Raw genomic sequence first — 72,089 nt, 5'->3', positions numbered from 1 at the left:
TCTGGAGAGCAATTTTTAACTATGCCCAAAGGGCATAGAACTGTGCATATCCTTTGACTCAGAGCTTTGAGCCTGTAAATTTGAGAAAGTGTAAGATATTTGCCAGATGGCCTGCTTTAAGACTCTTTAGTGGATGATTTTGGGGGGAAACCCTTGAAATATCAGTGCTTCAGTCTACTTAGGGTCTCAGAAAACTTTCTTGAGGCATTGCCATTATGGACAACTATGCCGAATGTATTCTTGTTGATTTGCTGATAGCAAACATTGAACCAAGGAAAATGATACTGAAGATGAATGACTCTAGACTGGTTATACAAAGGAGCAGACACACAGAAATTCACTTAGAAATTTCTGGTGATTCAAGGAAATGATAATTTACTATTTTGGTCTTTTGCTACCACTGGCCAAAGCTGAAAAGGTTTGATATTTTAGAATAAGATCAAAAACCCTGAGTGATCCCTGGGTCCTTCTACTATCTTATGTTAGTAGCAAGGTAAATGAGAACAGCATTTATTTAGAAGAAAAGAGAAAAAAAAAAACACCGTTGTGTCTTGTGCCCCAGAATTCTAATTCTCCAGAAGATTGTATGTGACTCTAATGAAGGGAAAGGAAAAAAATTGGTATCATGGTGATCTTTCCTCACATGGAATCAAGTGCTATGTATACAACTCGGTGAATTTATACCTGGGACCCTATGGCTCCTTACTCTTTCATGTTTTCTTCCTAAATAGATGACCTCTTGAGTTTAGAGGTTTGTGAGGATACATTGTCAGAATACACTGGGATATTTGGTTACCATTGGGCAATCTGTTGGCAGAATGAAAAGTTTCTTCATTATAAGGACAGCCAACACAAAGATTTACCCAAACATGGATGTTTGATTGAATAATGCCAAGATTATGTGAAATATTAAATGATTCTTGATGAGAAGACTAGAAAAATTGTTTTGTTTTTGGACAAGGCTTAATTATTAGCTTCCCATTCAGTGTAAAATTGCTGACACTGGAAAATTTTCTTAGTTTTATTAACATACATGAGGATTCTTTATGTTTAGCATTCTTTTTTCTTGTGCATAGGAATAAAGAAACCTGTTGTATTCGCAATTCATATTGTACATCAAACACTTCTTTTTACACTACCTTCCCACCCAAAGATGCAAGCTGTAACCTAAGCTATAAATTAAAAAAAAGATTTTTAATGAATTGATAAATGTGAAAAATGGGAAGTCTCTTTCATCAGAGGCAGGATGTCCAGGGATGAACTTTATCTAATTGTATGACATGGCTAGTTATAGAATTGGGAGGACCAGTTGCCCTAGTCCCAGTTGATTAAGCTAAGGATTTCTTGTTGCCTCAAGGCTAGACTGACATTATGCAAGATAAAATTTATGCAAGATAATTGTTTTTGTTTTGTTTTGAATCTGAGGGAAAGAAATGGAATGCTAATGAGACTTTTTGACTATATATTTGCTTCCTCCTTAGTCCAAGTAAAAGAAAGAAGGAAAAAATTCAATCTGTCTTGTCTTCCTTAAAGGCCTTTAATAATATAGTTAAACATATCTCTACTTGTTTGAAGTTGAAGAATGGATAGAATGTGGTTAAAAGATGACAACAGAAAAATCTCCACTTTTCTGATAAGATTTTCTACTTTATCAGATTTACTTGCTACTTTAAAATGTCAAGATAGAAGCTTCCCTGTTCTATTTTAATTATTCATTTCATGTAGGATATTTGAGGTGAGGTTTTAAAAATGTTTTTGTAATTTTGTATTATGTTAGCAATCTATATCTATTGGACAATAGAATTTTCCTTTTATGGCTCAGATACTATATCCTACAATCAAAAAGAATTTAAATAAGGCTTTACTCTAAATTTTGACTTTTGCAGATAAGAGGCTGCACAATCCCCAAAGGGTTACTATGCAGAGACAGATGTTTACTATAAACTACAGTTCAATTCGATGTTCTGCCATTATTTACTTTTTGCTCCATATATCATCACCAAAAAATAACAAGATAATACAAAATATATCTTTATTCTAGAATGATTTCAGTTGATTATGATGATGATGAATGAAACAGAATAGACAGCTTGATTTTCCTAAGTTAAATTGAACACTGTGCCATGTTCAGCTACAAAAAAGATTAGAAAGTGAAACTACAGGGCAAAAGAAAAGGCTTATGTGCAAGCATAATGATATTCAATGCAAAAAAAAAAAACAACATATGAGAAAGTATAGGATGGCATCCCAAATGCTTTGCTTGTTGTTAGAATGGAAAAATATAGTGATTATAAGAAAATCACCCCTGAGACCATTGGGACCCTATTCCATTTCTGAAGACATTATATATATGGAGCATAACATCTTATGGTCAAGGCCTAATTTTAATCCCAGATATTGTGGTTTTTATTGCTCATTATGCAATTTCTTGAATAAAAATGATTGTTGCTATTTCTGGATGCCCTGAACTGAATATCATTTCTTTTTTCTCTTTTCTTTATATCAAAAAATTCTGGACATCAACAAATATTTTTTTAATGGGGATGATTCACTAGAAATTAAAAAAGTAAATTGAGAAAAATTATAGAAGCATATTTCAAACTTAGATGTATGAATGATAATCCTAAAGCAAAATTAGTAAACTTAAAATTTTCAGTTCTATAATAGTTTTCTAATAATTCATATTTGGGACTGGTCATCACACCAGCATCATGTTTGGGTGAAGAATAGTCATTTATGTAGGTACCCTTCTGACAACCTTTTATCTTGATGGGAATTCTTTCTAGAATTGCTGTTTTGGCATGATTTTATCTTATAAGCCTTTAAGGCAGTGGTTCTCAACCTTTCGAATGCCATGACCCCTCAATACAGTTCCTCATGTTGCAGTGACCCCAAACCAAAAAATTATTTTGGTGGCTACTTCAAAACTGTAATTTTGCTACAGTTATGATTCGGAATGTAAATACCTGATATGTATTATGTATTCTTATTGCTACAAATTGAGAGGTCGAGAACCGCTGCTTTAAGGTTTATTGGTTGTCATTTAGAAAAATTTATTTGGCCTATTTCTTTGAATTTCAAGGGAGAAGCAAGCTGGAATTAGACTCAGCCTCTCATTCATCTTCCCATTATTTTTGTATTGATCTTTATGGGAAAAAATTAATCATTTGAACTAAGAACTTGGAGATGGATGGGACAATTGCCATACAAACATTATAAACTTAAGAAAAGTAAATAAGTTCATGTAGAATGAGAAGATAATGTGGATGGATCAATTGTTTTAAACAGTAGGAAGAGTGAGTCATAGCTTACCTTTGTGCATAAAACATGAGTCAGAAAAGTCTGTTTACTTCTTACAATTACCCAATAAGGAATCCTGAGCAAGACATTTAATATATACTGAGCTTCTACATTTGTATCTTTAAAATGGAGATGAGGATATTGTCAGTAACAATGTCATGAGGTTGTCATTATGATAATAATGCATATTTATCTGAAACATTTTGTAAACTTTAAAGTATTAGGTAATGTTGCTCTTCTAATAATTATTATTTTAATTCTTCCATCTTGTGTGACAGTCACTGATAGAATAAAAAGAGGATATTTATGGGCAGAGATCAAATAAAAGAAGTCAACAGGAAGAAACAAGGGAGGAGGAGGAAAGAATTAAATTAATAGTATTTGGAATGACGTCTCAATTGAATGTTATTCAATTAATTAAGAAACTTTTATTAAGTGCCTATTATATGCTAGGCATAGTGTTGGGATAAAAACACAAAAGTGACACATTTTACATCTTCAAGGAATTTAACTCCTAGAGGAATATAGTCTGTTAACAGATTATATAAATAGAAGTTATATACAAAATACATACACAGAGATTTATGGATGCAACAAATTTGGACTTTAAGGTGATTTTAGTAGTTCTTTATTTATTTTCTTAGAATATATCTTAGAATCAAAACTGTGTATTGGTTCCAAGGCAGAAGAGCAATAAGGACTAGCCACTTGGGGTTAAGTGAATTGCCCAGGGGCATAGAGCTGGGAAGTATCTGAGGTCACACTTGAACCCAGGATCTCCTGTCTCTAGACCTGTATATCAATTCACTTAGCCACCCAAGTTCCTCCAATCTAGGAGTTCTAAAAGGCATACATGAGGTTGGGAAGCCCTCAAAGTATAAGGGAAGGCCCATGTAAATGCAAGAAGATGGGCTACTGTCATCAACAGAGAACCACAAATAGATCTGTTTTCCAGGGATATAGAATGGGTAGGGATTGTATGATAATCCTAGAAAAATAGGATTGAGAAGGACTTTAAATGCTAAACAGAAGAGTTTATATTTTACCCTAAAGTTACTGGAAAGCCATAGAAGCTACTGGAAGTGAAAAAGTGATCTGATAAAATCTATATTTTAGGATCTAGATGAGGAGTGACTGGACACCGGAAGGGTCATTAGGAGGCTATTTTATAGCCTCAAAAGTTTACACAAGAAGTAATGAAGAGAGAGAGAGGGTGAGAGAGAGAGAGAGAGAGAGAGAGAGAGAGAGAGAGAGAGAGAGAGAGAGAGAGAAGGAGAGAAGACAATTATGAAAAATGTTCAGCATATGGAATGAATAAGCTTAACAAAAGATTTTTTGAGGAAGGTGGTATGAGTCAAGAATTCAGATTAACTATGATGTTTTGAAATTAGGTGCTTAGAAGAATAGTTATGTCCTTCACAGAAATGGAGAAGTAAGCAAGATGGGTTTGGGAGGAAAGAAAACAGTTCTATTTTGACCATTGTTCATTTGGAAATATCTATGGGGCATCCAAGTGGACGTATTAAGTAGGCAGTTGGAGATTCAGGATGGAAATGGTTTGACCAGAAGGCCATGAAAGAATAGGAATATGTGTGTTGATGTGGAATCTAGAGGCCCCCAAACTTGTAGCCTAGTAAGATCTGATGACCCCCAGTTTGGTTTCATTCAAAGGTGAAAGCCTCAAGTTTGACCTTGTCACATGAGTTTCTCTCTGAGGGAAAATCCAACTTCAGGAGTTCAAACTAACAATAGACCTTATAGTAGTTTCAGTGGGGATGGCTAATTCCATCAGTTGTTAAGTATCTCTTTTTGTCCTAATGGAAAGCAACCCTTTTCCTCTAATTAAAAAGTGGTTTTTCTGACTGTTTAATAGTTCTCTGTTTTTTCCAGTTTAACATGTAACTCAAGGTACAGAGGAGGCACCCCCTATTTCTCAGGAGAGATATCATTATTTGTAATAGATTCTAAAATTTCCTGGAAAAAGAAAAGAGTATGAAAGAGAGCAATTGGAAAAAAATATCTTTATTTTTATTTTTCAAGGAAGAATACTTAGAAACTGACATTACTTAAATTAAGAGGAAAGTTGTTGTGAATTGGGCAGGAATGATGGGGTTCCTCATTCTTATCTGAACTGGGTAAGAGTAAAATAAAATATATGTGTGTGTCTGTCTGTGATGGGGGAGGGAGAGAGGGAAGGAGAGAAAAAGGGAGGAAGATGGAGAGAGAGGAAGGTAAGGAATAAGGGGTAGAGACAGCCCATTTCACCCACTGACTTTTCAAGTTCAGTCCAAACCCTCCCCAGAGATGCTTGAGTTGTCCAGGGTTGCACCTCAGGACCCACAGGTTATATCCCTTGACTTCCCCAGGTCAGGAATTTTGCCTGCCAATCTGGCAAATTAAGACACATGATTCTGTGATCCCTGTTATATAATATTTCTGGGATCTGATGGTCTCCTAGATATTTATGCTTGATCATTTTTCTTCTCAAAGTAGGTTCATGCCTCTTCCTTTCCTCTTTATTTCCAGTGCTAACTGACCTTGAGTTCACATATTTCTTCTCAGAGGCCCGGCTGTCACCCATGAAGGCAATAATTTATTTTTATTATTATTGTTATCATTGTGGTTATTATTTTTATTACACAACACTTTCTCAGAGAAGGCGGCCTCCCAGTACATTAATCCTCTCTACTCCTGATCAAACCCTTTCTGATATCCCTAACTCCAATTACAGATGTATCTTTCCCCCCACCAGACTACCCTTTACTGTGGTTCTCTCCTCTTTCCCCAAATTTCTGTAGTTCCTTCTCTGTTCATTTAGGGTCTTCATAGGCATCCCTCACCCTCATTTACACTCTATTCCATTCTGTTATTTTATCCCATAAATCTGTTTTGTAGATAGAATTCTTGTTCAGGTATGACTTTCACTGGCCTTTTCAGTTGCCTCCAACTTTCATATACTATGAATCTGTGTTTTCTGTGGTTCCAAATTCTGGGTACTATGGAACGCTGCCATGCCAGTTCCCAAATGGAATGTGTTCTAAAAATACCAAGTGCTTAGATATTATAAAATTGCTTTCCCACTTGCTTTCCTAAATGTTGTTTTGTTGTATTAATGTTTCCTATCATGTGCACAGTTTTAATTGAGCCACTAGTGTTGCATTAAGAGGGCATGCTGGGTTGACATAAGGCCCCTTCCAAGTATAGGGTAGACTGAAGTTCTGAAGTTTTGCAAGATTGTTAACATGCTGGTTTAGAGCTCCAAAACTTTCATTCCTCCAGATGGAACATTGTTAATATTCTGGATTTGTGGCATTGCACTATTTTGAAACAAATAAAATGAAGCAGTAAAGAGTAAGATTTTTTTCTTTTTGCCATATGGCTGTTTATTTCTCTTTGTTGAGCCTAACTGTGAAATAAATGGTTTCTCAATATGGGACAGCCACACATTCACACCAGGTGCACCTGGTTAGCACAAGAAAACCTTCTTTTAGATGGCTTAAAATCTGCAATATTGTAATCTGAGAAATTTTCCTCTTCATTTACAGAGCTATGGGGATAGGTCTGACTCCCAGGACATGTGAGAAGAGGATTTCGTGCCAAAAGGATTAGCTTAAACAAAGCAAAAACAACATCAATAACAACAAAATGCCATTTGAAAATGGCAAATAGTGATTTTATCTCATAACTGAAAATGTGATTTAAGATTGATAATGAGCTTAAATATTAAGAATGTTTAATTAAGATTAGGAATAATTTCCAGGTTTTAGCCAGGTAATGACTATAGGTAAAAGAGACTTTTAGTCTAACAAAAATTCCTAATACCACTCTGGGTAACATGCAGCATTTCTTTACTTTAGCTTTATGATTGAAGTATATATAATTGAATTTTTGAAATAATGGAGCTCTAAATATTACTTTTTTTCCCTTTGTTAGCATGAGGCTGTCAGCAGGACTGTCTTCATAAAATAAGGACACTTGTTCATAATCACGTATTAAGTCAGAAATGAGTACATTCTTTGACCAAAGATCAATCTTTGTCCCACCGAACAATTTGGAGAAACTTAGTGTTTTTTCCCTCGAGAGTTTTTCAATGTATATTTTGCAAACATCTCTGCTGGGTCAGGACTACTTTTACTAGATTGAAAGGATTCCCCCATTTCCCTGAAACTTTCCAAATAAAGCCATTTAGGAATACTGGTCAGTGTTTATATCATGGGACTGTAAATACTCTTATAGACTTTCCTTTAGACTTAACAGTAGTTGGTTTCCCACAAAGTTCACCGCTCATTATGAGGACATTGAATGTTAAATAAAAAGATCATATTTTTGTGAGAGCAAAGAGTACAAGCCAACAAATATTTATTATGTAAAATGAATTATTTATTTTGTCAAAGTTTTAATAAATTATTTGTTGAATTAATGAATTTATTTATTGAATGACAATTCATTACTTGTCTTTGAATAAAAAGGTATATGAGAGGCATGAATGATCCTCCAAAAAAGACTTACTCTGAAAGTTTATTGTACCATGAAGGTGACCTTATGTTTTGAATTCTAAATGACCGTTCTAGAAAAATTATCAGTTTATAAAACTCCACGAGGTTTCTAAGGCATTAAGTATGATTGGGCTTATAAACTGTCAAGGACTAGATTATAAATATATGAGGAGACATTGTAGGAAGGTTGGCATCTAAATGATGAAATCTTTTACTATGATAATTCTTGACAGATAAGAACATGCAAAGTGACAGTTTTTTGAGAATCTTCCTGATTCTTTATTGAAGGTGATGGTAGAAAGGCTCATAGCATCATAGCTTTACAGCCAGAAGGGTCCAATCTCAATCCTTAGTTTTATATATGAAAAAAATCTGAAGAACCAAAGAGAATAATGGCAAATATAAGGACACCTAAGTTAGATCAAGGTGAGATTTCAACCTAGGTCTTCTAACTTTAGGAATGATACCTTTTTTTCAGACATCCTTTCCACGTCATGACTTTCCCAATTAGGTTTTTGAAATATCTCTGGCCAGCAGAAGAAATTAAATGGGATATTGTTTGAGTTCCCCAAACAACAAGTGAAGGCCAGAGGACCACACAGAAAAAGCTTAGAACTCAGAAATGCATGATATATATTCATAGTATTATATAATGCCATATTTCATCTCTTAATGCTACAAATATGCAAACTTTATTTTTTAAAGTTAAAATAAGTAAAAATAGTTAAAGTTTGTGGAAAGAATGCCAACAGATGACACACAAAGTTTAGAAATGTACAGATAGAATAACATTGATCTACATATAGCCTATAACCAAATACTTAACCCAAAATTTACTATAAGATCTTGTAAACTCCTCATAAAAGAAAACAGAAAAATCTGAACTTCTTCTCTGGTATGAAGACAGGACCAACAATTTCTATTGGGATTTTCAAGATTGTGGGAGGGCACAGTGCCCCATAACCCCCATGATTTAGAAGGGATGCCTGTAATTATACTGTGCTGTCTCCAATAAGGGGAAAGATGTTGCTAAACATAAATAATCTTTATAACACACACAATTTTAACTGCAAGTAGTCTAGCATGATATAATATTTTGTCTTTTTACTTTCAGTAATTCATGACCTAATAGAATACCCACTTGCCACTGTTAGGCAAATTAAGTTTGCTCAAAGCCAGATTACATTTATATAGAAATTTTCTTACAAGAATCGGGTAGGCTATCAGCAAACTGATGAGATCCTCTAGTTCATTTATCTCATATTTAGGATGAAGAAATTGAGAAGTAGAAAAATAAAATTCTTTCTAGAAAGATTTTGTTGTATTTCAGTTGTTTCCATTGTATTCCACTCTTTTTGACCACATTTGGGGTTTTCTTGGCAGAGTTACTGGAATGATTTGCTAATTTCTTCTCCAGCTCATTTTATAGATGAGGAAACTGAAGCAAATGTGGTTAAGTGACTTGCCCAGATTCACACAGCTAGTAAATGCTTGAGGCCAGATTTGAATTTAGGAAAATGAGTCTTTCTGTTTCCAGACCTGACTCTCTAGCTACTACAACACTTAGTTGCCTTGTCTGTCTGTTCGACTTTCTGTCTGTCTGTCTATCTGACTATCTATCTATCCATCTATCTAATTAGGTGGAAAGATTTCTCCTCCATTTGGTATACACTATGAAAACTATTACTAATGCCACTAATAGATGATGGCTTACAAGGTATTTTTTCTTATTATCTTCTTATTGTAGATGGAGTGATTTGTTACTTTTGAAGATTTTAAATTTCTTACAATCAAGATATCCATGTCAACTTGCATTTGCCTCTCTTGCTTGATGAAAATATGAATCTTTTATCCCTTGATGTGAAAAGTCTGTGATCTGCTATTCTTAATTTTTTATGGAATTATCTTTAACACATTTATAGCAAATCTTTTTGAAATGGTAAGAAACTTAACTGGAATCTAATGTACTACCCATCCTTTGGAAAGTGGCTTAACCAATCATGGTGGAGGAAAGTAATTCATATTGTGCTATAAGAAATGATCAAAGGGAATCATTTCACAGAGACATAGGAAGACTTTTTATTAACTGATTCAGAATTAAGGGGACATTTTATATGATAGCAACACCATAATAAAGACACTTAAACTTTGAAACACATAAGAATCCCTACCAGTGCAATGACTTATTCCAAGAGACCAATGAAGAATGCTATCTACCACCAAAAAGATATGTGATATATTCAATCTGCAGAAGGAGGCATTCATTTTAGTACATGGCCAATGTGAAAACATTTTATTTTTTGACTCTACATGGTTTGTAGGCATGTAAATTGAAAATAAATGCTATGCCTAAAGAAAAGTTAACATAGAAGAAAAGGTGGAGTGAAGGAATAGAACTTGCCATTTCTCTTAATTGGGGTGCACAAGAAGAGAATGGAACCATTGGGGAAAATGGGAGTAAGCACCAGTAAAACCTCATTCTTAGCCAAACCAGAAAAATGGAGAGCTGAACTAATGTACACACACACACACACACACACACACACACACACACACACACACACAGAGTTTATTATAGATGAGTAGATGAGATCTGGAGTTCTAACTCATCCCATATCATTGTTATTTAATTTTACCAATTAATTTCAGTTAGTGATTTTGAATGTTTCTTTTATTTCCTAAAAGGCACTATTCATGTGTTCTCTTTGACTCGAAGGGGAGAAGAGTGTTCTTCTCCAGTCTCATTCTCTGTTTCATCTAGGTAGATTACAGTAGTGATTGATGTGGAATAATTTGCCCTTAAATTCTGACTGTGTAGCTCCTGGAGTAATAAATATTCTGCCAGATTGAAGAATATTTTATATAAGATTTTATGTGTGTAACAGAATAATTATACTTATTATAATGTGTTTTAGTCATTCACTCTAATATGGATTTATCAATCAATTTAAATGAACAATTGGTTTAATTATTGTTTTATCCAAATTTCCATACTGTTTGAATGAATAAATAGATAGCTAGGTAAATATTTTCTGAACTGACCATAAAAAGTCAATACAGTTTTATCAATTTTGAAGATATGATAAATGGTAACTTATTAAATTCCTTATTAATAATACAAGACTTATATAAACCTATATTTGTTGCAAAGGAATATGCTAATAATGCAGCAATTTGATTACTTGGTGTCGATAATAGTGATCTATTGAGAGCTATGGATTCAAATGCTTGCTTTGATACTCAAGTTATCAAGGCAAATCATTATTTTTCTGAGCCTCAATTTCTTCATCCATGAAATGTAGATAATGATATTCTATTTTCTATTTCATTGAGTATTATTAACTCATTTTCTCTATAATCATCATCAATCAAGATAACCAAAGCTATTAGAAAATATCTTACTAATCCAATTAATGAAATTAGCAAATATATCTAGAAAAAATGTTCTTGTCTTTGTCCTAGAAAAGCCATCAATTGTATTCTATGATGTTCAATATATTTAAGGTTGATGACATTAGCTCTGTGTACATTAAAAGTGGAAATTTTACCCTTATTTAGACAACCAAATTGATTTGACTTCTTTTACTGCTACTGGGCTGATGTTTTTCAGAAAAAAATATTTTAAGGGAAAATGGTAGAGTTGGTTTCATGCATACAGCTTCACTGGAATTTTATAGATTTTGTTTTTGGCCATTTAAGTAAGTGGTTTTTTTATATTTTATTAAAAATGACAATTTAAGTCCTAAACTAAGAAATATGTTGATATTCTAATAGAAAGGATTTTCCTATTGCTCAGTTGTTATATAACTAAGAAAATAAATGTTGAATGTAAATTCTTTTGCAAAGTATTTTCCTTTGTAACCATAATTCTATTCTCTCTACTCCAAAATAATCAAACTGCTATGAAATGTGTTAAAATGAAATATTTCCTGAAATTTTGTCTATTTTTAAATTTAAAAACAATAGCTTTTTATTATATAAGAAGGCAAAAATGTGAGATGATATTTAAAAAAGTAAAGAAAAACCAAGAATAAGCAAGGAGAATAATTCTGTATTCTGTCTTTACATCAACATTTTATAAATACTAGAGGATAGCATAGATTTGTGAACAACTAATTATCACTCCTAACACATACATAAGTTTCTTAGGTCTTCCCAAACTATAGCCTAGGACTAAGAAGTTCATAAATGTTAAATTAGAAAGCTTTGCTTTATGATGCAAACCATGGCTGTGACCTAAAGCAAGAATATACAATACTTTTTTTTTCTGTTATTCTGTCACTTTTATTCCCTTTGATGCTCTTTCTTCACTTTCAGGAAAGGAGCATAGGGAGTTCAGATTTGTGGCCTACTCCCCTGTTGTCCTCTATTCTACAGGCACTGAAAACCAGATGAAACCTTCGAGTGCACACTGGTGCACACAAACAAAATCCCCTTCCTTTCATCAATAACTTTTTCTCTTTTATGAAAGTTTCTTCCAGAGAGTAGTAAAGCTTGTTATTCATTCCATCCAGTTCCAGTCACCACCTTCTTGTACAAGATGAGAAATTATAGAAGCCCCCCACTTTTTTCCCCTTCACATGTATGGATATTCTGTAAGCTCTTTATTCCTCATAGTTTGAGGTGCTCCTGAACTGAGTGAATCTCCATAGGCATACTCTCTCCAGCAGATCATAAGGGGTTCTTTGGCCCTTATAACCTTTTTGGTTATATTTTTTTATAGCAGCAGTTCCACTATAGAGATGATTCAGCATCTCCATGATCAAAACCCGCACTTGTAACTTGGTCAAAAGTATTGCTCAAAGATTAGGGAGGAGAAACAGGCAAAGACGAGTTGATTTTTTCCCCCTTTTTTTTCATTAAAATTTGTTCTGAATTTTTCCTAAGAACACTACAGATATAAAGGTTTTGATATAAAAACATTAAACTTGTAGCAAAATATTTTGGGTTCTATTGTGTTACCAATGTCTTTTATAGGTCACAAGTCGGGACAGACCCTCAGAAATAAGAAAAAGCATATTGAAATAAAATAAAAACCTTTCTGTTTTCAAGTAGCACTGCAAATATATAAAGTTATATCTAAAATTTCTGGGGAGAAATTTAATTTTGATCTCACTGTCTTAAGATGAATTCACAGAATCTGTATCATATATGAATTTAGCTTCGTTTTCAAGGATCCAGTGATTACAGATTTCTTTTACTGCCACCAATTTCTCAGTAACACAAAGGCTTGGGAAGTTAAAGGTAGGCAAGTACCTGTACCAAAGAGGACTCCTGTTGAAATAAGGTCCTATGCAGACTAATCACAAAATGACTCAGAATGTGAAAGTTACTTGAAGTCATATATTTCAAGAGATTCGAAGATTTGGATCCAAGTACTTCTACATCTAAGGAAGAGGCTTTGGGACTCATGCTATGAGGTTATTCCAACTGCAAAGATTTCTGTCTCAGGCTCCTTTCAGTTAAGAATGACTAAAAGTTGGCACTAACACCACATTTCTTGCATTGGAGACATGTCCATCACCACAGAGATTTGTAGGGTCACTTGTAGGGCCAGAGGCTTGGGTTAACTGCTTATTTCTCCATACTAGATTAGGGTAACAATGAGATCTGATATTCCTTCCCTCCATGAGTAAAGGACATCATCATTCTCCAAATTATTATTTCTCTCTCAGGTATGTCCCTTACTCTCCACATAGTCATCACCCCAGTTTAGGAATTAGTCCTGGTATCCCATCTTGACTATTCTAATTATTTTTTCTGCATGTTCTCATCATACTTCAAACTAACAAAGTGATTTTCCTAATCTATGTATAAGATCATGTTACTTTCCTTACTCAAGAAACTCTGGGATTCCTTATAAAACCTTCACTTTGATATTTAAAGCTTTTCATAACCTCATTCATTTCTATTTTTATTGTCTTAGACTCAATAATTACCTGTATCATATAATAAAACATCATAAGGGGAGGAGATTGAGAAAGATGGGAAGAAAAGAGTAGCATAAAATTAAGGACCATAGAAAGTGTATAATTAAAAAAAAACACAATGACTTACAGAGCTACGACATGTACTTTAATTTCTGGAGGGAGTTTGTAGGGGAGGTGATTGAACCATTTAGGGCAGCACTTTTAGGATGGAAGAGTCTAATAGAAGAGAGGGAAATTTTTTTTTTATCATCTATAGATCAAGATACAAATCCTTACTGCTTTTTTGACTGAAAAAAAAAATCTTTGTTACATGAAAACCCCAAAACTCTTTCTTCCTCTCTGTGTACTCTATAAATCAAGTATACTTGCTATTTATCATATTTGGTCTATGCTTTTTTCTCTTGTCTCTCATTCCTGAAATGCTTTTCCTTCTTACCTTTTCCTCTTAGTTTTCCTGGTTTCCTTCAGAACTCTACTCAAACCTCACCTTTTGCAGTAAGTCTTTTCAGGTCCCCTCCAGATGCTAGGCCCTTCCTTTCTGAGATTACTTTGCATCTATTTCCTCTCAACATAACTTGCATATACTTGGGTTTTTATATGTTGTCTTTTCCATTAGAATATGAGTACCTTGAAGATATGGACTATTTTTGCCTTTTTTGTATCCCCAGAATTTAGCACAGTGCCTGGCACATAGTAAGTGCTTAATATAAATTCTTGTACACTTATTGATTACTAAGATTCTCATCAAACATTTAAGAGAAGAAATATCCTGTGTATTCATTTGTTTTTGAACCACAAAACCCATGCTTTATTAACCCTTCTATAATAGCAGAAATATATGATTCATATTTTATAACAATACATAAATGTCAAGCAGAACATAGTATAATTTCTAAGTCTACTAAAAACCATATGCTTTACTGCAATATTTGGTTTTGCCTTAAAAATTTTCATATAAGTAGCAATGAGGCTGATCTCAATTAGTTTGTCCAATATGAAAACATCATAGTTCATACCTGTCTCATTGTAATCTCTCTAAGTATTTGACATACCTCAAAAGAAAAATATGATAAATGTCTAAAATAAAATATCCATCCATCTTATTCATTAGAAGTGATATCTTTGGTCAGATTTCTTTTAGAAATAAAATAGTCTACAAATAGGGCTCTTATTTGAAGCATTTTTCTTATCTCAGCTCTATAGAACATACCTTAATTTCACACATACCTCTCTAAAAGAAGCCTTCATTTTCATCTTCTCTGCAGGAGGGGTATAATTTACGGTTAAACACTTTGCTTCACTTTGACAAGGACCTATTCACACCACTAAAAGTATGGTTCAATGAGGTTACTCAGGATGCGATAGCTGGATAAGCCACTGGGTGGAGATACAGGCTTGAGCTGCTTCTCACTCATTCATAGATGCAAAAGGAGCAGTCATTCTTGCTTTCTACAATCAGCCGCTAGATGGATCTCAAAGCTTGAATTATACCATTTCACTACAGGTGCATGCACAAAGCACGAATTTTCATCAACTCAACTTTTTTCCAGAGATTTCTGGACCTTCTAAACAGGAGTGAGAACAACCCAAGTGATCCTTCATATATCTGTTATGCACACACTTCATCCCATTGAGATTCTCATCTAATCTTTAACTTCACACTATGCATTTCTCTTCCACATAAAAGATTTAGAGTACATCTGTTGAAGAAGAACCAAATTAAATGAGTTTAAATTCTGGAATACTGGAGAACACTTCTGGGAAGAGACTGAAATTGTTCTCTCCTTTCCATCTTCTCTGTGTGTTTTCCCTTTGTAACCCCAAGAATTTTCATTTTAAATAGTACCAGTGCTGGATAGTCTGTGCTGGCTTATAATTTGTTATTCAGTCTGGCTGCCCCTGATACACAATAACTTACTGAGCCTTTGCGTTACCTTCTATGCACCAGAGTGATAGGCATTGCTGATTATGGGTAGGTGTCATCTTGGTGTCTTTTCCCAAAAAGTATTTGCTTTGGTTTGAGGAGATGAACATTTTTTCCCTTCCATAAAGCATGGTGAATTTCATTTGAGATGTTTCTCTTATAGGGGTGACAATTATCTCATGTACTTCTCTGGTTTTGTTCTGTTTCTCACATTCACCCTACTCCTAAGCTTCCTATTCTTCCTGATGCTTAGAAGATCCAGAGAACTGCATGGGAAAATTCAACTAAAGCTGTTTCAGACCTGGGTAAATGTTACATTTTACACCCATCCTATCTCTCCCCGTCTCTCTCTCTCTCTCTCTCTCTCTGGCTTTCTCTTTCTCCCTCTCTCCTTCTCTCTCCCTCTCCTTCCCCCCTCTCTGTCTCTGTCTCTCTCTTTGTCTCTCTCTGTCTCTGTCTCTCTGACTCTCCCATTCCCTCCCACAAACTCTGTGATTACAAATGTAAAATGATTAAAATTCCATAAGTATCTACATTTTCAAAGCCCAAATCTTATTTTTTAGAAGAATGTTGGCAACTTCCATAATCTATGGGTTCAGTTTCTTTAAATCACGAAAGCTCAGCTTCATAAAGCTTTTGAAAATCCTCTCTGTAAAGTGTATTTGTGGTCCTCGTGTAGGTTATAGACTGACTAAACATGGATGAAGGGGACACATTGATAGATATCTCTGGTATCTTTTCCATTGCTTTCAATGGGAGACTCTGGTACCTGAGGGGAAAAGGAGATGTGGTTGTGCTGTTTACTTGTAATAGGAAATAGTAGATTAAAGTTATATCTATTTCCCACACTAAATATTACTGACATAAGGGGAGTACAGCAGTGCCAACTTTTATAGATGTACCCCATATCTACCCATTTGTTAACTTAGTTGGTCTTTTCTAACATAACTACTTCATTTCATTTATGACGTATCTTCTAACATTGCTACTCTTCAGTTCTCTCTTGGCCCCACAAATATGGCCACCATTCAATACAATCTACACTGACTAATCTCTTTTGCTTCTACCACATTTTTTTCTGTCCTGAAAATATCATTATTCTAACCACAGACCTTCTTCATGAGTGTTAAGAAGGAACCTATTGTGGCTATGAAATTACAAGTAATTCTGAAACTATTATACTAAATTAAGACATGCTAATTTGTAATGTGAATTTGATACATTGGACCTTTACATAAAAATGAAGAATTATTTTGAATTCTTACACTGAAGAAACCTGAGCATTTTTAGGAACATAATTTGAAATGATTTTTTTTCTAACTTCAGATTTCAAAAGAGAATTTTGAGATAATATCAATTTTATCAATATGAATAGAGAATTCAGAGTTGGAGTGAACTTGAGTTCAAGTCTTGCCACTAATACATAGTAGTTATCTGGTTACTGGAAAGTCATTTAATATTTCAGTCTGCTTTGTAAGCCTTAAATGATAGATGAATTGTGAATCTGAAATGGTAGAGGGAGAAACTATTATGAGAATTACAAATATATCCATGAAAACATCCCCTCCAAAATATGCAAGTATCAAAGGAAATGCTCACAGTTATTAAACTTCTCCATTAGTGGAACTAATGAACTCAACCTACAAAAGGTACCCAGAAAATTTAAAGCTTTTATATAGCACTCAAACAATGTTGAGTGACTTCTAAGTAAAAAGAAAATAATTATCTTTTCCAATATTCAGAGTAATATTCAATTTCTGGGTTTTCCTCCCTAAAGAACAGATTCACTTAAGGTATTTGCCATATAAAGCTATTACTGACCAAATTTAAGAAGAGATTGAAGTCATCTCAGTGTTTAATATTAATATCTTAGTATAGGTGGTTAAAAAGAAGAAAAAAGGTCCAACATATTAAGGGCATATTAAAGAAAATGAAATCTAACAAAGAATATTAGGACATAGAAATCATCAAATGACAGGTTTTATTTTTGTGACCTTTATTATAGTCTTTCTATTTTAAAAATAGCAAACTCATGAATGTAACATTTAATTACATGTATATATATTTAATTATAATATCAACATGATAGAACATACAACAGCTGAAAATAATGGGTTTTTCAAATTAGGAGAGTCATATTAAGAAAAGTGGAACAAGTAATGTTTTATCATTGTTTTAGAACAAATAGAAATATGAGGAGGGATGTGACTTAGTGACTAAAGCACTTTATATCAAGTCAGGAAGACTTGAGTTCATAATTTACCTCCTTCATTTGCCAGTTGTATGACCCTGGACAAGTTGCCTACTTTCTCTAAACCTCCATATTTGTAATTTAAAAATAGGAATAATATTGATTTATATTACCTACTTTATGTGATTGTTATGATGACCAAATGAGACAATGTATATAAAATATCCTATAGACTTCAAGACAATAAATAAATATTAGTTATTAATAAACACAAAATATCATAATAACCAGTAGAACAGCAATCCTAATACAATAAGATAAATTTAACCTTAGAGGTTCAAATAAAATTTGGTGGGATAAGATTTATGACTGATACATAACTTTGGTAGGTTGTTCCTGTTCAAAAGAAATAATATACTCATGAGAGAAAATATTGGAAATACATAAGGAAAGCATAGTAAAGTTTGGTAGGGAGAGTCACTGGAATCATAAGATTATGAATTCAGGGATCAAAGGGGCATTCAAATTTCTCTGGTCATAGAATACTTGAATTGCAGAAATGGAAGGGACTTCAGAGACCATTTAGTGGAAGGAAAGGAATAAGTATTTATATATATAGCACCTACCATGTGGTGGGCATTTTATCAAATATTGTCATGTTTGATCTTTATGCACAACTCTGAAGGTAGATTGCATTGTTATTCCCATTTTAGATTTGAGGAAACATGCACACATTGGTTAAGTGATGTGAAGATTGGATTTAGCTATCTCCTGATTGTAACAATGAGGATACTTAGCTCTTCCTTTATTGTAAATATAAAATTACAATCTCCTGATTGTAACAATGAATGTATTTAGCTCTTCCTTTATAGTGAAGATAGAATTGTAATCCACAATCTATTTTTAGATTTTAATTTACAAAAAGATGATAACTCAGTATTTTAAGTATAGCTACCATTTTAATCACAACAAGGTGTTAAGTAACTACAAAAGGTGAACTAACCAAAAAAGGTGTTAAGTAATCCAAAAAGATTAATCTAACCAAAGAAGGTGAGAACTAGAGAGTGGGAAGTCCTGGAGAAAAGTGTCTGCTGTGATTGGTAAATGTGAAATTTAGGGGAGGTGACACAACAGAAAAAGATTCTTTAAAAAGAGGATGAAAGGTGAGAAGGAGGTATATTTGATTTGAGTTTTGAGTGGGATGAAGGATCTCTGACTCAGAGTTGGACTCAGAGGAGAGACTGAAGACAGACACTTGAGGAGTGACTGGAAGACAGACACCCAGATTTCTTTTTATTTAGATGGTTATCTTGGTGAGTGAAAGGTTGACTTAGTGACCCTGCCTTTCTGAAGGTATGAAGCCTCCAGGAAAGGCCCATCGTCTTGAGACTGTTCCCCTGGCTGGGGCTTAGAAATTTCTAACTGGCTGAGAGGAAGCCAGAGTTTTCTCTCTCTTTCTTGTTCCTTAATATCTTCCCTCTATTGTAAATAAACTACGATAAATTCATTTTACTTTAATAATTCATTTGGGATTTAGAAATTTAAATCCCTGGCGACCACCTATTATATATTCACAGTCCAACCACAATAAAATTTAACAGTGACTTGTTCAGTAAGTGTGTGAGGCTTGATTTAAACTCGTCTTCTTGATTTCAGATCCAACTCTCTGTTTACCATGTCACACATTTCCTCATGTAGTACACACAAAATCTGAGGTATCTAAATAAGAATACTTTATGTATTATATGTTCTCATCCTGTAAATTAAGTAACCTAGGGATTGTGTTGGACTTGGGATCAGTTGAAATTGAATTTCATATACTTAGTAGTTCTATAATCTGGGGCAAGACACTTAAACTCTCTGGGTCTCAGTTTTCTCAATTGTAAAATGTGGATAATAATGGCAGCTACCTTTTAGAATTATTGTGAAGACAAAATGAGATCATATTTTTTTAGAACTTTGTAAAGTTTTATCTAATTTCTTTCTGTTATGATTATTATCTATAGAGTGAGAGAATTTGCTGAGGCAACCCATCTACACATGAAAAAATGCTATAATAAGAAAGTTTTTCCTTATTTCAAACCTAAATCTGTTTCTTTGAAACTAATAGCATTTACTCTTAGTTTCGTTCCTTAAAATCAAAGAAACAGGCATGATCCCTCTTTCACCTGACAAGCATACATATACTTGAAGATAATCATAATTATTTCAGTTTAAAAACTTTTCTCCAAACAAACTTCCTTAATTTCTTGGTCTAAATGTAACAAAATCTCAAGTCCTTTCACCATCCTGTTTGTCCTCCATTGGGCCACTTTTGTTCTTTTTTGGCGATCTCAACAAGCTAGAGTTTGGGGATGAATCAAAGAAAATAAAATTTTAAAGGGATAAATGAAAAGACATATTTGGACAAAAATAATCCCAGAATGCAAGGATTTATATCAGTTTACCTGAAAAGATTTATACTTTTTAGTGGACTCAATTTCAGTTTTTGGCAGCAACCCCAAAAAACAAAAGTTGATGCTATCTTTGGCTGCTCCTTTTAGGAGGACATATTAGCTATCAAGTATTGGAAAATCATTGTGTGGTAGGAATTAGATGTTCTATTTGGACACAGAAGACAAAGTACCAGGAGCAGTGGGCAGAAGTTATTATTTTTTAACCATTACTTTCTATCTTAGAAAAATATTCTATTAGTTCCAAAGCAGAAGAGTGGTAAGGGTTGGGCAATGGAGGTTAAGTGACTTGCCCAGGGTTGCAAAGCTAGGAAATGTCTGAGGCCAAATTTAAAAATATAACCTCCCAGGTCCAGGTCTAGTTCTCAATCCACTGAGCCATTTACCTGCCCCTGACAGAAGTTATAAAGGAGTAAATTCTTATTTGCTATCAGGAAAAAAAATAACTACCTAAGAATTAGAGGTATCCCAAAGAGTAATGGGCTGACTTGAGAGATGATAGTTTTCTCTTCCTTAGAGGTCTTCAAGGAGATACTGATAATGATCATTTAGCCATGTAATAGTGGGCATTTCTTTTTTGGATTAGTTGTACCAGAGGATCATTGAATTTCCTTTCAAACACAAAATTCTGCTATTTTATGGTTGTTACTTCTTTAAAGGTAGTATCAAGAACTAAGCATAGTATTCTATATTGTTTTCCAGGCCTCAAGTTTCCCATATCTTTTATCTCCATCACCCAGCCAAGAACTTTAATTTTTGCTTTATTGATAAAATTGATATTTGATCTCTGTTCTCCTCTTCCTCTTCTCACAAGATACCTTGACATCATCACCCACTCTTTCTTCCTTTTCCTTCATCCCTGAAAATGAGGTAGTACCTCTGTGCTAGGAAGACATAGGTAATGAACATGTCATTTGATCCTTTTCCTTTTTCTCTAGCAGACAGTAGTCTCAACTGAACCCTCTTTCTACCTAACATTCATTTTTTTTCCTTTCCATGTATTCCTTCCTTATTCTTTCAAATTCATCTTAGTCTTCCTCATCTTTTAAACATCAAACAAACAAAAAACTTTAGATTGATCCCATAATCTCCTTGATCTATTATGCAATATCTTTTTTTTTTTTGGCCAAACACTCAAGAAAGATATGAGTACTGATGCCTCCATTTTTTTTTCTTTTCTTACTCCTCAACTTTGAGGCTTCTAACCTCATCAAGACTAAAACTGTTTTAATCAAAACTATCAACAACTTCTAAATTGACAAAACATAGTTTTCATAATTTTCTGAACTGTGCTCTCTGCTGTCTGCATTTACATGACAATACTGTTTCCTGGTTCTACTACTAAATGTCTAAATAACCCTTTCTTCTCAGTCTCCTATGCTGGTTGATAGATCACATACTCCAAATTGTGGATATTCCAAAGGGTTCTTCCTTGAACCTCCCACTTTTCTCTATATATTTTCCTACCTTTTTAGCTTCATTAGCTGTCATGGCTTTAAGCATCATCTCTTTGCAGATTTTTCTTAGATTTATATAGCCAACACTATCTTTTCTCTTCTAAATGAAGTCTTTTCTGGTTCCCTCAGTTTTTTTAAAAATTGTTTTCTCCTTCAATTTTAAAAAATCATATATACTTATCTGCTTATCTGTTTTGTTCCACATTATAAAGAAAGTTCATTGAAAGTAAATACTCTTTCCCCCCTTCATTTTTGTCTATATATCATTAGGACCTAACAGTACTTGTACAGAGTACTTGCTAAACAAAAGCTTTCTGAATTGTCAAATTGAAATTATAACTACATAGAAACTGATTGTCTTATGTTCTCTAATAAGTGATTAATGTCCCTGGACTTCAGTTTCCTTAACTGCTAAGTCAGAGGATTAGATCAGATGATTTCTAAGGTACCTTCCAGCTCTGAATCTATAATCATATGGTTCTAGGTAATTCTTATAAATTTTGTAGACATGAAGAAGTTGATACATAAGCATATACTGATTACTGATATTTTCTTAGTAGCCGTTATTTTTTTGGTAATAATACCATCTGTAACTTTTTTCTATTCTTGAAGTTTCTTTAAAATTGATCCCTGAAATTATTAAAATTGTTGACTTATTTTGGTTCAAGTATCTTTTCTAACTTCAACTTTTTATTTGCTGTTCTATATTCTCATTTAGATATTAGGTGGTATAGTCAAAGGCTCATCTAGAATCAATGATGAAAATATGATTTTATGGTTAACACTAACAATTCTGTTCCATTTTCCATATAATTGTTATCCTTTCATTTATAATTGCTTTTCGATTGGTCCTTTAAAATAACAACGACAACAGAATAATTACACAATTGTGGAATTTCAGAATCCCAGATTGAAGGGAAATTAATTCTCTCCCAAGAAAGTCAATTTGGCATATGTCTAATTGTTTAGAAATATATTGCTGTCTAAGCTTAAATTTGCAAGGAAGATCAAATCTCATTCTTTTTCCACTTGACATCCATTAAAATACAGAGAAATAGTTTTAATATCCTGCCTCAAGTCTTTTCTTATCAGGTTGAAACATCTTCCAGATCTTCAATAAATTGTCATCTGACAGGAACTAAAGGCAATTCTCAGTCAGTGATGTCCTCCACTGGCACGAAATCTTTGTCTTTCTTAGATGCACTGTTATATGGTCTCTGTCTTGTATTTGAAGTAAGTTGAATTTATTATACACTTTTTAAAAAAGCATACTATATATAAAATAAATTTATGGTTTGGTATGGTCACTTTTTTTCTTTTTTAGTTTTAAATGGCCTTTTATATGGGGTGGTAGTGGAAGTATTTGTTAATTTTAGAAGAATAATTAAAAAGAAATGTCTGGATAGATGGGTTACAGGAATATTGTGATGAACTTTCAATGCTAAAGAGAAGAACTTTTTTAATCCAAAAGCTAATATGGATCCACAGAAGTTTATTAAGGAAGCGAGATTATGATCAGGACTTGTGCTTCAAAAGTGTAAATTTGGCAACTTTGTGGAATATGCAGTGGAGAAGAGAGAGGCTAGATGAAGTGAGAACAGGAAGGAGCTATTTCAGTGTTCCAGGTGAGTGAGGATGAAAGTCTGAACTTAAAGAGTGTTAGAGAGGTAGTTGACTGGATAGGGAGCGGCTCTGCCTAAAAGAGTAAGGATTTATGAGTGTCTCCAAGACTACAAACTTGGGTAAATGGAAGAATGGCCATTCTCTTGATAGAAAGGAAGAACTTAGTGTTCAGTTGAGAAGGAAAGATAAAGCATTTAATTTTGAAATTGGGCAATCTGATATGGGGCATTCTGGTGAAGAGATCTTGAAGGATTTGGTGATGTGGAGCTGATATAAGACAGTATAAGTAGATTTAGGATTCATCTACAAAGATATTATTTAACTCACAGGGACTGATAACATCACCAAAAAGGAAGATTTATGGAGGGAAAATAATAGAGGTCAGGTCATAATCCTGGGGAATATCATACATAAGGGTAAATATTGCAAAGGATTAAGAAGATACAGGTCAGAGGAAAGGGTATGCAGAGAGTTAGTAGAGAGGAAGAAAGTGGTCAGCTCTTTCAAAGGTCTCCCTCTATGCCTTGCTTCAGGTGTGTATTTCATAATCCTTCCCAAAATGTTTTTATATGGGATATTGATTAAAAACATTAAACAGCAGAATATTAACTATTGATTGCTAGGGGACTCCACCAGATACCTTCATCCAAGCTGACATAGGATTATCAATGAATACATATTGGGCCAAATCATTCAACCAGCTCCAAATATTTGATCCACTGGGTAAAGGACATTCTAACTGTGGGAAATATATTTATCTTACAAAAGGTGAGGATATTGTATTTTGAACATAATAGACCCTAAATCGTTTAGTTGTAAAGAAAAGAAGTATCTTCATGCTTCTAAAGAACTATCATGTGGATTTGTTCCATTTCTCTCCAAAGGGCAGGGGGAAGCTGCGGAAGAAAGGCTTTACAGTAATTAGGGCCATATAATAATGGAATCTATTGTCTTAAGAAATTGAGTAGAAAATAACTGCTTGATTACTTGGGTCGATGGGGATATGATTGGGGATATAGACTCTAAATGATTACCCTAGTGAAAATATCAGTAGTATGGAAATAGGTCTTGATCAATGACACATGTAAAACCCAGTGGAATTGCTTGTTGGACACGGGGGTGGAGAGAGTAGGGGAGGGAAAGAACATGAATCATGTAACCATGGAAAAATATTCAAAATTAATTAATTAAATATATAAATTAAAAAAAAAAGAAATTGAGTGTTCCTCCTCACTAAAGGCCTTCAAGAAAAATGGAGGACCACTTATTATTGATGTCTTTTTGTTTGTTTGTTTGTTTTAAACCCTTACCTTCCATCTTAGAGTCAATACTGTGTATTGGCTCCAAGGCAGAAGAGTGATAAGGGCTAGGCAATGGAGGTCAAGTGACTTGCCCAGGGTCACACAGCTGGGAAGTGGCTGAGGCCTGATTTGAACCCAGGACATCCCATCTCTAGGCCTGGTTCTCAATCCACTGAGTCACCTAGCGAGTCACCACTGAGTCACCCTGTTATTGATGTCTTAAAGAGGTCTGTAGTTTAGATAAAGGTAGAACTGAATGGCCTCCGAATTCCCTTTCACCCAAGAAAGCCTGAAATTCACCTAACTGGTTGATCTATCATGGAAACTTTTCCATAAGAATAGCAGGAGATAATATATTGAGCCCTTTGCTAAAATCTATGTAATGTGTGGTTGCTGCATTTCACTTATTAGATTAGTCACTAGAAATACATTTCTCTTTTCCATTGTTCTCTTTATATAACCTTTCTTCCTCACCACAATTATTTCTTTTTGTGAGTTCACAATTTTGTTCTTGACTGCATCCTATTCCTTTTGTGGTAGATTTTCCTATAGAATTTTAATTTATGGAATTCTATATTTTTATAGGATCATAGCTTTAGAGTAAGAAGGCATATTAGAGTGCATTGAGGCCTTTCATTTTATAGGATTCTTCTTTTTATAGATGGGGAAACTGAATCAGAAAGAAATTAAGTGATTTGCCCAGTGTCAGATACATAGGGGTTGATGGCCTCATCAAATATATATAGATAAATTTTCATCTCATTCCATATCCTACTTTTCCTCCTTCTACCAGAATTTCTAAGATGGACTAATTTGTTTCTTTTATTGCAAACATTACTATTACAGTTAGCAATTCTTTCTTGAGGGATAGAGGACTTCATCAAGGACTTCACATTTTTAAAATTATTATAAGCATATTATAAGCATAATTCATATTATAAGCACATTATAAGCATAATTCAGTTCTCAACAATAGATTATATTTTCCAATATATGGTTTGTTTTTGTCTCTTCTTCCTCCCTTCATATTGGTCACTCAATATTGAGAAATATATTTACTTGGTTTAGAGGTTATCTTGCTAAGGTCTTCTTAGAATTTTTCCATTTCTTCATTCTCTACAAAAGATATTGATGTACAAGTTGCATTTATTTTCATAGCAGTCTTTCTGCTTGTGCATTTCATGACATTTGAAGGTAAAATGAACAACTATCCCATTATATGATATTTCTTTGTGATTGATGAGTCAAATTCTACAAAATCCTTCTTTCTGAGAACGTTTGAGCTGTCCTTCCTCATATATATGTATATATATAGACATATATATATACATTCTTCCATATATATGTGTATATACACATCTATATTTATGTCCTCAGTTTTCATTTGTTGTGAGAATGTCAATATTTATGAGGTTCCGTTCCTCTTGTAGCATATCCATTTACTTGTTAGATAAAACCCAGACATTTATTATATGTAATTAATGTTTAAAGAGGTTCAGAACCTTATACCGTCCTTAGCACTATCTGCTGGCTCAATCTCTGTCACCACCGAAGTAGAAGAGTGAGAATCATTTTCTATTTTTAAGCTATATATTCTAAGGCCAACCCTCTAGAGGATACAAATTGGTTCATTTCTTCATTTAGAAAAGGTGGAGATGAGGTTTTCAGGTGGACCATTTTCTGAACTAGATAAGTCACCTTAGGAATGGTCATATTACATACTGGCCTTTGTCCTCACTATTAAGCAAAAATAAGTGTTAAGTACATCTAAGAATGAGCCACTATAACACTGATCAAAGGGGACAAGAATAAAAGGGAGCCTGATTTCATTGGCATAGGGCACTGATGGCAAACCTTTTAGAGGGTGAGTGTTATCCTCAGGTGTGTGGAGAGGAGGGGGGGGGGGACCAGCCTTTGGTTTTCTAGTAATGAACTCTGGAGAACTCTGTGCTAGGACAGAGAGGGTTCTGAGTCCCCCTCTGGCACACAGGTCATAGGTTTGCCACCACAGGTATAGGATATAGTAAGATGAGGAAACTCATCTACTGCTTCAGATTGGTAATTCTCCTGCAACTCTCTCTTCAAGTCCTCTCTTTATAATTTTATAGCTACTATTAAGGGCACCATCATCCTCCCAGTCACCTAGGTTTGCAACCTGGGTTTCATTTTTGAGACTTCCCTATCTATAACTCCCATATAAAATCTGTTGCCAAGGTCTATTAATTCTACCTTTTAACCATCTCTGATTTGTGCTCCCTTCCATCCTCTGTCACTGCTACCACTCTAGTGAAGTCTATCATCATCTTGTGCCTGGACTATTGCAATGCCTTATGGATGGTCCCCCTATCTCAAGTCTCTTCTCTTTGGAGTCCATTCTCCATTTAGCTGTCTAATTAATCTTTCCAAATTGACCATCTGACCCTGGCTCCCCTCCTCTTCTTCTGCTTAAAGAAACTCCAGGGCTCTCCCAGGACATCCAAGATTAAATATAAAACCTTTTGCTTGGCATTTAATGTTCTTCATAACTTGGTTCCCTCCTACTTTTTCTATCTTTAAACATTTTATCCTTTTCTTTTGCTGCTTTTATTTTCTATGATCTAGCGATACTGGTCTCCATCATGTTCCTTACACATGACAAAGTATCTCCCAGATCTGGGCATTTAATTGACTATCTCCTGTGCCAGGAAGTCTCTTCTTGCGTATTTCCAATTCCTAGACACTCTAACTTCCTAGAATCTTTTCTAAAAGAGAAGAATCTACAAGAATATTTTCCCAATCCCCCTTAATGGTAGTCCCTTCCCTCTTTACATGCTGTCTCCTCCATTAGACTATGAGTTTCTTGAGAACAGATACTTTTTTTTAATCTATTGCTTTGTATCCCCAGCATGATTATTGACTCTATTACTGATTGACTTGAGAATTGTCTATAGCAGCATCTTTCTCTTCTTTCTCTTTATGTTCCTCAATTTCATCCTCTTCTTTTTTGTCATCTTCATTGAATTAATGATGTAGCATTTGCCTGTCTGGATGTGACAGAGCAATCTGTCTCTGTGTAAAGACTCCTTAGGGGATGTTCAAGAAATGCTAACTAGTAAGAATACCTCCATTTTACAAGACCCTTGCTTAGCCTCATTGTTAAGTCTTACTGTCTTCAATCAATTCAATTTTGTACAATTACACTAGGCCTACTCAAATTCCCTTTGCAATTTCAATTTAACACGAAGTCTTTTCTTTACTTCCAGTCATAAACCACCCTATAATATGGTTGTACAGCTATTAAACACCTTAATGACTTTTTTCTTCAGCTCTAAGGCATGGCTAGCATTGTTAACCAGCTAATATTTGACTATTGTGTCCTGGATTTACTACAGAATCTTGGTTGGTTATTTTTTTTTTGCTTTGTTTTGGTTTTTTTTTTTGTTGTTGTTGTTCTTACTGTTGCTACTTTTAAGTTAGGAAACTCAGATAAGGACTATTTTCTTTGGTGTTGACCAAGAAAAGTCATATTTTTTGAGCATGTAACATATAGAATATGACAAAAGTTTTCTAAACAATAATGGTTTTCCAAGATTCTTTTCTTTATATAAATATAATTTTAAAATCGGCAAACAAAAGTCTCTAGTTGGATGAAATATTTTTCCTCCCAGAATGGCTTATTATAATTTAACTGAGATTTTAGAAGAACTTAGCTGCTGGGCCTAGTCTTTTTCAGATTTTAAAATGGGCAGAAAAAAAAAAACTAAGCTTGGTTTTCAATTTCACAGAATGAGGATTGAGTGGGCAAAATTCAGAATTGAATGACCAGGACCCATCTTTAAGTTTATGCAATTGCAGATGCTTGGTCAGGTAATGAGAAAATACACAGTACTTCAAAATCTGGAGCTCACTTTGCTGCTGAAGAGTTTTCAAAACAGTATATGATCATTGCTTGAGCACCCAGTATGTACCTGTGCTAAGCTCTTTGGGATACACAAAGACAAAATGACAATAATTGCTTTTGTGAAATCTAATGAAGGAGAATATTAAAAAATGATTGTGTACTAACAAAATATATACTAGATAGATGGGAGATAATCAACATAGAGAAGTCACTGTTAGCATTAAGAAGAAAGAGGAAAGAAAGTCTTATTGCAGAAGATGAGGTTTTAACTAGAATTTGAAAAGGGGCCAGAGAAGCCAAAGGGCAGAAATGAGGAAGAAGAATATTTTAGGCTTGAGAAAGAGCCAGGTAAAATGTCCTGAGTCTGAAAGTGGAGTGTCACTGTTAAGATATATAAATGGTTATTTAGGGCAGATAGATGGTGCAGTGGATAGGATGCCTGGTCTGAAGTCAGGAAATCTCATTTTCTTGAGTTTAAATCTGGGAGCAGGCACATATTAGCTGTGTCATCCTGGGCAAGTCACTTAACCTTGTTTTCCTCAGTTCCTCATCTGTAAAACAAATTAAAGATGAACATGGCAAACTATTCCAGTATCTTTGTCAAGAAGACCCCAAATAGGGTAATGAAGAATTGGATATGAATGAATCAACTGAACAAATATGGTTATTTTGTTGAGTGCAGATGATCTGTGGTACATTTATATGATGATAAATTTTGCTTTAGAATTAATCATTGGTTGGGCAATGCAAAATTTTGATTTGGCCTAGAATAAACAAATTGAGAATAGTCTGTACCATATTGTGCAGTATTGAATAAGAAAAATAGCACAAGATTTGGCTTTAAAATTCAACTTTCAATACTAGATGTATATACATGGTATGTCAAGGCCAGCTAAATTGTGACTCCTTTTTTAGTTAATATTTGGTATTATAATAAGGGATTATTTGAATGATAAATGATAACTAAAGATCAGATCTGCCAATCTCCTCCCTCCCTGCCTCCCCCTTTTCCTCCTTTTACCCTCACTCCTTTTCCTCCCTTCTTGCCCCTTGGCCCTTCTTTCCTGACCTTCCAATTGATTCTTCTGTTGATCTCTTTCAATCAACCCAGGGTGAATTTTATGATGTCTCAAATAAAATACTCTTTCTCTTCTCTAAGATAAGTAAGGGATTTATTGGGGAGAAAGGTAAAGATAAGAAAATGGAGAGAAAGAGGGTTTGGGGTTTCCTTAATACTAGGATAGTTTCTAGGTAGGAGGATAGTGGAATATAGTTCAAATTGAGAAAATGGGTTAACAGGTCTGGAAATTCAGTCACTGTAACACAGCAGAGAAATCAGAGAGAGCTGGACTTTGTCCTTCTTTCTTTCTGTCCTCAAGCCTAGTGGCCCCTTTTTCCTTTCTGTCTCAAAGGCAAAGATACCAAGATTTCAGTTTGTTCTGATCCTTCTCAACAGTCTTTTCTGGTCCCCATTCTAATTAGAATGTTCTCCTTGAGTGACAGCTCTGGAGTCTTTCCTTTTCCAGCCTTTTCTGCAAACTTCTTTTTCTCTCCTCCACAGTATCTACCTTTCAATATGCTATATAAGGATATGATTGCAATTCGTGATGTTTTTTTGCTTCAAGCAAAAAATATCATGTTCGTGATTTCATACAATCATAGATTATAGATGTAGATCTGGAAAGGACACCAGAGACCATCTGGTACAATAGTTGCATTTTACAGATATAGGAAATGAGGCTAAGTGTCTTGCCCAAAGTCACATAGAAAGTAAGCATCAGGAACTTGATCTATCAAGGGAAAACTGTAAGTTCCTAAAGTGAGGACTTTTGCCTTTCCACCAAAAAACATTCTTCAAGGTCACTTCCTTTGACAGTGGCCAAGTTACTTAAATATTAAAAAGAATTCCATTAGCATATTTGAGTTCATAATGATTGTTTATTTTCCTGCTTATTCATGCATTATTTCTCTCTATTTTGTGATATAGTCCTTAAACTCCTATTTATTTTTTTAAAATAATGATTCTGTCATCCCGTCTAACCAGTCACTGACATAAAATACCAAGGAACTGTAAAACTGAAACATCACTTACATGTCACTCAGGTGGTATCTTTTCTGTATTAAAAAATAAAACTGGTGAGAAATATTTGGTTCTGCTTCCCCATTAGGTAACTGGGGAGCTGCCATTCTCTTTTGCCCTTGGTACAAGGGAATCTAAAGTTGAAGTGGCTTATCAGATAGGTGCTACCGTCCCACTTCAAGAGACAGAGTGAGAAACCATAGCAACTCTATCTCTAACCCTTCGAAGACCTCTGCTGGTTTTAAAATAATTATCCTTAAATAAACATCATTAGGATTTGTAAGTTAAATGTATGAACAATTCTTTCCTTTGTTGTACAGCAGTTTATCACAAAATCAGTCGTTTAGAAAGAATAGAAACAAATATAGATACAATATATACATATAAAAATGAATAAAAATTGAGACAATAACTTGGACAAAAGAATTTGATCAGTTGTCCTGCATTCCTGGTGACCCCCTCCAAAAGCATAGATTTACATAAATAAATCATTTAATCCTTTAAAGCTTCAGTTTTCCATTCTAACATCTGCATTCTCCAATTCCATTTGATATCATGAGTGACTGATTTGCAAACCTCATGATACAGTATTAGCTATTATCATCTGCACAAAGAGATCCCTACTGAACCAGCAACTCTTCAGCCTTCTTTGCTGGTTTCTTCTTTGCTGATCTATTTCACACTCACTAAATATGGGACTATCCAAAATTTCTATACTTGAATCCTGTTTGGTTTTGGTAGATACATAGAAAATGAAAGTTATAACACTTCATAAGCCCTTGCTCTGTGTTATACACTGGGCTAACAACTGGGGATACAAATACAAGCAAGGAATATAGTCCTTACTCTTCCCATGCTTACATTCTATCCTTTCTCATTAGCTTCAGTGGGTTCCATTATCATCCCTATGTAGCTGATTCCTAAATCTACATATCTAGTCCAAGTTTCTTTCTTGCATCATTAAATATCTTTTGCATATCTCTCATTGGATGTCTCTAAGAAGCATCTTAAAATTCAGCATGCACAATATGGAATTACCAAAGTGATTTTCCTGATATGTAGGTCTGGCTATTTTACCCTAAGCCTAATAAACCTCAGTTTTCCCTATTTTCTGTGAGATCTAAAGCTAATCAAAACCTACACCTTTCCTAACTTTTCAGTCCACCTCTACTTCAGGCCTCACACTTCCTTCCTCATCCCTCACTTCACAATCCTGCTAGCTCCCATCTCCTTTCTTGACATCAGAAAGATACCTCTACACCTCTATCTTTCCTTGATCATTTTAAATCTGACTTTCTTTGCAGTCTTTCCCATTCCTTCTGCCCACTAATGCCTCCCTGCTTTGAAATTACCTTCCATCTACTCTGTATGTATCTTGCATGTATTCAGTAATTTTTACATTGTTTTTATGACCCTGGCACTTAGAACTGCATCTGACACATAGTAATATAGATTAATTAATGCTTGTTGACTGCACTTGCTTGTACTAGAAGCTTATGTTGAGCTATGTGCAAAGCTCAGGATAGCCCAATTCTCTGTTTCACTAATTACAATGTCTGAATTAGGCAGATAAATTTCCTGGGATTTATCATAGATCTGAAGAAGTTTGCTAGAACTACTGTATCCATTGAAATCATGTGGATGTTGTGGAAATGATTCCTCTCAGTTGGGCCAAGATGGTGTCTGTGGGGCTTTATAATTCTGGGTTTCCATGGTTGTCTGCACTGTTAAAATGGATAAGTTAGAGAATGACTTTAAAAAGTTGTTCAGTAGATTCAAAAAGGTAAAAAAACAAACAAACAAAAAACAAGATTCAGAAGGACTCTTTGGAGGATTTCTCTGGGATGCTAAGAAAAGCAGTTGAAATGCCTAGTACTGAGTGAAACTTTAACTGGCTCTGATCGCCATACTGATGAACATATCAAAATGATCGCCGCGCTTCCCATCTTTTCAGAAAACATATGTTAAACAGAGTAGGCAAAGTTAAACTCTAAAAGGATCCGTTTGTCCTTTCAGCCCATCTGTTTCCCACTCCCCACAGAGCACATCTCTTTCCTGGGTTCCCTTTTCAGGTGCGCTTTTACCTTATGTAACACTCTTTTTATTGAGGGTTCATGCTGTGACCCTGTCAGAATTGCTACAGTAGGGGTGACCTCAGTAATGACCATCCACAGCCTGCCAAGCTAACTTGGTCAGTGTTAGCTGATTAAACTTTTAACAACATCCCCTGTGCGATAAAGGGCAAAATGACAACTTTGCCCATCGTCAAGGTGTCTGTATAATAAACTAATTAGTAAACCACACAGTCTGTGGAGCTTTTAATGAGTGCTATCGGCTGGCCTCTGTAATAAAAACCCAGTCTGCCCCCTTTTGGGATTCAATTAAGGCACAGACTGTCATATGCTTGGTCTAGCTGATCAATGAATCCATTCCGACCTTTGTCAGAGCTGTTTGCAAGGTCAGTGGCAGTAGTACAGTAAGGCAGCTTGGTAAAGGAAATATAACCAACAACAGCCGATAGGCACCAAGACCAGTTGTTAATATCCTCATGTTCATTTGACATGAGCAGGAGTTTCTCTCACTCAAAGGTTAGTTGAAAGAGAAGAAAGTAATGCACACACACACATATCTATTTTATATATGCATTTATGTGAATATGCATTGTATATGTATGTTTGTTGTTGTTTATTCAGATAGTTTTCTCTATTAAAAATTCATTAGAACTTTAACATCCACATTCATTCTGTGGCACCTTTTTCACTCAAGAAAAATTATTATTAATCATTTGCTCTTCCAAATCAACCTATTGATATCATTCTATGCCAAATGTGAAAATAAATATAATCTTTATGAAATGCTACCTTCATTTTTATGATGCAAGATTTGTGAATTCAGGCAAAGAAACGGGAGTTGCTTTAAATATTTTTTTCTTTTTTGGTAAATGGCTACTTTTTTTCTATACATATAGTACCAACATTTTAAGATGATTCATTTTAACTGAAGTATCAGAGTATAGGGATGACATGTGTTTTTAATTCAAGTTTTCTGGTACAGTTTCTGCAATCCACATTTCCAACATAGGAGGAACAGCTGTTCATGAAAGTAGGCTCCAGGAGCTTAGAAATGTACTACCAATTTTGGTTTCAGATGAGTGGTAGATTAGGAAGGTGATAGCAATTGCCTAAAGGAGAGAGAGCCACCTCTAGATGGTAGGGATTAAAAAAATCTCAGAATAGTCATATGGACCAGAATTAAAATGTTAATAGAACAAACTTAGGGAGCAGTTGCATGCTCAAAAATAGAGTGTACTGGATATAAATACCATGAGATGAGGAATGGATGAAGTCGGAAGTGGGAGTGGGGCTGGAGGACCACAGGGAAGAGAGGAGGAGGCCATATAATATGACCTGACCATGGCACAATAATGACTCTAGCCTCATAGCAAAATGTAATCTAACCCTTGAGGAGATAGTGTCACTCCAAACTGCTCCTTTGAAGTTGAAGGGAAAGAAACTGAAAAGGCAGATGGCATTGGTCCCTACTGGTTTGAACTGTGTCCTTCTGTCTATGAAAGAGAAACAGAGAGGTTTAAAAGGAATTTAATGGCAGCAATTTTAGGTAGAGTTATAGAGAATATTAAACACCCAATCTCTCTCTGCTATTTTACCTGATGCTACGTTCGACTCCAGCTCTGTGATCCTATGATATTATTAACTTTTCCATTGTGCCTTAAATGATTTTCATATTGTTTTATAGGTCTTTTGTTCTCATGAACTGACACACAGGTGGGTACTGGGGCTGCGGTTGTGAATAAATGATGTGAAATGGTATATCAAGCTTAGAAGGAGAAATGGTTTCCCATGTATATCCCAATATAATGTGGAATGTATGTATGTGAAAGGTCTAGGGGACCATATATAGAGGCTCATCTAGGAGTACATATATATGAATACATGTATATCTATTTACTTTATATGTACTTAATGACATAAACATATGTGTATGCAGGTACATGTCATAGATGTATGTGAGAAAATCTTACTTTACATATTGCATTGTTATGAATACATACCTGGAAGTTGAATTATGAAGCTATTTTGGTTATTTGTTTGATGATCTCATTTGAACTTCACAAGAGGACTGTGAAGTCATTAGTATAGATAGGTATTAGTCTCATTTCCATTAGTCGTAAAAACTAAGGCTCAGAAAAATAAATAGTTGTGGTCAGTCACCCAGATGGTGTCAGAGGAGTGATGAGATCCAGGTTCTTCCTGATTCCAGGTTGAGCACTCTATTCCTTATCCCGTGTCGCCTTTCCACATAGATAACTAATGCTCTGATGTTCATGACTTATGACCACCTCAGGATCGCTTTTGGCTGTGTGATGACTTGAATATTGGCTTTTGAGGATGGAAATGATGTGCTATGTAAGGCTATCCACCTGAATATTTGTAGAGGTGCACATCATATTATTATGGGTTTATTAATATTTTAAAGAGTATATTTCTTATATGCTTGGCCTTTCAAGCCTTCTTGCTTGAATTAATGTTCTACACTGAAAATTTTGCCTTAGTCTGTAACTTAACAGCAAAATTTTCTAATGAAACTATTGCAAGTCAGAGAAGCTGATATTTTAAGCACTTGCCCACCTCATTCTCACCTCAATAAGTGACCTTGATTTAACACTAGTATTAGAAGGCAGAATATTAGTTTATGATAAGGAAGGGCAACACAGTAAGAAAAGAAACAGCCAGGACCCCTTACGCCAGGTCACAGGGTACTTGGGTATTGGCCACAGTGATTGAACTCTGCTTGACCAGTGAATTCGAGTAGAGCAAAGAGGTTTGAGGCTGAAATTTTAGGTAGTTAGCTATAAGAAGAGGACTGAGGAAATGAACAAAGAAAATTAGTGTTAACAAGCAAGAGAACACTTGTTTACTGGATGCATTTACAAAAGAAACCCACAATTAGATGATCAGAAGTTGAATTCTATAAGAATTGCAATAGGAAACAGAGACTACACCAAGGATTAGGATGATTTGGGGTCTTAATGCCATAAATTTAGTTCTAGAAAAATTTTAGATGTAATTCACCACACCAGATTCTGAGCAAAAGTGGTAGTAAGTACCATAAATACTCCTATAGGAATAAAGAAGTTTATGATTAGAAATTATAAATTATAAGAACTAACATTTATATAACACTTTAAAATTTACAAAGAACTTCACACATAAATCATTTGATCCTCATTACAACCCTAGGGGTGTGGAAAGGAAACTAGACTGACAGTTTGTGGGGGAAGGGGCAACTGGGAGTGCTGTTTTTTTTTTTTTTGTCTCCATTTTACAGAAAAAGAAAGATCCAGTGGGCAGCTAATTGCCCAGGACTACATAGTTAAAGTGTTTGAAGCCAGATTTAAACTTCATTCTTTCTGACTTCAGGTCTAGGGCCAAATACTCTGTCCCATTTGATTTCCTTTGGGTCATTCATTTTATTAAGATTTCATAAGGAGGGGGCAGCTAGGTGGTTCAGTGGATTGAAAACCAGAAGTCCTAGATTCAAATCTGACCTCAGATGCTTCCTAACTAGGTGATCCTGGGAAAATCTCTTAATCCTTATTGCCTATCCCTTAAGACTCTATTGGTTTGGAGCCAATATACCACATTGACTCTAATATGAAACTAAGGGTTTAAAAATAACTTAAAAAGCTGAGATCAAGTTGTATTTTGCTGTCACTGTGGCCAAGATGGGCACATCCATGTTAAGTGTTCTCCAGAACCTCCAGCTTCAGTTTACCAAAAACTGTGCACCAGATTGATATGATTGGAACTCTAATGATATGGGAACATACCCAACAATGTAAGGCCAGCCTGATGATGCAAGTACAGAGAATAATAAATAGAAGTTTTCTGGCTAGAGTAACCACAGAAATGACCATTCAGCTAGAGGTGAGCCATTTTGTCCAGTCATGGAGCTGGAAGGAGGGTAGGTGCTGACAGGGATTCTGGGAGGTAGGGATGGAGATGGAAAAGAAGCTCCAAAAGGATGACTGAATCAGCAGCAGCAGCATCCCACACAAATGAGAGAGTGCAGGACGTCAAGTCTGAAAGACCTCCATCCATCCTTTAGCAGAGCTCTATAAATGCTTGTTATGGAAAATGTTGCTATTATTATTATTATTATTATACATTATAGCTACTTTGTTGCTGGGGAACGCATGGAACCTCACCTGGGGAATGAGAAAGAGAAGAGAAAGAAAAATTTAGTGAAAAATCCATTTACCAGTCATAGGTGAATAATTAAACTGGATTAAACTATGAAGGATGTCAAGCATTTTGTGTATGGATAGTGACACAATTATGACATTTCCTATCATTAACCTCTCGAGGGTCTGAACTTAAACTTAGCGTGATTTCTGATCTATGAGAGAAGGCTACCTCTTTCCTGTCCAAGATTCAGCTCTGGGATCTCTACACAATTGGGAGCCAGTAGTCAATGGAGTTCTTTGAGCTTCAGCAGCAATATTCTATTGCCACTAATATATTTGCTTCATCTCCCTTTCTTTTTCTTGCTTTGGCATCTCTGTGACTGACTCTTCAGATCAAAACAATTTGCCCTAGTATTGACTCTTTTATTTGTTTTCTTTCATAAATTGAATTTAAACCCCTTGAAGGAAGAAATTATCTTTCTTTTTTATATTTATATCCTTAGCAATAAGTACCCTTCTGGGTATATATTAAGAATTTAATTGATGCTTTTTCCTTACTTTGGTAAGTGATATTTTGGAAAGGGTCATCCTTACCTATATTTACTAAGAAATTGTATAGTGTTTTCTCATTGCATATAATGCTAGCTTTTGGTTTGAGAGATAATTTTTAATATTTAAAAATCTTCATTTTATATTTTGAAGCTTTATTTTTTCCTTAGTTTTGATAAGTATTGTACTTTGCCAAAGGCTTTTATCAGGCTTTCCTGATATAAGTATATAGTTTGAAATTTTAAAATAATGATTAATGTTAATTGTTTTTCTTAACGTTAAAGTGAATAGTTGAAAACTATTTCCCTAATCTTTTTGTAAGGATTGCATTTAATTTGTTTGAATTAATGTTTATTAATGATATTGATTGATATTTCTTTCTTTGATTTCCCTTTTTCATTGTAGGCATCACACCCCAGCAAAGGGCTTCACAAAATTTTTCTTTCTGAAGTTTTCAGAATAATTTATATAGCTTAGATATTAATTATTCCTTAAATGTTTTATAGCTTTATCATATAAATCCATTTGGCAAAGGTATCTCTTCATAGTAGTTCCTTTGTAGCTTAATTTATCTCTATGAAGTTGAATTACTATTTCTATTCCCATTCTGTTAACCTTGGTAATTTGGTTTTTGTTTCTTTTAAATTCTTGTTGTTTTTCTGGCAATACGATTATATTAGAAAGTTCTGAGGTTTTAAAAACAATTCTTTGTTGTGTGTTTGCCTTTGTGATTTTACTCTTGCTTTATTTTTCAGAAGAATTTCAGAAGAATTAAATTCTAGTTTCATTTATCAATTCACAATTTTTTGTTTTTCCAAATTATCTCTTTCTCCTTTAATTTTAAAAATTTCCTTTCTGCTATTTATTTTTATTTCTTTGCTCATTTTCAATTTTTTCAAAGTTCATGTTCAGTTCACTAGAACTTCATCTATTTTTAATGTAGGTTGATTTTTCTTCTTATTATTGCTTTTGCAACATCACAGAAAACTGGGTGCATAATTTTATCATTGTATTTTTATTTCTAATAGCTTAGTGTTGATAGCAATGTCCATTAAGTATACTATACATGTTACTTCATTTATCTCTTTTAATTGTGAATTTATTTTTATTGAATTTAATTGTGAATTTATTTATATGAATTTATATGTGCATTTATATGAATTGAATTGTGAATTAATTATTATTTTTCTGATTGCATGACTTCAATTTCTACAGTTTTATTAATGGATGATTGATTCATTTCATCCAAGCCTCTAGTTTCTATTCTCTTTGTTTCTCTCTCTATATGTGTGTATACTTTTCAGATATTTTTTCTTGTATGCAACACATTTTTGGCTTGTTTTCTTGTCTATTCTTTCACTGTTTCATTTTGTTGGATTCTTTAATCTGTTCCCATATGAATTTGAGTGCTAGGTTTATTTACCTCATTTTTGAATTACATATTTTTGGATCTCCATATTATTTAATTTGTCAATACTTTCTTTTTAAAATTGTTATCTATTTCATCCCCTTTTTTGTCTCTTTTTCTGCACTGGTAAGAAATGATTCCTAAATCTTCCACATATTCATTCTAAAATCATTAGGTTAAATTCATTAAAAACTTTCTTTTACTATATTCTTATGTAAGATATTATTCTTAACTTTGTTCTCATTATTCTTTTCCTTCCAATCTGTTCTGTTTTTTTTCTCTAATAATATTTGTATTTGCTCTTTTTTTTATTCTTGTGTTTTCTGTCATTGTGTTAAAGCTTCTTAGTTACAAAATTTGCACCCTTTGTTTAATATAATTTCTCTATTATTTCCTTTATAGATCTTGTCTTATCTTCTTTTTTGTGTGTTGCATCTCACTCTTAGATATATTAATTCCTGACTGAAGGAATGTCAGACAGAAGCAACACTGCAGAGCAAGCATAGAGTATGCTTTGGCTCTAAATTATATAACTCATGTCCTGAAACTGCCCATATTTTTCTTCAGTTTTGATCCCCATAGGGACACCATCCCACCTCATGTTTTCCTTACAAACATGTATGTCTGCTGCATCTAGAAAGTAATATCTTTTCACCCAGGGAAGAAAACTTCCAGTGGGAGCACATAAGTCTTTCTCAGAGAAGGAAGCAAACTAATGAATGTACATTTCTCAGACGATTTCCAACATAGGTTCTCAAGCTCATACATTCACCTCTTTTGGAATTCTATGGCATTCCAATTTTCCCATTTGGGATAATATCCCTTTCTTCATACTTTGATTCTAGTGCTATCCCTCTACCACCTCTCTTTTCTCTTGAGACTTTCCTAAACCACACAAATGTAAGCATCATCTGTTTACTGCTTGATTATAGACTTAATAAGTGAGCGTCATCCATTCCTCTCTGTATTCTACCTCCCATTTGTCTTTTTTATGAAAACTCTTATTTTGTTATTCCCTCCAACAAGTCACTGATAAACTGGTAGGTGGCTGTGGCTTGATTCAACTTTTCTAATTTTGTTTATCCCAATATATATAAAGAATATATATATATATATATATATATTCTTTTTATTTCATGTTGATCTTGCTTTCTAATTTGGATGAACAAGTTTTCTTTTTAACAAATAGAAATAACAACTTCTAAAACTAAGTTTATTTTTCTTAGATTTTCCTAATTATAATTCCTAAGATATTCTTAGTCTTTTCTTGATAATGGTACTTATTTATCTGTCATATTTCCACTTGAAAAATTGACCAGTAAAACAACCTGTTCAGTCTTTTTAAAATAATATTTTATTTGATCATTTCCAAGCATTATTCATTAGAGACAAAGATCCCTTTCTTCCCCCCACCCCCATAGCTGACATGTGATTCCACTGGGTATCACATGTGTTCTTGATTCAAACCCATTGCCATGTTGTTGTTATTTTCATTAGGGTGTTCATTTAGAGTCTCTCCTCTGACATGTTCCCTCAACTGCTGTAGTCAGGCAGTTGCTTTTCCTCGGTGTTTCTACTCCCACAGTTTGTCCTCTGCTTATGGATAGTGTTTTTCTCCTAGATCCCTGCAGATTGTTCAGGGACATTACACTGCCACTAATGGAGAATTCCATCACGTTCAGTTATACCACAGTGTATCAATCTCTGTGTACAAAGTTCTCCTGGTTCTGCTCCTCTCACTCTGCATTACTTCCTGGAGGTCGTTCAAATCTCCTTGGAATTCCTCCACTTTATTATTCCTTTTAGCACAATATTATTCCATCACCAATATATACCACAATTTGTTCAGCTATTCCCCAATTGATGGGCATCCCCTCATTTTCCAATTTTTGGCCACCACAAAGAGCGCAGCTATGAATATTCATGTACAAGTCTTTTTCCCCATTATCTCTTTGGGGTACCAGCAGTGCTATGGCTGGATCAAAGGGTAGACATTCTTTTATCACCCTTTGTTCCAAATTGCCCTCCAGAATGGTTGGATCAGTTCACAATTCCACCAGCAATGAATTAATGTCCCTACTTTGCCATATCCCCTCCAGCATTCACTGCTTTCCTCTGCTGTCATGTTAGCCAATCTGCTAGGTGTGAGGTGATACCTCAGAGTTGTTTTGATTTGCATCTCTCTGATTATAAGAGATTTAAAACACTTCTTCTTGTGCTTATTAATAGTTTTGATTTATTTATCTGAAAACTGCCTATCCATTTCCCTTGCCCATTTATCAATTGGAGAATGGCTTGATTTTTTGTACAACTGATTTAGCTCTTTATAAATTTGAGTAATTAAACCTTTGTCAGAGGTTTCTATGAAGAGTTTTTTTCCAAATTGTTGTTTCCCTTCTGATTTTAGTTACATTGGTTTTGTTTGTACAAAAGCTTTTTAATTTGATGTAGTCAAAATTATTTATTTTACATTTTGTGATTCTTTCTATGTCTTGCTTGGTTTAAAGTCTTTCCCCTCACAAAGGTCTATCATATATACTATTCAGTGTTTACCCAATTTACTTATGGTTTCCTTCTTTATGTTTAAGTCATTCACCCATTTTGAATTTATCTTGGTGTAGGGTGTGAAGTGTCGATCAATTCCTAATCTCTCCCACACTGTCTACCAATTTTCCCAGCAGTTTTTATCGAATAGTGGATTTTTGTCCTAAAAGCTGGGATCTTTGGATTTATTGTATACTGTCTTCCTGAGGTTGCTTGCCCACAGTCTATTCCACTGATCTTCCTTTCTGTCTCTTAGCCAGTACCAAATTGTTTTGATGACTGCTGCTTTGTAATATAGTTTGAGGTCTGGGACTGCAAGGCCCTCATCATTTGTGTTTTTTTTTTCATTATTTCCCTGCATATCCTTGATATTTTGTTATTCCAAATGAACTTTGTTATGGTTTTTTCTAAATCAGTAAAGAAATTGTTTGGGAGTTCAATGGGCATGGCACTAAATAGTTAAATAAGTTTGGGTAGGATGTTCATTTTTATTATATTGGCTCATCCTATCCATGAGCAGTTAATGTTTTTCCAATTGTTCAAGTCTAGTTTTAGTTGTGTGGAGAGTGTTTTGTAGTTGTGTTCATATAGTTCCTGTGTTTGTCTCGGGAGGTAGATTCCTAGGTATTTTATTTTGTCTAAGGTGATTTTGAATGGGATTTCTCTTTCTAGTTCTTGCTGCTGAGCTGTGTTGGAGATATATAGAAATGCTGATGACTTATGTGGGTTTATTTTGTATCCTGCAACTTTGCTAAAGTTGTTGATTGTTTCAATTAGCTTTTTGGTTGAATCTCTAGGATTCTTTAAGTAGACCATCATGTCATCTGCAAAGAGTGATAACTTGGTCTCCTCCTTGCCTATTTTGATGCCTTCAATTTCTTTTTCTTCTCTAATTGCTACTGCTTGTGTTTCTAGTACAATGTCAAATAGTAGAGGTGATAATGTGCATCCTTGTTTCACTCCTGATCTTATTGGGAATGCATCTAGGTTATCCCCATTGCAGATGATATTAGTTGATGGTTTTAGATATATACTGTTTATTATTTTTAGGAACGACCCTTCTATTCCTATGCTTTCTAGTGTTTTTAATAGGAATGAGTGTTGTATTTTATCAAAAGCTTTTTCTGCGTCTATTGAGATAATCATGTGGTTCTTGCTAGTTTGCTTGTTGATGTGGTCAATTATGTGGATGGTTTTCCTAATGTTGAACCAGCCCTGCATCCCTGGTATAAATCCTACTTGATCATGGTGAATGATCCTTCTGATCACTTGCTGGAGTCTTTTTGCTAGTATCCTATTTAAAATTTTTGCATCTATATTCATTAGGGAGATCGGCCTATAGTTTTCTTTCTCTGTTTTTGACCTGCCTGGTGTTGGAATCAGTACCATGTTTGTGTCATAAAAGGAGTTTGGTAGAACTCCCTCTTTGCTTATTATGTCAAATAGTTTGTACAGTATTGGGATTAACTGTTCTCTGAATGTTTGATAGAATTCACTTGTGAATCCTTCGGGCCCTGGGGATTTTTTCTTAGGGAGTTCTTTGATGGTCTGTTGGATTTCTGTTTCTGATATGGGATTATTAAGAATTCTATTTCTTCTTCTGTTAGTCTAGGCAGTTTGTATTTTTGTATATATTCATCCATATCACCTAAACTGGTGTATTTATTGCCATATAATTGGGCAAAGTAATTTCTAAAGATTGCCTTAATTTCCTCTTCATTGGAGGTGATGTCCCCCTTTTCATCTTTGATGCTGTTAATTTGCTTTTCTTCTTTCCTTTTTGAAATTAGATTGACCAGTACTTTGTCTATTTTGTTTCTTTTTTCAAAGTACCAGTTTCTTGTCTTATTTACTAAATCAATAGTTCTATCACATTTGATTTTATTAATTTCTCCCTTAATTTTTAGGATTTCAAGTTTGGTTTTCTGCTGGGGGTTTTTAATTTGATTGCTTTTGAATTTTTTTATTTGCATTTCCAATTGATTGATCTCTGCTCTCCCTAGTTTGTTAATATATACACTCAGAGATATGAATTTACCTCTGATTACTGCTTCGGCTGCATTGCAAAAGGTTTGAAAGAATGTCTTGCCGTTGTCATTTTCCTCGATGAAATTATTAATTGTTTCTCTGATTTCTTCTCTAACTAAATGATTTTGGAGTATCATATTGTTTAATTTCCAATTGGTTTTTGATTTCATTTTCCACATATCATTACTGATCATTATTTTTATTGCCTTGTGATCTGAAAAAGCTGCATTTATTATTTCTGCTTTTCTGCATTTGTATGACATGTTTCTGTGACCTAGTGTTTGTTCAATCTTTGTGAATGTGCCATGTGGTGCTGAGAAGAAGGTGTATTCCTTTTTGTCCCTATTTATTTTTCTCCATATGTCTATTAATTCTAATTTTTCTGAAGATTTCATTCACTTCTTTTACCTCTTTCTTATTTATTTTTTGATTTGATTTATATAAATTTGATAATGGTTGGTTCAAGTCTCCCACTAATATGGTTTTAGTGTCTATTTCTTCCTTCAATTCTCCTAGTTTCTCCATTAGAAATTTGGGTGCTATATTATTTGGTGCATATATGTTGATTAGTGATATTTCCTCATTATCTAAAGTCCCTTTTAACAAAATATAATTACCTTCCCTATCCCTTTTAATCAGGTCTATTTTGCTTTGGCTTTATCAGATGTCATGATTGCAACTCCTGCCTTCTTTCTGTCAGTTGAGGCCCAGAAGGTCTTACTCCATCCTTTAATTCTGACCTTGTGGGTGTCTACCCACCTCATGTGTGTTTCTTGAAGACAACATATGGTAGGGTTTTGGATTCTAATCCATTCTGCTATTCATCTACGTTTTATGGGTGAGTTCATCCCATTCACGTTCAAAGTCATGATTGTCACTTGTGGATTCCCTGGCATTTTGATATCCTTCCCTAATTCTAGCCTTTCTTCTTCAGCTCTAACTTTTTAATCTAATGATTTATTTTAAATCAGTCCCCCTTGTCTCCTCCCTGGATATATTTCCCTTTCTAGCCCCTCCCTTTTTGTTCCCTCCCCCTCTCCCCTCTTCTTCCCTTCCTTTTTTTGTGTTCCCACCCCCCCTAACCCCCTTGGTTTTCCCTTCTCCCTACCCTTGTTGGGTAAGATAGAATTCAAGATCCCAGTGGATCTGGATGTTCTTCCCTCTCAGAGTTGATTTCCCTGAGAGTAAGGTTTAATTAAAAAGTCTCTTCCTCTCCTTCTTATAGTAGTTTTCTTCCCCTCCCCTTCCCGTGTGAATCTTTGTGTGAAAAAGATTATTCTATTTGGTCTTTCTTTTCCCCCTATTTTTACATTACATTTTCCCCATATATTAATATACATAGATTGATATAAATATAGTCCTTATAGAAGAGAGTTTGAGTAAAAGAAACAGATAACATTTTTCTCCTTTTCCCTTTCCTTCATATTTACCTTTTCAGGTATTCCATGCTCTTTGTTTTTCGATATCGAACTTTCCACAGAGATCTGGTCTTTTCTTTGCAAAAACTTGCAAATCTTCTATTTTGTTGAATGCCCATACTTTCCCTTGGAAGTATATAGTCAGTTTTGCTGGATAGCTGATTCTTGGTTGAAGGCCCAGCTCTCTTGCCTTTCTGAAAATCATGTTCCATGTCTTAAGGTCATTCAGAGTAGAACTTGCAAGGTCTTGTGTGACCCTGATTGGCATTCCTTTATATCTAAATTGTCTTTTTCTGGCTTCTTGTAAGATTCTTTCTTTTGCTTGAAAGCTTTGGAATTTGGCAATTACATTCCTGGGAGTTGTCTTTTGGGGATTTAGTGTAGAGGGTGTTCTGTGAGCTCTTTCAGTGGCTATATTGCCCCCTTTTTCTAGAATCTCTGGGTAATTTTCTTTGATTATATCTTGTATTACGATGTTGATTTTGCTGTTTATTTCTGGCTTTTCTGGTAGTCCAATTATTTTTAAATTATCTCTTCTCCCTCTATTTTCCAAATCTATGACCTTGTCAGTGAGATATTTTATGTTCTCTTCTAATTTCTTGGTCTTTTGGCTTTGCTTTATTAATTCTTGCTCTTTTATGTGCTCGTTGTCTTCCAGTTGGCTGATTCTGACCTTTAAAGCCTGGTTTTCCTTTTCAGTTTGGTCACACTGGTTTTGTAAATGCATGAATTTCTTTTGCATTATTTCCTACTTTTCCTCCCAGAAGGCTTTCCATCTTTTTGATCATTTCCGATTCAAATTCTTCATTGCTTTGTGGAGAGTTTCTGTTTCCTTTGGAAGGTTTTAGAGCATTTGCTTGTGTTTCCTCTTCTATCTCCTCTGCATTTTGCATTTTTGTCCCATAAAATGTGTCCAAAGTCGCCCCTTCTTCTTGTTTTTCTTGGAGTTTTCAGGCTTTTCTGTGCTGTTTTCCATCTCTATCTGAGTGGGGAGGTCTAGCTTTTTTTTTATCTCTGTCTGGTGTTCAGAGACTTTATCCCCAGTCAAATTGTCCATTCACGGGTGTTACTGCTCTCAGTTCCCTCCCGATGCTTCTTCTTTGCCTTACTTCCATGCTCTGAGCCTGGCTTGGCACTGTCCATGAGGTATCTCAGAGCCTTTGTGGGCCAGAGAGGCCTGAACTCTGAGGGGGGAGAGGCAGAGGCTTCCCGAAGCTCTGAGGGCTCCTGATAGGATTAACTTCAGCTGGGTTGGATTGAGTGTGTCTTAAAACCTGTTCAGTCTTATATCATATTTCCTCTCTCCTACACCTGCTCCTATCATTACTTTGCAATCCAATGACACTGGTCTTCTTGTTGTCTCTTGAACAAGGGTCTCTACTTCCTGACTCCAGGCATTTTCAGTAGGTGTCCTCTATACCTGGAATGTTCTCTTCCCTCTTTGCTACTTCTTGGATTCCTTGTATTTCTTCAAATCCCAGAGAAAACCCTGTCTTGTACATGAAACCTTTTCTGATTCACCTTAATTCTGATGCCTTCTTTATACTGATTATTTCAAACTTGTCTTGTATATGGCTTACTTGTACATAGTTTTTGCATTTTCTCTGGAGACTATGAGCTCCCTGAGAGTAGAGACTGTCTTTTAATTTCTTTATATTTCCAGTGCTTAGTACATGCTTGGTCCATAAAGGCACTTAATAGATGTGTGTTGACTGATTGATTATATACTTTATTATTCTCCTGAAGGAGAGATCTAGGAAAGTGCTATTATATTTATGGTTTTCTCACTGAGTGATATTTTAGCCCCCATCGATAACACTGTTTTACAGCACAATTTTGTGACACTAATAAATATGGTTCCACAGGATTCTCAAATTTGTTGTATACAAGTAGAAATCATCTTTTCCCCTAGTTCCAGGTCTCTTCATAAGTTTCATACCTATATCTATATCTATATTAAGGACATGCCATTCCAATTGCCTAAGTTGGAAACCTCTATGTCCTCAACTCCTCACTCTACCTCCACACCATCTGTCAAATATTTCCCATTATTTCCACTCATATAGCACCTGCTATAATTTAGATCCTTATCATTCCCTGACTGGATAATTATAATGATGTCCTTAATAAGCCCCTTGAATTAAAATTCTCCCTCTTTTAATTAATAAAGCTGGAAAATTTGACATTCCTAGAGCATGGCATCTAACCATCATAATTCCTTGTTCAAGAAACACCAGTATTTCCTCATTGTTTCAGGGTAAAATAAAAGTAACCAAAAACAAATACAAAAATATCTTAGGCATTTTAAAAGTGATTCCCAAATGTTTATATAGTATAAAATGTGCATACAGGCTATAATTTTGAAGTAGTAATATGATTGAAAATTGTATTCCTAAATTCTCAATATACAGGTGGATATATCCCCTAATTTAGTTGTAGTGTAAATATAACACAGAATTATTATGTGAAATAAATGTACAAATCAATGCATTTCCAGAATTCATTTCCATAACCTTTACCTAGAAGGGCTCAAGCTGACTGACTTTTAGATGCTAGATGTTTGTGGCCTTTATATGAACTTTCAACATTTCTCTCCATGGATGTGCCACTTCCATCTTACAAAGAATAGCCCCCCACTATTGCCTTTGAAGAGTTTACATTTGGAATAAGACTGTTGATCAGTTTCCCTACTTCTATCCTATACTAGTCCTGATTTCCTTTCTTTCTTTACCTCTCCCTTCTCTGTCACCTTTGATGATTCCTCAACTTCTTAACCCCTTAATATGCACATTCTTAAGCTTCTACTTAAGTACTTTTCTCTTACAATCTCTTTTGAAACAATCTAATTCATTCCCACATTTTGAATTGCCATGTGAAATCCAAAAATTTATCTAACAGAAACAGGATTACCAAATTACAGTTAATTATATTATAATAAATAGTTAATGTCATTCAAAATAATGAAAAAGAGTGTGGAGTCAAGTTGCAAGAGTAGAGGCAGCAACCTAGCCAAATTCTTCCAATATGCCTTTCAAAATAACTTCAAAGTAATGCTTCAGATTAAATTTTGGAGTGGTATAGCCAATAAAATATCAGAATGAGACATTTTTACATCTTAAGACAACTTGGGAGGTCATTAGAGGTCTGCAGCACTGGAGTGGGGGACAATTCAAAGCTCACAGGCAGCACCAACAGTGTACCTTGGAGGCAGTTGCCACAGCTTTAGAATCTCTTGACCCAGAAATGGTATATATATATATATCAGACAAGTGGTTAGAAAGAGATTTCAAGGGACTCTTTGTGGCACTGGGTGCTGAACTGTTTGGCACCTCTATTGCCATTTCTAGATCTTAGCACCAAGGCAGAGAGGATCATTTTTAGTGGGTCACAAGTGAGCAGGGGCAATGGTAGCAATTTTAACACAGATGAGCACTAGTGCTGTGCTTCAGGAATAGAAGACCCTTTCCATCCTTAGGTGAGAATACCTCAATCTTAAAATTAAAAAAAAAACATTAACATGTATTTTTAAGTTTTGGGTTCCAGATTCTCTCTCTCTCTACGCCCCCCCCCCCAAACCTTCCACATGCACTTAGAACGATGTATAAATCACATATGAACTCATGCAAAACCTGTTTCTATAGTAGCCATATCACAAAACAAAGTAAAAAAAAATAAAGCAAAGAAAACTATCTTCCAATATATAGTCAGAATTTATTAATTCTATGTAGGTAGATGGAATTTTTTCATCATAAATCCTTTGGAATTATCAGAGATCATTGTATTGGTCAAAGTAGACAAGTCTTTCACAACTGGCAATCATTTCATCATTTCTCTTGCTGCACACAATGATCTCCAGGTTCTTTTTATTTCACTTTGTATTGGTTCATATAGGTCTTGTCATTTCTGAAATCTTCTCCCTTGTTTTTTCTCATAGCGCAATACTATTCTATCACAATCATATTGCCACGGTTTGTTCAATCATTTCCCAATTGGTAAGCATCCCATCAGTTTCCAATTCTTTGTCACCACAAAAAGAACTGCTATATATATTTTTATACATAAAAGTACTTTTCCTTTTCCTATGATCTCTCTGTGGTATAGACCTAGTAGTAGTATTGTCATATCAAGAAGAATTTACCATTTTTGTAGCCCCTTAGTTATAGTTCCAGGCTGTTCTCCAAAATGGTTGGAGCCATTCACTACTCTAATGTTCATTACTGTACCTATTTTTTCTCATTCTCAACAGCATTTGTTGTTTCTGATAAGCAAAATATGGTACTTCAAGGTTCTTTTAATTTTCATTTTTCTAAACAGTAGTGATTTTGAGCACTTTGTCATATGACTATAGTTTTGATTTTTTTTCTTCTGAAAACTGCCTATTCATTTCCCTTGAATTTTATCAAAAAGGATTGGATAATATTTTTATATTATAAACATAATTATAAAACTGACTCAGTTTCAACTCCCTTTTTCAAGTATTACTTGATCACCATTATCCATTTTCCCTTCCCCTGTAAGAGCTGGGTAGAGCTCCCCTTCAAGTTATGCTATCAAGTTAGAATTTAACATAGAGATTCATGAGAAGACTTATTTTTAGAAACTATTCAATTATGAACAATAACTAGTTGCTTCTGATTATTGTTTGTTAATAAGTAGCTAAGCACTATCCCTATGGAATTACATTAAACTAGATAATAATAATCTGAACTAATTGTAGGGATAAAATTATTTAAGATAGGCAGGGGTCTACTTCAAATAGAGAAGGGCATCAAATTATTTCTTATATCCCCTCTTTGATTCAACAAAGACCCACCTTTCTTTGAATCATACCAATCTATATAAATAGAAAGCAGTTCTCTACAAATGATGCAAAAAATCAGACTGTGTGTTCCCCAACTGAGGCCCAAGTATGACCATTTTAGAAGAGGGCAAAGAGCATAAGTTAAAAAATACTGATTATTATTTGAAGATCTGCTGTCTCTGGGAAAAGCTCATGGGCAATACATTACTAAGGCTAAATATCAGATATCTGAACTAGGACAGCAAAACATGTCAAATCAAAATGCAAACTGATGATTGCCTTATTTCTTCCACTGAATAACTTGGGAACCTCTTAAAGTAAGTATATGGAGCATATAAGGCATCTAAGGTAGTATAAGAGATCCAAGATGTTGGGATTGTTCTATGACATTAACAAAGTGTCACTTGGGCAGTGGCAAATGAGTCAGAATAAGGAATGAAGAGGGGGGTAACTCAAATCCCCCTGTTAAGTCCATCATTTCCTGGAGTTAGAGTCTAATACAAGTATCTGGTTTGAGGGCATCTTATACCTCTTTTACCTGGTTCTTTTTGAAATCTCTTTCATGGGCCTTTTTGAAATATGCCTACTTCCCAAAGCAGTTTCTTTGGCAAGTTTTCTTCCCTGATTTAGATGGGCATCTACTAAAATTTCATTAAAAAGAGATCTTGAAACAATTTTTAAACGCCACTCTAATTTTGCTTTTCCAATGGCTAGATTGAATAGGTTAGGTCTTATGACCTGTTAGCTAAAATGTGTTCCAATCTTAGTCTAGGGGATAAAGATTACCAATGATCACCTGTTATGAACAAAGAAGTTGTCACAGAAAGAAAAATAGGAACATGGCTATAGTAATGGGAAGATGGCCCCTTAGTGTGATGTCAACTCTAGATAAGAGTCACAGAGAGAGCCAAGTGCATTGATAAAATTCAATAGCCAGGTTTAGAAACAGCTATGTGGGAACATTTTCCTTTCAAGAGGACATGTCATTTACTGGAATTCAAAGCAAGGGACACCCACTTCTGCTCATACAAAGAGTTACTCTCTCAGCTTCTCTCCTGAGACAAAGCTTCACCTTTAGTTCACAGGGCTAGAAACAAGAAGGCAGATTTAGTTAAAATCCAGAATTAAAAATGTATTCCCATTCAAAATTCCAGAATTTAAATTTAACTCAATCATTTTTTATTCTCCACTTAAGAGGAGTAGAAACTGATAAGGATCTAATCCTCATATGAAATCTTAGAAGAATATACATTTTACTCCTGTTTTACAGATGTGTGGTCCATAACATAGTATCATCAATACCTGGACACAGTCTACAAACAGGAATTGATCACATACATCATTGAATATCTTGCTCTGGTTAGAGTGCTTTGCCATTAGAGGAAGAAATAGTGACATGATTACATCATCAATACTGGAATGCTAAATCTAAGCCCCAAGACATAGAATGATTCAATAAATGTATGACAGGATAGAACATGATTAGCTTTGTTTGGTTTCATATCAACAGTCAATCCCTATGTCCAAGTTTTATGGGGGATTCCCCACCTTGGTCTACTACTGAAAGAACAAGAGATTAAAACTTAAAATGGTATCTATTATGATCAGTTAGAATGTTCTCTTACTTATGGCTGTGACACCATGAAAAGTGACATTTAAACAAGATTCAAGAAAAGCATAAAAAGCTAAGCAAGAGACAGTAATCATAAGAGTCTCATGCAGTTAAAATGTATACTTTTTTATAATCAAAGATGACACATGTAACTCCTAAGAAATTTATCATTATTAGGGCAATTAGAAAAAATGCATCCAGAGAGAGAGAGGGCATGGGTGTGATTTAATTATTTTGAAATGGTCTAAAAAAATGAAGAGGTTGTAGGCAGAACCAGGATGTCGTGAAGGAACACAGATCCACCTGAAGTCTACTGAATTAGCTCCCTACAAACTATGATATATTGTCTCTAAATGAATTCTGGACTCAACTGAATCAGCAGCAAAACCTTTTGAAACTCAGCCACAGAAGGAAAGGGGAGATTGCACAATTGCTCAGATGGAGATTAAAGATTCCCTTGCTGGCTCTGGGTGCAAGACTCTTGTTACACTGTCTGCAGTCCTCTGTCTCCATCTCAGGGAGATGAGGATCATTTGCACACCTTAGCACTGAGGCCATAGCTAGGAACTATGTTCACAATTCCAAGGGAAAAAATGACTGCTTATAAATTATTTATAGACCAAAGCATAGGATGATAGAATATAAAACATATCTCTCCTTACATCATATCACCTTGTAAGAACTGAAAGCAATAAGATCCCCAGAGCTAGCTTTGAAGGTAGTCATGCAAAGAACCTGAAGCTTGAATGGGGTTCTTTTCACCACACTTACAGAGCCCAACTTCAATATATTTTTTTAAAGTTGAAATAAATGAAAAATGCTGGAAAATCAGCAAACAAAAAAGAAACAATATGTAAAGCTATTTTGGTGACAGGTAAGACAAAAACACAAATTCAGAAGGCAATGAAGTCAATAGTGCTTCATCTAAAACCTCCAAAAATTATGAATTGCTTTCAAGTTCAAAAAAGAATCAAATAAGAAGAAATTTGGAGGAGAATGAGAATGATATAGGAAATCAATAAAAAAGTCAAAAACTTGGTAAAGGAAAGCACAAAAATAGTCAAGAAATTAATACCTTAAAATAGTATAATATGTCATTTGGTAAAAGAGTTACAAAAATCCCTTAGGAGAACTCCTTAATAATCAGAATTAGTCAAATGGAAAAAAAATATACAAATATGCCCCGAAGAGAAGAACTTCTTAACAGACAGAATTGGACATATGGAAAAAGAGGTACACAAATTCCATAAGGAAAAGAACTCTTTACAAAATAGAATAATAGAATTGGCCAATGGAAAAGGAGATACAAAAGCTCACTCAAAAATCAGTAAAACTTTGTATATCATGACAGTAATGTTGTTTAAGGATCAACTGTGAAAGATTTAGTTACTTTCATCACTACAATTAGAACAATTTGAAAAGACTCATGATAAAAAATGCCATCTGCTTCTAGAGAAAGAACTGATGGACTGTGAATCCAGGCCAAAAAAAAATTTTTCATTTTCTTTCTAAATTTTTTGTTCATTTCTTTCCACAAAAGGATAAGGGGAAAAAAACTGTTTTACATATTGCACATTTAAAATCTATATGAAATTCTTTATCATTGGGGGAGGAGGAGGAAGAGGATTAAAAACTTAAAATTCTTTTTTAAAATGTTAGAAATTTTTTCATGTGTAACTGAGGAAAACTAAAATAAAATTAAAAAAAGAAAAATACATAAATAAAAGAATGTGTGAAATACGTGTATTTAAATATCTTATGCATTTAAGTCTTTGTTTTATTTCACTCTCCCTTACAATAAAGGTTTTTTTACCTAATTTTTTCAAGTATTAACAATATTTTCTGAACACCAGAATTTTTGGTAAAACTTTATCAATACAATTGGAGATTACAAGTAAATTTCAACTAGGTATATACATACTAACCACATTCCCTTAAATAATAGCAAGGCCACATAGAAATAGGCATCACAAGATAAGAGAAGCTTGTCCTCTCTCTGAGAATCTTGAAGTATTTGAACATTCCCTGAACTTTTATTCAGTATAGTGAAAAACAACAATAAAGGGAAGGTGTAGCCCTTGCCCTGATTCAGAACCTCCTTGTTCAATAAGATCAACTTAGTGACTAGAAGTGACACCTGGTGGCTAAATTACACATGTATTCTTTTCTGACAGTTTTTACCAATAGATATCCAAATTACACTGTTATATGGCTTGCAAAACTACTTAAAGTACATAAAAGAAAAAGATGAATCTCTTTCTCAGTAAGTATCAAGTTTTTATAATTAATAAAATAGACTTTCTTTGGGCATCAAATGAGTCATTTTCAACTGAGTTTTCTTACATTATGGATTTTTAATGAATTGTTTCATTCGGGGTCAAAATAGAAGCCTCAAGATCTGGACAGGATCTTTTTAATTTTAATTAGTTATTGGAGCAAGGTTTGTCACTGGGAAGGGCATACAAGAAGAATTCTTTTCATTATTTAAATTTAAATGATGACATTTGGTATTTTTCAGTCAGTATTAGATGTGAAATTTGTACCTGACACTGTATTATGGGAGTAGAGGGTGAAGAAGGAGATAGAGAGAAAGGCAGTGAGTAAGTGGGAAGAAAGAACAGAAATCTTTTGTTTTTTTACTTTTCGTGTTTTGGAATATCCCTGAATTCTCCTGAGTCCATTACCATTTAAAATCAAGAATAAGCTTACTTTAAAATATTGGTATATTGAATCCTTCTTGTGTAAGACCTTGTGGTTAAAAATAGTTAAATATATTAAGAACAAAGATCAATTCTTAGAAATATTGTAGAATCTCAGCAGTCATCCAGACTAAGCTATAACTAAAATGGAATATTCCCATATTGGATAAGTCATCAACCAGTTGTTGTTTGACGACTTCTTGGAAAGAGGATTCAAGACAGCTCATTACACATAATTTTTCAATGAAATCAGAGATGGGAACACTTTCTCACTAAGATAACTTTGCTTCTTAACAGATGGCATAGGCTCCACTTCTCTAAGAAAAGGCACGACTTTAGAGGTTAAAGAAATTAGTTGTTAGATTTAGATTTTGTCTTATAGTAAAACATCATTTTACATGTACTCAACACTTGTGAACTCAATCACAAAAAAGTCAGAAATATACATAAAATCAAAAATTTTAATTACTTTCTAAACCAGCATCATTTCCTCAAGCTGAGTAGACTCTTCCAGCAGTTTGTCCAGTCATGCTCATTATCTCTCTGAGAAGTCTTAGTGTGAGTTATTGATATCATTTTGCACCAAACATTAGCTCCCACATCAATCTTTGTCCTGAGTTCTCACTATTAACAAGTCATGTCTAAGTCAGAGTATTGTTTTTCTTTGTTTCATTAAAGCTATTTAGCTATTAATAATGGCCTCAAAATAAAGAGTGGTGATACTGGTAGCTTTGATAAGCCCAAGGAAAGTTAAAAAGTGCGTCTCTGAACGTGTTGGTCACATAAAATGAGGTCCCACTGCACCTACATCCATTTAAGTCATTTCAACTAGAAATAAAAAGCTAAAAGATGCAATAAAAATTGGGTTTTGCTCCTTGGGTGGAGAGAGCACTCTCAAGTTCATTCTTGCTCCTGTTTTTAAAGCTAGTTCTGGGAATCCAGGTTTTCAGTGCCTCTAAGATGGTATGATAGAAGGAGAGGTGTGGTCACTTCTCTACTGTACTGCGTGCTCTGATCTTTAAACAAGAAGGGGCTTTACACCTCAGTAGACATTAATACTAGCATTTTTCCTGACTGGAGACTGAAACCAGCTCCTCTGATCTCCTGGAGCTAAAATTACTAGTGCTTCCCTCCTCTTAGAAATGAGACCAGGACCCTATTCTCTTTTGAGTGGCCACAAGGACTCTTCTCTGACCTGAAACTGTGAGAGCACCACTATTCCCTTGAAGCCACAAGTGATATCACTTCTTTTGTTCCTGGGACTGTGATCTGGAACTCTATGTGCAATGCATAGAGGTCTTGAATCCAGACCTAGCCAAGAGTACCCTGGAATTTCCTTTGGACATCTCCAATCCTTCCACCATCTGTATGCTGAGAGCTCCTGAAACTGCTCTTGGGCTATAATTCTGGATCCCACCAACACCTTAGCAAAATGAACCTCTGCCACAATCTACTGAATTGTCTTGGTCTGGAAATGGTTTCATCCAAACTTTTTTTTTTAATTTTGCCACTCTAGAATTCAATTTGAAGTTTTATTTTGTATTTGTTTTGTAGGGAATTTAGAAGAGCTCAGCTGAGTGCTTCTCTACTTCACCATCATGGCTCCATCCCTTTCTGTTATATATCCTGATGATCTTAAAAGAAGAAGGGAAAGGAATTAGAAGAGGAACATGCTAACAATGTAAATTAGAGAAAATTGTCTCATAATTGCAATGTATAAGTAGAAGTAATAAAAAGAAAAGAAAAAAGGGACAATGAGTGGTTGACATTTGAATCTCATTGTCATTAAAACTGGTCAAAGTAGGATATTGTTGGGTATAGGAATACATTTCACTCAATAGAGAAATAGGAGGAAACAGGAAAATATTGAAGGAAGAATTAGAGAAAGTAAAGATTAAAAGAGGAATTAGTCCTAATCAAAACAACTCTAACTAATGATGTGCAAAAATATAGCACTTTTTGAGGTGAGAAAGATTTGGAATCTGAGGGGGATACACATCAGTTGGAGGAATGAATAAACGTATTATTGAGGGAATTGAATGAACCATACTGACTCCATATTGTGATTCAATTCCATATCTCCCTTAGTTCTTTTTACATTCAATCAGCCTAGTCCAATTTCTTTCTTGTGAGAAAACTTTATTTGATTATGGGAATTGTGAGAAAACTTTATTGCTTAAACTTAACCTTGCATGCCTGTGAAACTCAACCACCTCTACCTGCTTCTTCAAGACCCTTAACTATGGCTATGCTCACCAGAAACCTGATCAGATCCAAAGTTGGAACGCAAGGAGTTTTCTCACAATTATACATCTCAAGCAACCCATGCCTTGTCTGAAACTAATCCAATAACAGTCAGTTTGTTATTGCTTCTCTGTTACATTGAGAAAATACAGACACTTGGAGGGGAGTAGAATACCCCTTTTTCTGATTTGTTTTCCCTCTCCCAACTTGGAAAATCTCTAATCTTTCCTCCAGTTAGAAATAAGATTACCTAATTTTGTAATCTAGTTAATTGTTTACTTTTAATTATTTGGCTAAATAATTATCTGGATTAGTGTCTCATTTGATTGTTTTCAATGCATAAAAATCCATCTCCCCCAATGTTTAGGATCTAGTACCAAAGCTCAGGAAGACCTAGTCCCTATTTGTTATGCAATTGTCATGAATTGCTTAATAAATTGAGAAGCCCAGAAGCTTGAAACCTTTGTTTCCTGTCATTTCATCTTTCATCTGCCTCATTATAGTATACAAATAGGATAGAATCCTATTGTGCCATATCAAAGGTGAAGGGGATGATTTCAGAAAAACCTTAAGACTTGGATAAGTTAATGCAGAGAAAGCAACTGACAGATAAAATTTATAAAATGACTATAATAATGTAGAGAAAAACAACTTAAAAGCCTTAGGAATTCTTATCAGCCTAATGGACAACTAAAGAAATTATATATTTGTGCACATGTACATAAAGCACAAATACATTCACATATACCTAATATAGGTATATACTCTCTATCTTTCTATCATATATATTTTTATATATGTATATATATATATACATATATATAAAGAGGGATTCTGTATCTTTCATTACAGTAAGGGAAAGGGATGAGAGGAAGAGAGGGCAGATTTTTGCTGATAAAAATATACATTCACACAAACATCTCTATCATCTATCTAAACATATGTGTATATGTATATGAATGTGTGTGTCTACATATACATAAAGTTTTAAAAACTAACAAAATGGAGGCAATTAGAATGTAGTGAAAAGATCTTATGTTTTAAGGTCAGGGGACCTGGGTTCAAATCCCTTTGCTGTTTATTATCTTGGAAAGATTGCTTCTCTTTTCTGAAGGTCCTTGGTTTACATATCAGAGAATTGAACTTGATGGCCTCTCTGGTTCCTTCTAGTTCTGAATCTTTGATTCTATGGAAAATGTAAGCTCAGAGTAGGGCATAGTGTTATATAAATAGATATATTATAAATTTTTCCTGATTAATTAAGGAAAAAACAGTAACAGGAAAGTTAGGAAAATGTAGGAGTTTTTAGTTAAAGGTAATGATTTCAGTTTTGGAAACATTTAATTTAAGATTTTCACAGCACATGCAATCTGAGATACCCTATATGCTGGGATTTGTTGGGATTTGTGAATATGTTTTAAAACTGTTTTGATAATTATATTTCAATATATATATATTTTTTTCCTTTGGTGATTTTATATATTTTTTCTATGCATTTTAAACCATTAAAGTGAGCAGTCCATAAATCATAGAAGATTGATAATCAGAAAAGTTTAAAGGCTTAAAGGAACCATGAATAACTCAATTATGTCATAAAACAAATAACTCAGTAGTTAAGCACTTATTACAAAAAGACATTGTATTAAGCACTTAGGATATACATAGCAAAGCAATATAGTCCCTGCCCCTGAAGAACTTAAATCTAATAGAGAAAGACAATGCATAGAGGGAAGTGGTAGGCATTGGACAGTGTTTTGTTCAGGAACATATTACTTATGTTGAGTGGAATCATAGGAAGATATATTGGCATATGTTTTCTAGGAACACTGATATTTAATTGTTTACCATTGTAAGAGCAAAAGGTGAATCCTGGGGACAAAAAGAAGGTTTATACTTGCATGGCAACATGGCAAAAGATGGCCAAATAGTCACCAATCAGATGAATGGGATCCTGGGATAGAACTGTTGTATTCAGAGAAAGCCTGTGTACGTCTTCTAAGTAGAATCATTCTAAAGACTATATGGGCTGAAGAAAAAAGAAGTCAGAGAAAAAGTGGATAATTTCATTAAAAATAATAAAAATGAGACAACATAATCAGCCAAAACCACCCTGAGATAAATTTATATCTCAATACATTTATTATTAGAAAAGAAAAATAATAGATTGATGAATTGGACTTGTGATTAATAAAATCAAAAAGAAATTAAAAACAACTAAATACAAAAATAGACATTCTGAAAAATAAGAGAAGAAATTAGCAAAATATAAAAAGTGAAGCCATTCAACACATCAAGTAAAGATAGGGCCTTTTGGGGAAGAAGTACTAAGAGAACAGAAGGAAAAATAGATAATTTTATTAAAAAGACCAAAATTGAATTACCATACTCAAAAATGAAGAAAAGGAGAATTCATTAAAACTGAAATAAAAATTATTAGAAATTATTTTGTTCATTTACATGTCAACAAAACTGGATAAATATCCATAAAGCATAATAGTGACAAAACCTTTGACAGAACATAATCTCAGAAAATAATTTGAAAAGCAATAAATCAGCTTCCAAATGGAGGTTTAAAAAGCAGAACCAAAGAGATTTACTAGTAAAGTCCATGAAATATTCAACTCTCATATATATGTTTGTTGCCCAAAGTTGTCCCTATAATCACTAGCTCTGTTTAATCTCATATTTACCTCTTCTAATTAGGATAGGTTTTTAAAACCACCATACTTCTTATGTCTTCTGAATGAGTTGGGGTGTGACTTTTTCCTTCAATTCCCTCCCTACACTATATTTTCTTTCCTTTATCTAGCCCTTTGAGGCTTACCAGGAAACTAGACAAGCAGGTAAAGAATGACACTAAGTGATTGAATGCAATGGAAATAGAAAACAAAATAAACTAAAAAACAGGAAAAAATGGATTCTTTGATTCAAGGGCAGTAGAAAGAAAGCTCTAAATTCTGATTTAATCCTATCCTTTTAAGTTTACTGTAAAACATGGGGTAAAAGGGTTTAAAAATGCCCCCAAATTGTCACCTTAACCATAAGACAAAGCAAAAGGTTCTATTTTATATATTTTGTGAAATATAATTGCTTTTTAGATCTTTTCTCCAAAACTACTTATTTTATACAATAAGCATTTACAATCTCACTCATCATATCTCTTGAAAATAAACTATTTAAAGGAAGGAGTTTAAGGAAGAGAAAAAACATTTCTATAGACTTACTATGTTCCAAGCACTGTGCTAATCACTTTACAAATATTATCTCATTTGATCATCCCAATAACCCTACCATGTTATTTCACAGTTGGGGGAATTGAGGCTGAGGGAGTTTAAAGTGGAATGACCAAGGTCACACAGCTATTCTGTGTCTGAAGGTATATTTTGAACATAAATCCTCCTGATTCAAAATAGCTTAACAAAACAAATCATATAAAGAAATGTCATAGATGTATAATGACCTGGGGTGGGGATGGGATACAGATGTAGAAAAGGGAAAAAGAAATAAGAGAAGATGCTCTTAGTATTTACCTGTCAAGTCTGGTGGGAAAGTTCAAAACTGTTAATGCTTCACTGGGCCTAGTGTCTGGTGCCTTTACCTGTCTGCAGTGAACATGGGCTCTCCATAAAAATTTTTTCCTCTTAGATATCTGTTCATTGCTCCATCTCTAAGACACCATCCTACCAAAGATCTAATCTTCTTCATATCCAAACCAAATACCTATGGTAGGTCCTCCTCCTACCAGTAACCTGTGTCATTTTACATTTTATTGTGGAAGTTTATATTTTTCTTGTTCAGTTATTTTTCAGTCATGTCTTCATGATCCCATTTGGCTTTTTCTTGGAGGGATATGGAAATGCTTTGCCATTTCCTTCTCTACTTTATTTTACAGATGAGGAAATGGAGGTGATGTGCCCTGGGTCTCAAAGCTAGTAAATACCTGATGCCATATTTGAATTCAGATATTCTTGACTACAAGTCAGGAGATCTATTCACACATAGTTGCCCTAGTTAATGTACAAAGGGACAAATAAATTATTTTTTAAAAAAGAAAGAAGTCATTCTAATGAACTCTTTCTAGAAAACAAATACAATCCCAATACCTAAGAAGGAAGAGATGACTGAAAACTGTAAACCAATATATTTTATTTGTAAAACAAAAGTATTCCATAAAATATTAACTAAAAGGCTCTAGGAACACGTTACAGCCTAATTAGTTGGCTTTTATGTAAAATACACGTTTAGTTCAATATTAGGAAAATTATAAGCGTAATATATTAATGAGTATAACATTAAAATATATAGCTACTTAAGTTAATCAAGAAAAAAAACTTATGATAAAACATCAAAATGCAATCATAATTTATATTAAAACATCAAAAGTCATAGGATTAAATAGATCTTTCTGTAGTATTATAAAAAAGTGTCTATAAAACAGAGCTATTTAGTGTGTATCAGGTTTGCACCCACTTCTTGGCAATGAATCTATGTCTCTATTCACCCTATCTGATTGGCTTATGGACTTTGAAAAGAGAGTTGAAGGGATCATTCATTGAGAGGGAAAGAGGTAAGGTTCAAAAAGTCTATCCAAAAAGTTAATCCCAGAGGTCCCTGGGTGGTTCCTGTCAGATTCTTCTCATGTATATTTTCCCAATTCCTCCGTTACTGTCACTTGAGTGGGAGGGGTAGCATCAGAACCCCGCCATGTACCTCTCTATTATCCTTTGTGTGATACTATTATTTTTTAATCCTTTGGAGATGGTTGCAGTCTATGTCTTGTCAAATAGCAATATCGGAATAATATGAGAATCAAAAGGAAAGGCTTTTTCTCTCAAAAGAAGTTTGAAATAATTTTAAAAGTTCTGAAATTTTCTAGAGAAATTGTAGTTTACTTTTCTTACATTCAACTCTATTCCCAACTTATTCTTCTTCACTGAATGTGTCAGATATACACACTGACCTTATAAATGAATCCAGTAGGAGCACAGTAACTCTCTAGTGTGGGGAAAAGGACTGGTTTGTAAGGTCCTGAGACTATCTTTTATGTGCAAATCTCTAGGTAGTGATGGAATTGATGATGGTGACTATAGTTTTAAGGTCAGAGAGGAAGTGAGAAGTCTGCTTTGTCTTCACACACAAGCTCTACAGTTGAACTTGTCCCACTCTGAACAATCACATTTTGTGACATATGTGTGTCAGGAGAGTCACATGTAGATGAGTAATTACTATTTTATTGATTAATTTTGTTGGAGCCATTAACAAAATCTGAGATTATTTCCCCATAAATTTAATGTCTTTTCTTTTAAATACTTTATATATTGATCCCTCAACAATTGCAATTATGTTATATCTAGCATGAATCTCCTTCAAATACAATTAGGGATTTGATATTTGATAAACTGCCAGCCCCCAAAACCTGTGTTACATAGGACTCAAAATACATACAAAAATGTAAATAATGTAATAGTCCACCTAAAAAAGGCACAGAGAGAAAGTATATAAATGCAACTGCCAAGCACTCTATATAACTATAAAGGAAGAGAAATAATTGGAAGGTTATTTCATATTTGTGGTTGGGCTATGAAAATATAATAATATTAGAATATTAAATGGTATTAATATATTTAATAATTTTGAATAAATTATTGTATTGATAGAGTATTCTACCAATCTACCAACAGATTTTTAAAAATCATTTGAAGACACAAATATAAACAATCTCAAGGGAAATAGTAGGGGTAAAGAGTCCTAATATCACTAGAACTCAAACTGTGAAAAAAAATTGTCAGAACTATTTATTATCTATGGACATACAGAAAACTTGATTAGTGGAAAAAATTAGGTAGATAAAATCTAAAAGCAATATAACAGAATAGCAAAGAGCTCAATAAACTGGAAATACTAATTAGTGAGTTAAGAACTCATTATTTAATAAACATTTCTTGTAAAATTGGAAAATGGCTTGGCAGAAACTAGGTTTAAGCCATCATCATATAGAACTTGCCACAATAAACTCTAAAAGTATATATAGTATAAATATTCATGTAACATGTTAATAAAAATGTATAAAATATATTTACATGAATAGAAAATCAAATGAGAAGGGACTTGTTTAGAAAATGTTATAGTATGTAAAGGGGAAGAGTTAATTGACTAAACAAAGGATTGAAATGATCATAAACAAAAATGTACAATTTTGAATGTATACAATTATAAAAGTTTTTATAAAAGATAAATAAATGCAAATGGAATTATAAGGGATAATATAAAATGGAGAATTTTTCTGCAAATTACTCTCATAAAAATATACAATAAAAGGTATAGAGGGAGCTGATAAAATTTTATAAGAACAAAAGCCATTTTTCAGTATATACATGGTCACAGAATACAACCATTCAGTTTTCAAAAGAAGTAATACAGGCTATCAATAAGCTTGTGAAAAAAAAATGCTACAATCCACTAATAAGAGAAATGAAAAAGTACAAAACAAAACTCTCAAGTTCTATCAGTCCATCATGTTGACAAAACTGATGAGAGGAAAAATTGTAGTTTTTGGAGATGATATAAGAAAAAAGGCACTCAAATACTTTCTTGATGTAGCTGTGAATTTATCCAACCATATGAGGAAGCAATTTGGTACTATAACTTAGAAGTCACTATCTAGTGACATTTCTACTCATGATACACCACAAAGAGGTCAAAGACCAAAGAAAATAACCTCCCAAAAATTAGAGCAGCATTTTTATCTTGGGTTATCAAGAATTGGAAGAAAAATGGGTTCTTATCCAATGGGCACATAACTGATGAATGCTAATTATATTGGAATATCATGACACTATAAATAAATAAAATATTATAAATAATATATTAATGTGATAATAATAAATATTATAAATTTAGAATAACTGGGAAAACTTTTGTGGACTGTTTCAGGGAAAAGTGAGCAGAACTAGGAGAACAATTTGGATAATGACTTTAATTATATGAAGGAAAATATTTATAAATTTAATAATTCTGGTGAATGTAATGATCAGTTGTAATTTCAGAAGACTATTGGTAAAACATGACTACCATTTCTTTTTTAAGGTTAAAAGGTTACCCATTTATTAGAGAGATGAAGCTGGTAAGTGAAATGGAAAAAGGATTTTAAAATAAATTATTTTTGTTATGGTTTAAATATTATCGCTTGGGGTATTTCTTTTTTCTTTTTTTTCAGATTTTTTTTATTTTTTATTTTTTAACATTATTTTATTTGGTCATTTCCAAACATTATTCACTGGAAACAAAGATCATTTTCTTTTCCTCATCCCCCTCCCCCCCCTCACACCACCTTCATGACTACCATTTCTTGACAGAAAAGTGATGGATTTGAAGTGAAGAATGAGATCTCCATTTTTAAACATAGTCAACTGAGTTGATTTCTTTTACTTGATTACACTTTTTTTTCCCCAAGAACAATCTTCCAATTTGGGGTTAGAGGAGTAATTGAATAATTATATATATATATGTATATATAATATATATTAAAAGATAAGAAAAGAGCTTCAATGCAACATTTAAAATAAAAGAACAGAATTAGATACTGGAGAAACACAGAAAACCTGGGAGGCAAAGCTATATTTTATTTATGCAATATTAAATTTAATATACACTTGAAACAACTTTGTAACAGAAATAGCTTCACCTATAATTCTCATATTTGTTCTTTTTATTTTTATATTTAAGTTCATAATCACAGAAAAATGTACAAGTCTTAATCTGGCCAACTTCTAGATTGATTGTTATCCATTTTAATTTTCTTTTTAAAATTATTTATTTACTTAATTTAGAATATTTTTCCATATTTACATTTTTTCTATATGTATATGTTAAGATAGGTACAGTATAATTATTAATTGTTCTAATGTGTTTTTCCCATTTAGCTTTGACTTCAGGATGACAGTTTCCTAACATATTTAACAGCTTTTTTAATAATAATATTGATATTTATGAAACACTCTGTGCCAGGGCCTGTACTAAGTACTTTACATATGTTATCTCATTTGATCCTTACAACAAACCTGGGAGGTAGGTGCTATTATTATATCCATTTTACCGGAGCAAATTCAGGCAAATAAGAGTTAAATGACTTTTTCAAGGTCACAAAGATTCTAAATGTCTAAGGCTGGATTTGAACTCAGCTTTTCCATAATTTAGATTCAGATTTCTTTCTTTGGTACTACCTAGCCTTATGTTTAATTTATTCCCCAAGGAAAAAACCTAGGTATTTTCAAATATTGCCATTGTCTATATATATATATATATATATATATATATATATATATAATTTGTCATCTGCATTAAAGCTTAAAGTCTTCAATCTATTTTTTCTAGGAGTACATTAAGAATTTTACACTTATTAGTTCTAAATGGCATTTTGATGTCATTGAATGGTTTCTATGAGGTAAAGTAGCCAAAGTGTTTTACAGTGGAACCACATAATTTCATATATCAAGTAATTAATACATTGTTTCAATGTGATTTCCTGTTTGACTTGAAAGCCATACTCAGTATTGTTTGAGTGATTATAAAGAGTTAATGCTAGGCAGAATTATAATTAACCCAAACTGTTCCCTTAGAAGATGACATGCTATATATCAATTATTCTTGATGTTGTATTGGTAGTGTTTTTGTAGAAAAACAGTTTTCACTGTGCATATCAAGTAGGCTAGAACTTTACCTATATTTCAACTTATTTTATATATTTCTGGTAAATTGTTTTTCCAGGAATGCCAAACTCAATCATAAACTTTGTAATAATAAAAGTAGCATAAATTATATGGCATAACAAGGTAGTTTATTAAATAATCACAAAATTGAGACAATTTAATACTTTTGAGACTTTTTGGGTACATCATTTTTGCCCATTAGCTAATATGCTGTTTTCTTGTAAAGTCTTTATAGATTTCTTTGAGTAATACAAGTTCTGCATGCTTTCTGTAAATTGAATAATTGATTTGTGTTTGCTGGAATCATTGGTCTTATTTTGATAATAAATATCTGTTGCCTTCTGTTAAAAAATGAAAACAAAAAATAAAAATAGAAGAGACAAACAGAAAATTTTCCATATGCTACTTCAATGCTCTCTCTCCTCTATAAATCTTCTTTTTCTCATGTCTCTATCATAGTTTTTCATGGAAGCTGAAGTGTTGTTTTTGTACTTGGGGCCACTTTGCTACTCCACCACTTTGTTTCACCTTAGCCTTTTGACTTTCAACTTTTTTGATTAATGGTATCAAGGATTTTTTATATACTTTTGTTTTTCTGATTCTATCCCTCATTTTTCTCTTTTTTTTTCATTCTTTTAAATTGGTGATAGAGTATTCAAGTTTTCTAATTCATGTCCTAATATTGTGTGAAGGAAAATGAAGTGATATAAACTTTTAAAGATAAGTTGGCCTTGTGAATAACTTGAAATGACAAAATGATGACAATATTTCATTATAGGTGAAGCAGGTCATTAAAAATTCTTATCAAGGAAGTGACATGCTTAGAACTTTAAACTTTTTTTTTATTCCTCAGTCCTGGTTACTGTTTTTTCTTACTTTTCTGATCCCTCCTTAGACTCTTTTGTCACATAATCCATATCCTGTCCTGAATGGTAAAAATACCTCATGGGTCTGTCTCATGTCTTTTTCTTCTTTCTCCTCACACTTTCTCAGTTATCTATCATTGATTCAGTTATCATATGAAATGAAAGACTCTCCAAAGTACAGACTGCTAAAATTATACTTCTCGGTTATTGAACAGAACCTATATCCATGTCCTTAAAACTGAAAAATCAGTTAGAACTTGGACTTAAGGTATGTCGGTCATAAAAATAAGTTTTGTTTGAGGAAGGTTCTGCTTCAAATGGCAGCTACTGCTTTTTCTGTAAAGTTTCCTATAATGTAAAATTTCCTGTAAAGAAAAAAAAATCTTTAACATAAGAGAAAGAACAGTTAAAGCACATCTGGAATGGCTAGAGGTAATGTACAAATGTTTGAGATCGATCTAGTGTCATGCCTTTAGTGGAGCACTTAGGGAGTCATCATGCTTTATGAGAAATGCCAGATGCCTATTAGCAAAGAAGTAGAAGTGGAGTATTCCAGAGGTTAAGGATGAAGAGTTCTAGATAGGTCTATGATGGCAGCCTCTGAGGGAATACACATGACAATATTTCTCTGGTGGTTAGCCCATGAGAGCCCTAACAGTGGTTTGATATAGCTCTTGCAAGGACATGAGGAGTCCATGAAGTTCTTGAGTGGCATTTGTTAGAGAAATACCTAGTCAGTTTAAGACAAATGTGGTGAACCAAAAGAAATACTGCCCCACATCCCTTAATTTAGAATTCAAATTCAATTTTTGTGAGGGAGTATTGGGGTAGAAGAGGCAATCTACTACTAATATGTGTTGCTGTTGAGTCTTTTCAGTCATGTCTGTGACCTGATTTGAGATTATCGTGGCAAAGATACTAGAATAGTTTGCCATTTCCTTCTCCAGCTCATTTTACTGATGAAAAACTGAGGCAAATAGGGTTAAATGACTTATCCAGGATCACACAGCTAGTAAGTGTTTGAATATGGAAGTGAACTCAAGAATATGAGGCTTCCTGACTCCACAGTTTTATCCATTGTGCTACCTAGCTACTCCTACAACTAATGTAATCTTTGAGCATAACTTTGGAAAATTTGACATGGAAGAATGAATGAGGAGAGTTGATAATTTAGCCTTGGCTTAGGAATAGCTCCCAGAGCTCTAAAATTCTAAGCCTATCTTTTGTTTAATGCAGTTTAAGTAAATGTAATTTAATTCACATATGAGTAATTCATTATCACTCCAAGTTGAGAAAGAAATTAGAATCTCAGTGGAAAAGAGATTGAGCCATTAGAGATTTATAAATTATTATTTGAGCAATTCATATCTTTAGATAGACAACCTGGGGAAGAGCTAGATAAAACCAAGCTTGGAAAACACTAGAATTTTACACACTTGCCAAGAATGAGATCATATAGTTCAAGTGTTATGCACTAATTAATATATTCAGGATTGTATTGGTAAATGTTTGATGACAAGATCTCCAAAATAAATAAATGAAAGTAGGACTATTAAATTTAGTTTGCATTATTAATATTTTTCTATTATGTTTATTCGAAGATACTTTATTATCTCAATTACATGTAATAACAATTTTCAACATGTTTTCCAAAATTATAAGATTCAAATTGTTTCACTCCTTCCTTTCATCCCTCCCTCTCAGAAATGGTAAGTGATTTCTATTTGGATTATACTTGTATTATGTAATACATCTAAATCATTTACCCATTTCGACCTTATATGGGTATAGAGTGTGATATATTGGTTTATACCTAGTTTTTGCATACAGTTTACCCAGCAGTTTTTGTGAAATAGTGAGTTCTTATCCCCAAAGCTGGTGTCTGTGTTTATCAAAAACTAGGTTATTAAGGCCATTTATGTTTTTTCCTTCCTTCCTTCCTTCCTTCCTTCCTTCCTTCCTTCCTTCCTTCCTTCCTTCCTTCCTTCCTTCCTTCCTTCCTTCCTTCCTTCCTTCCTTCCTTCCTTCCTTCCTTCCTTCCTTCCTTCCTTCCTTCCTTCCTTCCTTCCTTCCTTCCTTCCTTCTCTAATCTATTCCACTGATTCACTATTTTATCTTGGGCAGTACCAGACTATTTTGGTGATTACTGCTTCATAGTACAGTTTGAGATCTGGTACTGCAAGACTACCTTCCTTCTCATTTTTTTTCATTAATTCCCTTAATATTCTTGACCTTTTGTTCTTCCACATGAAGAATTGTTATTAATTTTTTCTAGTCCTATAAGTAATTGTTTGGTAGTTTTGGTTTGCATGGCACTGAATGAGGAAATTAGTTTAGGTAGAATTGTCATTTTTACTATATGAGCTCAGCCAACCTGTGATCAATGAATATTTTTCCATTTGTTTCAATCTGACTTTGTGTAAAAAGTATCTTGTAACTGTGTTCATGTAATTTCTGTTTGCCCTGACAAGTAGACTCCCAAGTATTTTACATCATTTAGAATTATTTTAAATGGAATTTCTCTTTTAGTCTTTTGTAACTAAACTTTGTTGGTATTTTCTATTACTTTCTTGAGTCGAGTCAATCAACAATAAAAGCCATGATTTGTAGCATTTACCAGTTCCTGAGGTATAATTACAAATTCTCAAAACTTGATGGGGGTCTCTAGAGACTGTTTGAGCTGACTCCAGCACACCTTTGAATATTTTGATCAAATATATCAATACATCAGATTGTTTTTTTTGTTCACACATACCCAGTGGGTAGACTTGAGGAACTTGAAGCTAGAGTGCCTCCTGGTGGCTAACTCAAGCCATTCTTAAAAAATACATAAAATATTATTTCTATTTGGATTAATTTGAAGCAAAATGCTTCAACAATTTCAGAGAGGAAGGAGGAAGGGAGTCTTTAGAAAGAAATCACTGTAGATGAACAAGAACTCATTTACCAACTAAGATTTTTGAAAGACTACGTAGAAATTGGCTTCAAGGGAAGGCATTCAAAATGATATTTTGTTTCTTTAAAAATAGTTTATGTATTTGGAAGACTCTCATACAAAAGAAGAACTAGATTTGTTTTTGCGCCCAGAAGGCAAAATCAAGGGGAAAGGGTAGAAGGTTTATAGACGTGACTGTAAGCTTTGTGTAAGAAAAGTTTACCAATTAAAACTCTCTAGAAGAGGAATAGGAAGCTTTGGAAAAGATCAGAGCCCTTTGCACTAGAGGGATCCCTAGATATGGAGGCTAAGTGTTTCCTTGTTGAGTGTGTTATTTAGAATCTTTCTCTTGAACTAGATAAATTCTGAGATCCTTTCCATTTTTCATATTCTTGTGGTTAATGAGTTTTAACAGGTTTAGATTCATCTGTTTACTTATTTGTAACTTTCTCAAAGCACTTTTACATGGACCAATGAAAGTATTATGTATTTGGGAAACTGAAATGAGTGTGGAGGAAATGTGGTCAATGTAAATAAGACTGAGAGTGGTGGTAAAGCATGGACATAACAATGGGCATTATGGAATTAAGTAAATGGTTCTGATCCACTGGCCAAAAGGAGACTAAATGGAGATGACAATGTAATCATAGTTTAATAAAAATGTACTGAACAAAAAAACTGATGCGCCTCAGTGTGTCCTACTTGAATTGTATCTTACCACGAATCCGAGAGATTAACTGAGGACATAGCAAGTGAGTTTTGCCTGCAAATATACTAGTTTGTTTTTTCTGTGTTTGAACGCTGAGTGAACAATTTAGTTCAGAGTGAATCAGATGATTCTCTCCTTCTACTTTAATCTCAGTAGATAAAGAAAGCAAATAGTCCAGTTTTAAAACCCTTTCTTTCTTTCTTTCTTTCTTTCTTTCTTTCTTTCTTTCTTTCTTTCTTTCTTTCTTTCTTTCTTTCTTTCTTTCTTTCTTTCTTTCTTTCTTTCTTTCTTTCTTTCTTTCTTTCTTTCTTTCTTTCTTTCTTTCTTTCTTTCTTTCTTTCTTTCTTTCTTTCTTTCTTTCTTTCTTTCCTTCCCTTTTGTTCCAGGTTACTCACACTTTCTCCATAATGTGTTGGCAAGACTACAAAAAGGCCTTTATTATATATGTCATAATTGATATTAAAATGTCTTCAGACTGACCCCTTCCTCCTGGCTTCTTCCCAGAAAGAGGAATGGTACATCTTTTTTAAGTAACTTCAAGGCAAAATATTCTAAAGTATTCAAATATAAGCTTTTATCCAGTTAATCAACAAGCATTACCAGTATTCATCAATGTTCAGAAGCTTAATTCCAGGATTACTTATCCCTAAAAAAGGCAAATATGAAAATCAGAAGCATAGACCCAAACAATAGAACTTTTATACCAGGATAATTAGAAAAGGAAGCTATTACCCAGGTTTATAATTAGTGACTAACATATTAAATGACCTTTAACATTTAACTTAAGCCCTGGATTTCTAGAAAACCCGCAAGGTTATGAATGCCATATTAGTAATCTTTAATCTTTATTACTAGTGTGAACAGAATTTTAATGATTTTTCAATAGACAGTGGTCACTAACATATCCCTATTAAAATAAAAAAAACTCATAAAATATTAAATGGATTAAGACTTCAAATGTACTATCATCAAAAGTATTATCTAATTATGGAGTTCAGTGAACAGGCCAAGTGAAATGGTTGGTAATATTAGTTACTTGCCACATGGGAATGCCCAGGATTTATGCACAAATAGATTCTGCTTCTGTTGCAACATAGTAATTAAGAATTTGTCAGGGAAATTTGACCCTCTAGGGTAGAAATTACTTTGTAAAATAGGGATGGCAGAGCACTAGTCTCCTTGCTGCACATAATTTAACTTGATTATTTATACATCAAAGGGAGTCTGCAGTGGCTGCAGTATAATATTTAAGTAAAGGGATATTAAAGAAAGAAGCATCTAGTGAAATCTTTTTCCCCAAATCTCCGTGAGAAAATAGAGGAAATTTTCATAAAGCATTTCATTTTGCATATAAATTGGGGCCTAGATTGTGCCTGTGAATTTGCTGCTGTCAAATTTAATTTTTCTTTAATTCTTCAGGCCCAGATGTGAAAGGCTCTGTGTGCAGGCTGCAATTTTCAATGCTTACAGGTAGCACCCGGATCAATAATGTGTCTTTATGAGAAATTACCATTAATGTTATTGTGTATGCATTTTGCTTTATAGGATAATAAGGTAATATGAAATGCCAATTCATTCATTAGAAGAGAGCTAAGTGCTTAAATGAAATGGGTGACAGGTCTGAAAAAAGATGTACTTATGAGGAGAAAGTCAGAATGGATTTTTAATGACCTAATACCAAAGGGTTTAACCATTTATTTTCATAATTTTTTAGAAACAATTCAAACTTTTAAATGTAAGTGTAAATATTTAAAATGCAATAAACATTTTGCTTACTGAGACTTTTCAGAAATATCTGACTTTAGGTAATTGTTGTAGAAGCCTGGTTTTGGGGGATGAATTAAATACATTTTACATTATGATCATAAAGAAATAAATGTATATTCACTGGGGCCTACTTGGGCTGAGTAACAAGGTCAGATCTTACTTTAATTTGCAAATGGCAAGATCATAGTCAAACCCTTAGCTTTTAAAATATACTGCTTCAATAAGAGGTTATGGAGGAAAAACAAATCTAAAACAGAATCTTTCATATTGAAAGAAAGATCAGCTGAGTAGTTAATCTATTGTCTGAAAGACACTTTTTCAGATGAATACTGGTTGTGGTCTTAAAGACTAGCTTCCTAAATGGGAAATGTTTATTTTGGATGCAGAAAATCCAGGTATCCCTTGCCTTAAGGGAATACAAAATATTTTGACCTCAATGCAGTACCTATTCTACTGGCTATTCCAATTATTTGATATACTAAAGGACTATCAACTTGACAGCCACATAAAGAACCAATGATCTATATGGACATATTGTATAAATACCTACAAGATAAGAAATATTTTAGTACCTTCAGACAAAAGAGTTATTTTGGACAATGTATAAAAACACACACCTACATCCTTGATTGTCTATTGGTAAACTGACCTGACTGTTTTAGGTCATATAGGTAAAATCTCTAGTTCCATATAATTCTAATCATGTTTTTTAGAAAGGCATCACTTTGATGAAGTACAGAGGAATGAAATAAGACTTAGGATCAAATGATTATCACATTAAAGCATTAGAGAGCTAAAGAAACTTAAGGGTCAAAAGGTCCAACTCTTTCATTTTACAGATTCTGAAGATATTTGAGGCTCATAGATATTAAGTGACCTGTCTGTGGTGACACAGGAAAAAAGTGGTAGTACAGGAAGCTGAACTCAAATCCTCTGATTACCAATCAAATGCTATTCC

This window comes from Monodelphis domestica, chromosome 5, assembly GCF_027887165.1.
Source record: "Monodelphis domestica isolate mMonDom1 chromosome 5, mMonDom1.pri, whole genome shotgun sequence".
Taxonomy (NCBI): Eukaryota; Metazoa; Chordata; class Mammalia; order Didelphimorphia; family Didelphidae; genus Monodelphis; species Monodelphis domestica.
This window is presented reverse-complemented; position numbering follows the sequence as displayed.